The sequence below is a fragment of the Ipomoea nil genome, unplaced genomic scaffold, assembly GCF_001879475.1.
Source record: "Ipomoea nil cultivar Tokyo-kokei standard unplaced genomic scaffold, Asagao_1.1 scaffold0875, whole genome shotgun sequence".
NCBI lineage: Eukaryota > Viridiplantae > Streptophyta > Magnoliopsida > Solanales > Convolvulaceae > Ipomoea > Ipomoea nil.
In genome coordinates this window covers 707501-767355 of record NW_017617303.1, presented here as the reverse complement: position 1 = coordinate 767355, position 59855 = coordinate 707501, and the positions used below count along the sequence as shown (strand labels likewise).

Sequence of the window (59855 nt, the reverse complement as noted above, 5' to 3'; positions counted from 1 at the left end):
TTATGTACATAAGTCCATGGCACAAAACGGCAATAGTTATGCTGTAGAAACGTGTTTACCATGCGCATGGCGAACACAGGGGTAGATTCATAATTTTTATATTGTAGAATCATTTTTTTTTTTTTGAAAACGTAGATTCATAATTTTGTTTTTCATTTATTGTTAACGGGATAAATCCATAATTTCTAAGCTGTAGATTTATAATTTCTATATTGTAGATTCATAACATCTATATTGTAGATTCATAATTTTTGTACTGTAGATTTATAATTTCTATACTGTAGATTTATAATTTCTATACTGTAGAATCATAATTTCTGTACTGTAGATTCATAATATCTGTAACAACAAATGAAAAACAAAATTATGAATCTACGTTTTCAAAAAAAAATAAAATTATGAATCTACAGTATAGAAATTATGGATCTACCTCTATGTTCACCATGCGCATGATGAACACGTTTCCACAACATAATTTGCGACAAAACGGTGTTTTTAATTTTTTTTTTAATTAAAAGAAACGACACTCGTTTTGTCTAATTACTTCTGTTTGTATGGCGTATTCAGTTTCATTTCAACGCAATTAAAATATCATTTCAATTCAACTACAATTTTATTTAAAATATACCTTCAATATGTGAGACATGTTATTCTGTTTCATTTTATACATACTATAGTTTCATTTTAGCACAACTAAAGTGTCATTTAATTTCAACTACAGTTTAATTTTGATAATATATACGAGTACTTAATATGTGAGACATATTATCCAGTTTCATTTTAGATACATTGTTGTTTTATTTTATTTTGAGCACATCATAACTACGAGATTTTTGTTAAATATAACGATTGTCGTTTCTTTACTTAAAGAAATGGCGCCGTTTTTTGAGATCATGGTCCACTCAACTATGTGGACCATGGTCCACGGTATAACAATTGTATAACAGTAGAGCTATGCTCAGGGTGCATGAGATATCAATAATTATATGGTGGATCGGGGTGCATTTAGCAACATGCACCCAAATACATCTATATTTTTTTATACATTTTTTAATTTTAATTTATTTTTAGAAAAAAAGTGTTAATAGACTCATAAATTTTATACAAAAATTTAATTAGGTCATTAAACTTTTAAAAGTTACAATTAAACTCATTAACATGTTACTTTCATGCATTGAAACCTAAACGTGTTACAAACCTATCATAGCAGATTACTTTTACCATTTTTTTTTTAATCTATCTAAAGACTAAAAGTATAATTAGCCCTATTATTTGTTATAATTTATAATTGAGCTAGGATATTACAGAGCGTTTGGTAGTGTCAAGAAAGTTTAAACATTCTTAATAATTTAAAAGGTGGGGTAATTATTGTTGGTACCGTTGGTAGAAAATACAAATAATAATCAAAAATAAGATTATTATTTTCTGGAAAGAAGGGAAGAAAAGATGAAGAAATTTGGCTAGTGTTTGGTGTTGGGTTTTTGCAAGAGTCAAGTAAGCACTCTTTCCTTAAAACCTTGTTTGTCACCTCCCAAAGATGCTAGGAGCGTTGTGGCCTAGGCTTCCCAGGATAAAACTTGCTAGTGATTCAATGTTTGAGCACTCAAATAAGGAATCCGGCGAGCAAGACACGGTTATGAACACAGTATGGCTAAGAAGAGGAGTAGAAGCAGAATTTTGAGGTTGGAAAACAAAAGTTTCGTGCAGTGTTCTTGCTGTTCTCACTGTGTGTAAAACTCTACTGCCTCTACCCTCTCTTATATAGGGTTGAAGGAGCCAATAGCCTTTATTATGGCAATTAAAAATGACATTAAAGCTGCCTTCCAACAGCTATAACAGCAGGCTACTACCTAGGAATTGAATTCAGAATTCAAAAATTGGAATTAATAGACAATTAATTCCGTAACAGATGAATTCAATCCCCTGAACAGTCAGAACTTTCGGGTTCCAGACCGTTAGCGTACAGGGTTCGGTCTCAACTTTCGACCTCATCCAGTTTCGGCCCTTGCACCTTTCGTGGACTCTGTTGCACGAGAGTTGTGCTCTCGGTGCACCACAACCTCTCGTGCTCTCTTGTAGCACGAGAGCCAGTTAGAAAATCTGGTTGCTTATTCTAGAATCTTTTTCTTTTTCCATTCCACCTATTTCTCTCGATCTAAATAATAAAATTGGTTTACCCTTGGAGAGGTCTTTTTCTATAAACGGAAGATTTTGGTTTGTTGTTCTTGTTTCTTTTGAAACTTTTTAAAATAATTTTATTATTATTATTTTTTTAAAACGCTTTCAGCTGTAACCTTTTCATATTTTCCAATTTTTTTTTTCGAGTTCCTTTAAAATGGGCTCAAAAAAGGAAGGTGTTTTTCGGGGAGAACCAAAAGGCAGTTCTGTTTCCCTTCCAAAAATTGTTAAAAAACAAACGTCATCACGAGAAGTTAGCGGTTTAGATGTGTGCCAAGGTTTCAGATGGAAAGGATATACAATCTTGATCTGAATACCTTGTGTCAACCAATTTTTCGGAAATTCTGTTTCGGATAACGGATTACCAGTATAAGTGCACTTAATATGCTTTTCTCTATTCCATTCCTCGAAATCTTCAGACCATTCAGGAATTTGCAATAATAGCATACGTCCAAGATTTTTACCGATTATCAATGAAGGTAAGAGCCAGTTAGAAAATGATACCGAAGTTTGGCATAACTTAGCCCGCAAGGCCAGCCAATTTCCGGACGACATTCGTGCCCCCAGGTGCCGGCGCACACGAGCTCGGGCTTGAATCAAGCCTTTTCTCTGCTAGTTGGAATTTGATTTGCACCCCCCCCCCCCCCCCCCGCCCGCGCGAGAGAGCCTCTATGCTATACAATTCTACAAGCTTCAAAAGAGCTCTTGTATATAAGGGGGGAAAATCTTCATTCCAAAGCAATGTGGGACAAAAGCTCACTTTTCCCTTCATTTTCCAACTCAAATGAGTCTACTTTGAGAATCAATATCTCATTCACCCATTATCCGTTTTGAGCGTACAATATATCGATCTCTTCGTCTCACTACGAAGAATCCGAATCCACTTTGACCCGACCCAAATCGGAAGTGGACCCCACTGATAATTGTACTACAAAATAGCCACGTAACATGCCATTTTATGCCATTTTAAGCTATTTTTTCCAACAATCCCCCACATGAGTGAAAAATTGATTTTCAGGGTATTTTGAAATCGGAAACAACTGTGTTCAAATGGTCGATCCCTGCATAGGATAGGTAGGGAGTCACTATACCCTTTGAACCTTCCCTCGTGAAGACATGTTTACTCTACTGGCTGTACGGTAGAACACGATGTCTTTGAACCGACTGCCGTTTGTGTAGACGATGACATATCTCACACAGAAATCTCCCAACCATGCTCTTGCTCTCACGAGTGTGCCCGTTTTGGTCGTGGGTTACCGTTCCTGGTTCTGCGAGAGTTTCTAAAGAATTGTGCCCAACAATTCTCCTTTGAAGCGACCCTCACTTCTCTCTAACATAGGTGATTCTTTCTCGAGTATCCCACATACTCAAGAATCATTAAAGCATTAACATGCTAGCCTCTTGCGGGAGTCACTGTTTTAACGAGGAGTGGTCGGGAGTCCGAGACCCCCACAGTGACGCGCTCCGTTCCATAATTTAGTTGTCCCATTGAACCTAGGTGCCAGCTAGGTTGGGTATCCACTATAGAACTTTTTAGTCCAAGGGTAGTAGACCCATTCCTCGTGTCAACTTCTCCACAACTTCTCTTCCTAACCCTTTGGTCAGCGGATCCGCTATATTGTCTTTTGACTTTACGTAGTCAATCGAGACAACACCAGTTGTGAGTAGTTGTCTAATGGTATTATGTCTACGACGCACGTGTCTAGACTTACCATTATACATATGACTCTGTACTCTCCCAATTGTGGCTTGACTATCGCAATGCACACATATTGGAGGTACCGGTCTTTCCCAATTAGGAATATCCTCTATAAAATGGCGTAGCCATTCAGCCTCTTCACAACCTTTGTACAAGGCTATCAGCTCAGATTCCATCGTGGATCTAGCTATCACTGTTTGCTTAGAGGATTTCCATGCAACGGCTGCACCGGCTAGTGTAAACAGGTAGCCACTCGTGGACTTAGAGTCTTTAATATCAGATATCCAATTCGCGTCGCTATACCCTTCAAGTACAGCAAGATATCTCCTGTAGTGCAGTCCAAGATCACGAATATACCTCAAGTATCTCATAACCTTTACTATTGCCTTCCAGTGCATAGCACCGGGGTTACTCGTATATCTACTGAGTTTACTAACCGCATAGGCAATATCCGGCCTAGTACAGCTCATAAGATACATCAAACTACCAATGACCCGAGCATATTCCACTTGAGAAATACCTTCTCCGTGGTTCTTGGTTAGATGAATATTTGTATCAAATGGTGTCCTAGCCACTTGACTATCATCCTTGTTAAATTTCTCAAGGATTTTGTCAATATAATGTGATTGGCTCAACACGAGACCATCAGGTCTTCTAATGATTTTAATCCCGAGGATTAAATTAGCCAAACCCATATCCTTCATGTCAAATCTCGCATTTAACATGTTTTTAGTAGACTTGATCATCCGATCATTACTACCAACGATGAGAATATCATCGACATATAAACAAAGGATGACATAGCCGTCTATCGTTTCCTTAACGTAGACACATTTGCCACTTTCGTTTATTTTAAACCCGTTAGTTAACATCGCATGGTCAAACTTCTCGTGCCACTGCTTAGGCGCTTGTATTAAACCATAGAGCGATTTAACCAACTTACACACTTTCCTCTCTTGGCCCGGAACCACGAACCCTTCGGGTTGTTCCATATAGATTTCCTCATCTAATTCGCCGTTTAGGAAAGCGGTTTTCACATCCATTTGATGAACTTCCAAGTTCCGCAACGCGGCTATGGCAAATATCATCCTAATGGAGTTTATTCTCGTCACGGGAGAATACGTGTCGAAGTAATCGAGGCCCTCGTGTTGCCTGTAACCCTTGATTACAAGCCTAGCCTTATACTTCTCGATGGAACTGTCCGGTTTCATCTTCCTTTTAAAGACCCACTTGGATCCTAAGGGTTTACTACCCGGAGGAAGATCAACGAGTTCCCAAGTGTGATTCTGTAGGATAGAATCCACTTCACTTTTTATAGCCTCTTTCTACATTGGTCCTTCCGTAGAAATCACAGCTTCTACATACGTTCGAGGCTCGTTCTCTATCAAACAAGATAGAAAATCGGGTTCATTTTCTAATAAACAAGTTAGAGTACCCGAATCGTACTCTAACAAGTAAGTTAGAAAATCAGGACCTAATGATTTTCCAACTCTCACCCGCTTACTGCGTCTCGGCTCGAGCTCGGGTTCTCTCTCGGATTCCCCACTATCATTATCCATAGTTTCGTCAAACGTTCGTTTTGACGTACTTAGTCCCTTGTTGGACCTACAAGGAAATATATTTTCAAAGAAATATGCATTCCTTGATTCTATTATCGTGTTCTCGTGTACATCCGGATTATGGGACTCGTGTACTAAGAAACGATAAGCACTACTATTATGTGCATAGCCAATAAAGATACAGTCCACCGTCTTAGGACCTATCTTTACTTTCTTAGGTGTTGGCACCAAAACTTTGGCAAGACACCCCCACACTTTCAGGTAGTGGTAGGAAGGTTTCCTACCGTTCCACAGCTCATAAGGAGTCTTATCGAGCTTCTTTCGGGTTACCTTATTCAAAAGGTAATTACTTGTCAAAATAGCCTCACCCCATGCATCTTGAGGTAGGCCCGAACTTATAAGCATCGCATTCATCATATCTTTCAATGTACGATTCTTTCGTTCGGCAACACCGTTCGATTGAGGTGAGTAAGGTGCAGTACGCTCGTGTATTATACCTACACTCGCACAGAAGTCACCAATAGGTGCTTCGTACTCACCACCTCGATCGCTTCTAACCTTCTTAATCCTCCGATTAAGTTGGTTTTCTACTTCATTCTTATAAAGAACGAATTTATCAACGGCTTCATCTTTGCTCTTAAGAAAATACACATAGCAATATCGTGTGCTATCGTCGATAAATGTGATAAAATACTTATTACCACCTCTCGTTTGTATCGATCTAAAATCGCACAAATCACTATGGATTAATTCTAGTGGTTCAGTTTCCCTTTCAACCGATTTGAAAGGTACTTTCGTTAGTTTTGCCTCAACACAAATTTCACACTTGTTATTTGTGTCAATTTTAAAGTTAGGAATATGGTCCATGCTAATTAATCTACGCATAGAATTAAAATTAACATGACCTAGTCTACCATGCCACAAACTGGAAGTCTCAAGCAAGTAAACATAATTAACTTTGCTTTTATTGATAACAGGAATTACATTGAGCTTAAAGAGCCCATCAGTTACATATCCTTTACCAACAAACATCCCTAACTTGGATAAAACTACTTTGTCGGACTCGAACACCATGCGAAAGCTATGCTTGTTCAATAGAGAGCCAGACACAAGATTCTTCCTCAGCTCAGGAACATACAGCACGTTGTTCAACATTAGTTCCTTCCCGGAAGTCATCTTCAGAACCACCTTGTCCATGCCTTCCACAGCAGACTGAGCAGAGTTTCCCATCCACACCTTTTCACCATCAACGGTCTCAAAGGTGTTGAACATTTCTCGGTTGCAACACAAGTGCCTGGTTACACCGGTATCAATGAACCACTCACGAGGGTTTGAGCCCACGAGGTTCACCTCGGTCACCATAGCCGAAAGGCTAATCTCGACCTCCTTCTGACTGCTATCTCCAACAACATTGGCTTCAGAACTCTTGTTCTTCTTCCTTGGAGCCTTGCATTTAGATGCTCTGTGGCCATGCTTGCCACAATTGTAGCATTCACCAGGAAACTTGTTCTTGGTAACGCCACCTTATGGACATAGCTTTCGCTTGTCCTTCTTGTTCCTCTTGGAGCTCTTACCGTGCTCCACAACGTTGGCCTTAACGCCAACAACGATAGGAACTTTCCTATCATTCGTCCTGTTCCCTTCCTCAATCCCGAGTCGCTGGATCAGGTCCTCCAGATTCATCTCCTTTCGCTTATGCTTAAGGTAGTTCTTGAAGTCCTTCCAACCTGGAGGCAACAAATGGATCACGGATCCCACTTGAAAGGCTTCACTTAGCACCATGCCCTCGTCACGGATCTCATCAAAGATTAATTGCAAATCTTCTACCTGACTTAGCACGGTTTTTGAATCAACCATTTTGAAGTCGAGGAATCGCCCAACTACAAATTTCTTTGAGCCGGCATCCTCACTTCGGTATTTATGATCCAAAGCTTCCCACAACGCTTTTGATGTGCTTATCTTTTGATATACATCATATAGCGTGTCACACAATCCATTCAGGATGTAGTTTCGGCAAAAGAAGTCCGAATCCTTCTAATAGCCAACTGCCATTACGGATTGTGCATCTTGTTCCTTCAACTCGGGAACACTCTCGGACAAGAACCTTGCCAGGCCGAGAGTTGCTAGGTAGAACAACATTTTCTGTTGCAACCTCTTGAAGTTCGAACCAACACCGGTGAACTTCTCCGGCTTTTAAGCCGAACCACTCGTTACCGAAGGTACCCGAGACATGGGAATATATCCCTCAGTACTCCCACCATCTTGTGAACCAACGTTCACTGGTGTAGCTTAGGAATTAGCAACATTGTTGCCATTCCCTCCACTGTTATCCGCAACCACATTATTGTTGCCGTTTCTTCCATTGTTGTCCGCAACAACATTATCCTCCCCATCGATTGGCAGTACGGGATGCTCCATTTTCTTCAAGGAAATTTGGAGAAAACAACCAACGGGAAAACGAAGAATAAGGTTTTAAGACTGTTGGTACCGTTGGTAGAAAACACAAATAATAATAAAAAATAAGATTATTATTTTCTGGAAAGAAGGGAAGAAAAGATGAAGAACTTTGGCTAGTATTTGGTGTTGGGTTTTTGCAAGAGTCAAGTGAGCACTCTTTCCTTAAAACCTTATTTGCCACCTCCCAAAGATGCTAGGAGCGTTGTGGCCTAGGCTTCCCAGGATAAAACTTGCTAGTGATTTAATGTTTGAGCACTCAAATAAGGAATCCGGCGAGCAAGACACGGTTATGAACACAGTATGGCTAAGAAGAGGAGTAGAAGCAGAATTTTGAGGTTGGAAAACAAAAGTTTCGTGCAGTGTTCTTGCTGTTCTCACTGTGTGTAAAACTCTACTGCCTCTACCCTCTCTTATATAGGGTTGAAGGAGCCAATAGCCTTTATTATGGCAATTAAAAATGACATTAAAGCTGCCTTCCAACAGCTATAATAGCAGGCCACTACCTGGGAATTGAATTCAGAATTCAAAAATTGGAATTAATAGACAATTAATTCTGTAACAGATGAATTCAATCCCCTCAACAGTCAGAACTTTCGGGTTCCAGACCGTTAGCTTACAGGGTTCGGTCTCAACTTTCGACCTCATCCAGTTTCGGTCTCAACTTTCGACCTCATCCAATTTCGGCCCTTGCACCTTTCATGGACTCTGTTGCACGAGAGTTGTGCTCTCGGTGCACCACAACCTCTCGAGCTCTCTTGTAGCACGAGAGTAGGTCGGTTCGGTTCTGGCCGAACCAAGTGCCGGCACACACGAGCTCGGGCTTGAATCAAGCCTTTTTCAATCTCTGCTAGTTGGAATTTGAATTGCACCCCCCCCCCCCCCCCCCGCGCGAGAGAGCCTCTATGCTATACAATTCTACAAGCTTCAAAAGAGCTCTTGTATATAAGGGGGGAAAATCTTCATTCCAAAGCAATGTGGGACAAAAGCTCACTTTTTCCCTTCATTTTCCAACTCAAATGGGTCTACTTTGAGAATCAATATCTCATTCACCCATTATCCGTTTTGAGCGTACAATATATCGATCTCTTCGTCTCACTACGAAGAATCCGAATCCACTTTGACCCGACCCAAATCAGAAGTGGACCCCACTGATAATTGTACCACAAAATAGCCACTTAACATGCCATTTTAAGCTATTTTTTCCAACAATTATTTCATCGTTTTGTTAATTCTTAATTAGATTACTTAAAATCAATGAAAATATGTCTGGACTATAAGAGATTTTTTTTTTTTTTGAGTACTATGTACCCTGTTACATGTAGTATCTGTTTTTTTTTTTTTTTTTTTTTTTTTCTTTTGTTTTGTTTTGTTTTGTTTTTGTTTTTGTTTTTTTTTTTTCCTGAGGAGGAAGATATCCAACAGTTCCTATAGGAGACTACTGTGTTAGTTATTCCTATAGGACTCTACTGTTTGTAACTGACTGTTTCAATCTATCGATTCTGAACCTGTTACTCTCATCACTCTCATAGCATTCGTATGGCCAAGTAAGCCAAGCCCATCTTCCCGTAGGGTTCTTTGAATTTCTCTCGGAGGGCTCTCAAACCATCTGATGGTGTTGTCCGGATCATAGGCTCGTCTACTCAGAATGTCAACTACTCTATTTTGCTCCCGTGGAACATGTTTTAGATGGATTTCCCACTGACGATTTCTTATTTCCCTGCATTAGGATACTAGGTTGCTTGCAGGGCCCTTGTATTCTTCAGTGCTGTTGATCAGGGAAACTGCTCTGATCTCGTGCAATCTGACTCAACGATCACCTTCCGGTACCCTAGCTCCCATGCCTTATTTACGCCAATGTATATCCCCCATAGTTCAGCTTCCATCGCCCCACAGGTTCCTACATTCTTGGAGAAGGCACCTACGAAATCAGCTTCTGCATTTCTTAGAAGACCGCTGCACACATCATCATTATTTCTTCCGGTTCCTCCATCCGTGTTTAAGTTTATCCACCCCGGTTCAGGAGGTTTCCATGGCTGACAACGAAGACTCTCACCACCCTGCCTTCTTCTCGGTTCTGAGCTCTTGTCCATTGTTGTTTCTATATCCTCGAATTGCCTGTGGATCCACTCCATCTTCTCGCTAATGGTTTGCTCCTCTCCATTGAATATGCGATTGTTTTTCCACCTCCAAATCCATCAGGAGATAATGAGCGCTCTTCTTCTTTTCTTTTTTGGCCTCCATTCGTACTTGCCAGATTATGCATTAGCCACGAATTAAAATCCATAGAGAAAAACATACCTGGGTTTTCCATTAATTTGTTGTGGCTCCAAATTTCCTTAGATGTCGGGCAGCTCCTCATTACGTGCTCCACGTCCTCTTTATCTGCTCCACATAAGTCGCACCGTTCATCTGCAGTGAAACCTCTTTTGTATGGTCTGCTTCTTGTGTTATCTGGGCTCTTCCTCTGTTTCTTTCTCACTTTCGTCCCGCTTAGATATCTATTCATGTTTTTTTTTTTTTTTTTTTTTTTTTTTTTTTTTTTTTTTTTTGTGTTCGAGGTGGATGGTTCGGAGCCATCACCTTTCCTCCAGACATTTTTTGGTGGATTGCGTTGCGGCTGTTGCTGCTGTCTGGATCGTTTGACAAATTGTCGGAAGTAACCTCTCTGGATAAGTTCCTCAATTTTCCTCTTCAACACGTTACATTCATCTGTATCGTGGTCGACTTGCCTGTGAAACATGCAGTACTTTGTTTGGTCTGCATTTGAGGAGACCTTCATGCACTCCGGCGGGAATTCTATTATTCCCATCTCCTTGGCTTGCTTTAAAATGACACTAACAGGATGGGTAAGCGGCTTCAAATGGCGCGGCGGGACCTGGCGAGGTCGTTTGTGGTCCTTACCTTTTTTTTTGCAAATGGCTGGTTTGGGCGCGATGCCTAGTTGGGCTGACCAACTTTTTCAGGATTTCCACCCTTTCTACCTTCTTCCTCATCCTTCTTTCTCCTATCAACCTCCTCTGCTTCTGCATAATGGTTGGCCGTCCTCACAGATCTTCGTAAAAGCGAATGTGATTGGTGTTTAATTGCCTGTGAAAATCTCCTGATCTTAGCGCATGGATAAATATCGGGATTTCCACCTTGGAGTCAAAGTCGTAGACATTGTTGACCTCATTCTTCCACTTATTCAGGAAATCTCTCAGGCTCTCACCTCTGTCCTGCTTTATTACGCAGAGGTGAGAGAAGGGTTTCTTACGTTGTATGCTGCCAGAGAAGTATGTTAGGAAACTCTTGGATAATTCTTCAAAGTTTTGGATCGAACCATCAGTGATGGTATTGAACCAGTCTTGGGCCGCCCTATCCAAAGTGGACAAGAATGCCATGCACATGACAGCATCCTCCGTCCCGATCATTACCATAACAGCCTTATATCTTGTCATGTAGACACGCGGGTCGGAGGTCCCGGTGTATGCTCTGATGGCGGGTAACCTGAAGTCCTTTGGTAAAGGCGCGTCCATTATACTTGGGGAAAATGGAGCCGCCATCCTCACCTTGGGTTCCAGCGATTGATCTCTCGCTTCTACTTTCCTTTCTAACTCTTCAATCTTCCTTTGCAATTTTTCAACTACCCCATCCTCTGGGGTCCTCTTCGTAGTGGTCCGGCGCGGGGCCGACTCATCAAACTGTTAGCGCGGGGTCGACTCATCAAACCGTTGGCGCGGGGCAGGCTCATCAGATTCGTCCACCCTCTCTTTTGGTGATCTCTCCTTTGCTCTACTATCATTTCGGCGAGGGCCTCTGGTGGAGGACCCCTCGGCCCGTGATCGCAATCTTTGCCGCACGGTTGTCCTCGCCCCCAACCGTTCCAAGATAGACTTGGAGGCGGCTGGTTGCCTGGCTGGTCCACTTCTTTGAGCATCCTCCTCTGGACCCCTTATCCTGGTGTGATGTCTTGGGTCCCTGGTTACACGGGTTGTATCCCGCTGCTGTGTTTTCTCTCTCCATGGGGACTCCACTTCTACTTCCTAGGGTTGTGGCGGGGTGGCCCTGCAACCCCACCACTGCATGAGCTAGCGCCGTCGCTGCCTGCTGCATAGCCTGGGCAGTCGCCTGGAGGTCCATAATCTGGGCGGACGATGCCCCTGGTCCTCCATTGTTGAGCTGTTCTCAAAGGTATCCACGGTTGTTATTGAGTTCGTCTCAAAGCTAGATCACCAGAGGTGTTGCCATTGCCGTTCAAGTTGCAGGGAACCGTGGGCTCCGTGGGAGCTGGTGGATCCTGAACGAGCCATCTTTTCCAAAAGCGCAACGTTTTTGCTTGAGATTTGATCTCGTCTCTCAATGAAAACACCAATAAAGGTAAATATGTTAATGGATAATATTATTGTATAAGTGAGTAAAGGTAAATTGTGTTGCTATAGTTTCAGTACAGAAATCAGAGTATGTCCCTGCTCAGCTATGAACCTTCTACTTATACTAAGTCCCCCAACAGTAAGTAACATCTACAGTGTAATGAGGAACCGAGCAATTCAATTATTTCTTTGTATTGAATGAGTGTAGTAAATAATCCGTAGTAATCATTTTGTCCGTTGGACTTCTTCCCGTTGAACTCTTGAATGTTACCGGGTCAGGTGTTTATTGGTGGTCTAGGTCAGATGCTTGACCCATTACTCTGTCATGCTCAAAAACTTGGAACTCCTTAAACTCACACACACTACGCAAAAGAATGTGTTCTTCTAATTGCAGTACGTGTGTGTATACGAGTTTATTTTTTCATTATTTGTGTTAATGGTTTGATCAGTTAGTATTTCATTTTTATATGTGGTATACCCCTAAAGAATTGTTTAAATAAATCAAATAATGTTTGAAATAATTTTCATATGGTAATTTAATTGTTATAATTTCAGGTAACACAAAAAATGTTATTTCTAATAAATATATTCGTTGCAATTATTTAAAAAAAAAAACAAAAAAAAAAAAAAAACAACAAACCACCCCTTAGATAATTATTATTTACTAAAAAATAAAATTAAAAAATAGAAGTCTTCTGTTCAAAACCATGCTTCTAGTTGCCCAAGACCAACATTATTTTCCCTTATTACTTTCTTAAGCCTTTGGAAGATAAATAACATTAATTGGATCAGCGAACACAATTATTGTCAAATTTAAAAAAAAAAAAAAAGTTGACAATAAATCAAATGCTTTTGAGTTTTGATGCAGAAAGTGCTAACTAAAACAATATTGTTTTCTTTGTTTTTCTCGGACATTTCTATTCTTTCTGCTAACGATAACAAGGGAAAACGTAACCGTGAAGCTTCAAATCGGAAACCTCAAGGGCCACCGGATTGTAGCGACTGGAACTAGGGCTTAGAGTACGTAGAATATCATATTGATTCTAAATTTGCCTAGAATCCCCCGTCGTAGTCTGAGCAGAGATATATGCCACCATTGGTCTTCGTCAACTCTTGTGCCATCGAGAAATTCGCCACCCCATCGCTCATCGTTGTATTCATTGCCGCCGCATGCCCTCGCTCTATCATCAGCACCATCGCCGAGCTGCAAAACTGCGATATATAATAACCTTTTGAAAGTGCTAATTACATTTTTGTTTTTCAAACTTATTATAAATTTGACTATTTGAGTATTTAATATTTTTTTTTTTGAAATTTAGATATTTCAATTCATTGTATGTATAATTCTTTATAGTTAAATAAATTTACTCTTTTTCATGTATCTAAAATCTAAAAGCATTATTATATGTATATAACTATATATAAGTGTTGTACAATTCATTTTCATTTGATAAAATTATCATCACTTTCATTTTTGTTAAACAAAATTTTCATTACACCATTGAAACTCCATTAGACTTTTAACATTAATCACTCCATCACGGTTAACATACACTTACATTTACCATATATTTTCACATTCTTAATTTAATTATCATTTTATTAAAATCTTAATATAACAATTATTTTAATTATATATTATATATTTTAATTAAATATCTATAAATATTAAATCATAAATACACATATTAATATGTGTGGTATGGGGTGGGGGTGGGGGTGGGGGGGTTACCTTAGTATTACAAAAATTATTTTATTTTAACTTTTTTTTTTGTAAGTATACATTTTATAAAAATTGTTTATAGTATTATTAAACAAAGTATAAATTTTCTCTATATTTTTTAAATATAATAATAAAAATTTATCAAGGAATTGCGAAATATATATAGTTTGAACTATAATTTTTAAAATTATTTTATTTATCAATATTTTAATATTAACCATGTATACAACATGCTAGTAATATTTTATATTTATGAATGGCTCAACCTCTAGTGAGCTGAGTGAACATTTTAAAATCACTCATCCATTTCAATTCCCGGGTGTGGGTGGCTACCATGAATACTCACTAATTTGTATAATATTAAATAAATTTTAAAATTAATAAAATATATAACCTAAAACTCAAAGTCCATAATGAAACTTAATAATACAAATATCTGAACATAATAAGTAATTTGCTCAATTTTTGTAAAAGCGAATAAATATCCATTATGTTTCAAATAAATTTACCCATTCAAAATTATAGGGGAAAATAAAAAGAGAATATGTAATCACAGAGTTGGGTTGGGTTGGGTTTTGAGTGGTATATAAAGACTTGTACCCGATTTGAATAGAGTAGTTATGTGCATGGTGCATACGGATGCAAAAACGACGTCGTTTTATTAAAAATGCGCGTCTCCCCTTAAAAAAAATCCAGGTTCGATTCCCAGCAGCAGCATTATGTTCATTCATTCTGGAATTTTAGTTCATAGATTATAGAATTTTAGTTCATTGATTCTGGAATTATAGTTTATTGATTCTGGAATTGTAGTTCATCGATTCTGAAATTTTAGTTCATAGATTCTGGAATTTTAGTTCATCCATTCTGGAATTTTTAGTTCATAGATTAGATTATGGAATTATAGTTCATCGATTATGGAATTATAGTTCATCGATTCTGGAATTTTAGTTCATATGTTGTTGCTGGGAATCAAACCTGATTTTTTTTTTTTAAGGGGAGACGCGCGTTTTTAATAAAACGACGTTGTTTTTGCATCCGTATGCACCATGCATGGTGCATACGGATGCACAGCATAATTTGCCATTTGAATAGGTTGTACGAAAGTCTGAATGGTTAAACCCGACATTCTATCATTAAATTAAAAAATTGTGATGGATTTTAAATTAAAAAATTAAAAAAGATGTGTGGGCTTTGTGCTTAAGGTGCGTAGGTTGTGTATTTATAGTGAGTATTTGGTGAAACTTCATGTGCTTGGATTTTCATTCTTAAGCTGTGTGTTTTTTGTGCTTAAGGTGCATAGAGTTTGTGCTTAAGGTGCGTGTTTTTTGTGCTTAAGATGCATAGAGTTTGTGCTTAAGGTGCGTGTTTTTTGTGTTTGATGTGAGTAGTTGTTAAAACTTAAGATGCGTAATTTTCCTTCTTACGGTGAGTTGTTTTCCTTCTTAAGGTGCGTGATTTGTATGTTTAAAGTGCGTCAGTTGTGTGAAACTTATGGTGAGTCATTTTAAAACTTTAGGTTCTAGGTGCCCCCGATCAATGAATGCTGACACGTGGTGTACAGTGATTAGTTCGCATTTCTCTCCTGGGCACCTATTCGCACCTGAACGCGACCCTATATATATATATATATATATATATATATATATATATATATATATATATATATATATATATATATATATATATATATATATATTTTTTTTTTTTTTTTTTTTTTTTTTTTTTTTTTTTTTTTTTTTTTTTTTGAATCCGGTGCACCCCCTTAGTTAGCCGAGTCCGTGAGCACCCTCCCTGATCGTTGATTTGGATTTATTAACGATTCAGATGTTGTGTTAAGTAAATGCATGTGTGCGTGTTTTATAAGTAGATATGGGTGATTTTGTCCTTTTATCTCTGTTTTTAATATGACAGCTCTTAATTGTAGCCGGTTATTATGCGTGTGTATAGAGATATTATAGGGATTTCTTTTTGTTTCTCTCCCCTTGATCTCGTTTCATAATCCATCTGTGAAGCCTCCTTGGTTCTCCTGCTTGCTCTCCTCCAGTTCGTCTCCCCCCTCCGGTATACAGGTTTTTCGAGCATTCTTCATGGTTGGTTCCAGTAGGAGGCAGTCTAAGCGGTTTAAGGGCATCTCCTCCGCTTCCAGCTCAGGTAATATTTTTCACCGTTTCTTTCTTCTTTTTTTTTTTTTTTTTTTTTTTTTTTTTTTCCGGGGCTCTATTTTTTCTGAGGGGTTGTGGGTTTGCTAGTGTTCAGTGGGTGTTTGGGTGGGTATTTATGATTTTGTATTTTTCACACGATGTATTTTGTATATTGGGTTTCCTGATTTGAGGGGTTTTCTACTAATTCGAAGGTGTTGGTTTTTCATCGAATTACTTATATTTTTCCAGGCGCGAAGTTTGTGCATGTGTGTTTGTTTGGGATATTTTTCACTGTTGGGGGGTCTGGCTATGGATGGGTTTGGTCGATGTTATTTTCGGGGGCGGGGCGATGGTTGTGGCGGCGATGGGCTGTATGGTAGATGGATTGTTCATTGATTTTTATATTTTTTTTTATTTTTATTTTTTTTTGCATTTTTCTGGGCGACTGAGTATGTGCATGTGTGTTTTTTTTTTGGTTTTTTTTTCTTCGTTTGTTGGGTTTTGGCAATGTGTTTGTGTGGCTGGTGTTTTCTGGGGGTAGGGAGCGGTGGTCGTGCCGGTGATGGGCGGTATGGTAGCTTGATTAGGATTCATTTAGCCTTTTTTTGTTACTTACAGTGAGTATGATGCTTGCACAATGTTCTCTATTTATTTGCATTTTTAATTATGTTGTGTTTGTGCTGTTTTTTTTTATCTGTTATTTTTTGGCTACCCATTTTGGTGTCATTTCTTGTATGTGCATAGAGGAATGTTAGCTTGTGCGTAATTCTATATGTGGTGGTATGCATGTTATGGTGTGTGGATAGAGGATCAGAAGTTTATGCGTAGTAATGCTCTTGTGTGTGTTTAGCGTGAGATTAGTTCGTGCATATTGCTGTATTTGATGCATTATAGTGTAAACCAGGCTATTTCTCATTCAGGTTTTTTTTTTTTTTTTTTTTTTTTGGCTACCCATTTTGATTTCATTTCTGTGTGGGGATTTGGAAGGTGGTTTAGTCATGTGCGTGTGGCACCGTGAGCTGGTTTTCTGTCTTCCTTTTTTTTTTTTTTTTCTTTTTCCAACCCAGAATGGGGTCTGGGTTTTGGATTTTTTGGTGGGGTAAATGCATATGGGTCCAATAGTTTTGTGTGACAGTGTCTGGAGTTGTAATCTGCATTATGGTTTTGTGTTTCCATTTTTTTCGTGATGGGGTGGTGGGTTACTGGTTTTGGGTGGGGTGGTTGTTGCATTGTAGTTGTTACTCTGTGCATGTTAGGGGTATGGTGTGGTCAGGTTTGTTACTGTTGGTTTTATTTCGGTTTGTGCGTAGCAGTATGTTCCTTTGTGCATGTTAGAGTGTAATGTACAAGCTAATTGGCAATAGTTTTTTTAACGAGGGGTTTTCATTTTGGTTGGTGCGCGTTTGGTATTCGGTCATTGCATGCTTTTTAATTTATTTATTATTTCTTAGGGGTTCGGGGTGGTTCGCGGCTATTGGTGGTGGTTTGTGCGTTGTGTCTGTGACCGTGTGCAAGTTAGATTTAAAGTGTGGTTGGGGAATTGCTACTGCTTGTTTGGTTGTTTTTTTTTTCTTTTTTTTTTCTTTTTTTTTCTTTTTTAGGCGGGTACACCACTATTTTTGGGTTGGTGCGTGTTTTTTGTTTATTGGTCGGGGTTTTTGGGGTTTGCCTTGTTAGTTGTCGTGGTTTGTGCGTAGCAGTGTCTTACCGTTTGCAAGATAGGGTGTGGTTTAGTTGCTAATTGGCACTATTATTTATATTTTCTTGTCTTTTTTCATTTAGGTTGGTGCGTTTATGTTGTTGAGTCGGTACGCCTTCATTTACTTATTTTTTGCTGAGCCGGTAGGTGCTGCCAATGTGGTTGATCCTTTGCCTCAGACTGAGGTTGCTGCTGTTTTTGATGAACCCGCACAACCAGCCCCGGATTTGGATGTTGTGCCGGATGAGGTTGATGAAGTTTTATTTCCCCCTCTCAAGTGCCGGATGAGATTGATGAAGTTATGACATATCAGCATCATGATAGTTTCCCCCCATCCATATTGTAAAACACATTATTTCTTTATGGCCTCACTGTGAGTCATGACTTGTTGTACGCCTTCTATAAATTGCTTGGGTGTCAATTTCATTTTTACTTTTTAAAAAACCCAGTCCGTGTTACGTGTATGGTGTAAAAATGCATGTTACGAATGCTAATCACTACGCACATGCTGTATAAGCTTTCACGCATGGATGGGTCGCATGACGGTAAGCCTATATTAGTAACGGTCCTATTGGTAATATGCACATACCAATACACAGAAAACGCACCGTCAAGTGCATACTCAGCCATAATGAACGGACTTTTGTTACTCCACGCACCCGGCCCCTAAGCTCCCCCTATACATACACGCCCTAATAAACCCGACAGGGTTGCACAAGCTTATATGCAATCACGCTACCGCATAAACGAAAAACTAAACAACGGAAATGTTGGTATTACGCACATGCGAACACACGACTATGCACTGACATAGTGTCTAATCATCTATAATGCACTGACTATTGTTACTACACGCACCCGGCACCTAAGCTCCCATTATATATACACGACGTAATATAGCCGGAAGGGTTGCAGAAGCTGGCCAAGTGGTGATACATCCATTGCACAGTATATCCCGTCATCATCTTCCTCTATTCTTGGTGCACCTTCAATATAACAAAAATTTCATCACATTTACATTTGATCACAAAATACAGGCAGTTGACCAATACGAGTGGTAATATCCATTCATTTAATAATTAAAAATCAAACATTCACAACCAACTATACTGGGAACCAATGTCGAACCAGGGAACCAGTGATACACTACCACATACCAGTTGTTGGCTACTAACCATCCTCCTCAACTAACGCCCTCACATGGGGTGTTTTAAATCGACGCGTGTCACCCCCATAAACTAGCAGAACCAAAAAATAAACACAACCACTATCCTACTGCATAACATCAGTATAATGCACAGATGATTACTACTACACGCACCCGGCCCCATAAGCTCCCATCATATATACATGATGTCATAAACCCGGACGGGTTGCATATGCTTATATGCATCCACGCTACCACATACCAGCTGTTTCCCTAGGTTCACAGATAGCCCTAATTGATAGTCCGCTCTTCCCATCAACTAACAAATTAGTAACGGTCCTATTGGTAATATGCACATACCAATACACGACTACGCACCCTCAAGTGCATACTCAGCCATAATGAACGGACTTTTGTTACTCCACGCACCCAGCCCCTAAGCTCCCCCTATACATACACGCCCTAATAAACCCGGCAGGGTTGCACAAGCTTATATGCAATCACGCTATCGCATAAATGAAAAAATAAGCAACGAAAATGTTGGTATGACGCACATGCGAACACACGACTATGCACCGACATAGTGCCTAATCATCTATAATGCACTGACTATTGTTACTACATGCACCCGGTTGTTCGTCACGTCAACAAAAACAGTAAAAAACGCAAATACAGGTATTACGCACACGCCAATATGAAGTAATGCACCTACCTGTGCTTGGTCCAGCCATTACTGAAGTGCGTTTCTTGGTTCCCTGAAGATTTAACAATTTATCTCCTCAATTACCATAAATTATATCCCTAATTTAATGCTTAAGATTCCATTACTATTAATGCCATAAATAGTTTAATAACTACAATTACAGTTTAATCCTTTTGGTTAATATATATCCTTTCTTCTATTAATAAACTCTAATTATCTGAACCATTGATGAAAAATTAATCAATGGATAGCATGAGGTCTCATGACCTCATTTATCAAAGGGGGTGCACCGGATTCGAAGCCTATATATATGAGACCGATTAGGTGAGGATCACATGCGTAGGAGAGAATTGAGAACCAATCGCAGCCGTCCACATGTCCAGATCTAACGGATCAAAAACACTGTTTATTTTTTAAAAACGTGATGGTATTTTCGTAAAAAAATAAACTTTAAAGTGCAAGTAAATTGTGTTAAAAGTGCAAGTAAATTGTAACAACAAAGAATGTACGCTGAGCATCGATATTAAATACACCTAACATTATCATTAGTTACACCAACCGTTATCATTAAGTGCACCAATGTGAAAGACATTATCATTAGATATATCAATGTTAAAAAGGTAAATTACTTACAGTATTAAGTAAAAACAATTACACTTTTAAGTAATTTTACTTGCACTTTTAACAAGTCATGTAAGAGTCATGCAGCACGTAAAACTTATGTTGTCAATCTAAAACCGTTAATTGAATGTGATGGATGTGTGTGAATTATTATCATTTTTCAACTAATTTTACCATATAGAGATACTATACCATATTACAAATTTAAATTGAACATTAAAGATTTTAAATGAATAGTCACAATTTGTGTGAGACCATCTCATGGATCGTTGTCCGTGAAATAAATCGAGTGAAGATTAAAATGTATACATATATTAAAAAATGTAATATTAATTAGGAATAGATATTTGTTACTTATGTGAGAAAGTGTAATACATTTATGGCCTGTTTGGCTCACGGAATAGGCCGGGAATGGCATAACATTCCCAGTAATAGGTCTATTCCTCTGTTTGGTAACCATTTCTATTACCTCAAATGAGGTAATAGCTATTACTAGGGCCCCCCTGGTATTAGCCTATTACTGAACACTTAAGAATAGATTTTAGAATTTATTTTCTTTTTTACACCTTTCTTTAACTTAATTTTTTTTATCCTATATTTAAATTTATCATATTTCACCACCGTCGTCGCCACCACCATCACCGCCGCCGCCACCACCACCACCACCACCACCACCACCATCGCTGCCGCCGCCACCACCACCACCATCGCCACAACCGCCGCCGCCCCCACCACTGCCACCACCACCATCTCCGCCACTGCCGCCACCACCGCCACCAGAACCACCACCTAGCAGCACCACCGCCACCACCACCGCCACAACCGTTGCGGCCCCTACCACCACTGCCACAACCGTCACCGTCACCACCACCACTGTCACCCCCACCACTGCCACCGCCACCGCCACCACCACCATCACCACCATCGCCACCACCATCGCCACCACCACCACCGCCGCCGCCACCACCGCCACCACCATCGCCACCATCACATATTTTTATAAGGGTATTTATGTCTTTTAAAACATATTTCATTTCTATTCCTTAAATCAATCAAACACTGTAATATAATTCCTAAAGTCTATTCTTTCCGCGAACCAAACAATAGAATACAATTCATATTCTATTCCTTACCTATTCTATTCCTTATGGAATAGCATTCCTATTACCTCAAAATCCATTCCGTGAACCAAACGTGCTGTTAAAGAAAAAATGTAATACGTTTAAAAGTATTACATTTCTTCAACAAATACTTTATTCCCGATTTCTTAATTAGTACTCCGTATTATATTTTTCAATATTAATATTACATTTCCATATTAACCTAATCCGCCGCAGCCGCAGCCGCATGAATAAGAATCAGTGAGATGTGTATAAATTCAATCATTTAAAAAAAAAAAAAAAAAAAAAAAAAAAAAAAAAAAAAAAAAAAAAAAAAAACTTGATCAAATTCAAACAAATTTGAAGATAAACGAATGAATATTAATATGAATCCCACTATCCCAGATGGGCAGATGGAAAGCCTATGATCGAAGATAAACATATATTTGACGTTGCAATAGACTGAGTATCCGACGTAATCACTGAATATCACTATGAAATTATATTATTATTTTATTCTATTTATTTATTTGCCTCGACTCCATTTCCCGCTAAACGGAAACATGTTGGGTGCAAACCTATGATCGGGCATTTCAAATCTTCATCAGATTAGGCGGAATTATTTTGTGTATTCATCATGCGTAAGGCCGTGAGTTGTTCTTCCTCGTCTCCTTGCCCTCACGTTTTACCATCCTCTCTAAATTTAAGGATTCTTCATTAATTTTGATATTTGTGCTTGTGTTTTCGAGTATTGAAATGCAGAAAATGGATATGAATATATGAGCCTTGTACAGTTGCACAGCTGCACTGGCAGGCAGGGGTAGAGAGAAATCAGAGAATTAAATATACAACTTTTCTTCAAGTATGATATAGCTTATGGCTTTTGTGGTGATTTGATTGGGCCCTAATTCACCTCATCTTAGTTTGAAACTTTGTTATAAAAAATTTCAAAAACAGAGTACACTATTATATATTTATATGCCACACATTTTGACAATTTATATATTACCAATTCTGTACATTCAATTGGGGGAATGTGCTAAGTTGTCCAATACAAATAATATCAACCATTTCCTGGCCGATTTATGTGCATACAAAATGACTACTGATAAGGGGTAACCCCAACCAAGTTGGGTAAGGATATAAACTTGTAATAATAAGGTCACGAGTTTGAACTCCAACTTTCTTGGTTTGAGCCGGTCAACTATGGGCACCCTGCCAATGGCCTTGTGGTCTAGTGGCACAAAGTGGCTCCCAAATGGAAGGTCATGGGTTCAATTCCCTCGGAGCAGTATTGACTGTTTGTGCTTGTTGAGAATGTTGTTATGAACAAATAAAAAACTATGGGCAACCTAAATAAAATTATGCAGTTTTAAACTTTTAGGGTGTATTTGGTTGACGGGTTTTGCTCACGGGAATGGATATGAAAGTGATTGTTATTGTTTGGTTGATAGGTTTTTACAACACTACTATGGGTTTCAAATACCCCATTCATTAAAAAACCCATACCCAAATAAAATAAGGGTTTCATTCCCATATTCCTTCTCAAGCACTACTATTAGTAACCATTCTCATTCCACCCTACTACCAAACATGTTAAATACTTTCACCAAAATCCATTACTATTACCAAGTATTTTATACCCATTCCGATTCCGATGTGCGAACCAAACACACCCTTAGTTGTGGCAATAAAACATCTTTCAATTTGATATTATATCCAATAAAAGCCTATGTCTATTATGAAGCAAGCAACACCTTTAGCAAAGGATTCGATTTAATTATTTTTGGAATAGTGGTTTATCCACATTGAAATTTTACTTGCATTATAGCTATGTCACATGATTTCTCAAGTCCTCTTGGATATTGTAAGATGTTTATTAATGCTCAATTGTTTGCTATACATATAGTACTAACCCTGCATGGTATATAAACTCAAGGTTGGAAAAGAAAATGTCTTTCAAGAGCAAGAATTCCTCGTGGTGAGACCTATTAGCGGCTACATTAACGGTACAAACTACATAGTTCATGCAGAAATTTGAGCTAGAGAATATGTGCATATACAACCTTGAGTTAACCTATATATGTATCCTAAATTTTAATATCAGAAGATGATACAAAAATTCCAAAGATGGAAGCTATTTGCAAAAAATGCTGGAAAATGCTTGTGAAGGAGGATTATGCGGTGATGAAGAGGGTTAACTGCAAATGCAGGTTTAACCTCATCCATAATACATGTGAAGCTGCTTGGTCTGCAGAAAATCGAGGCATCTGCCCTCTATGTAAGCAAATGGCACACAAAGTATCGGTGACTTTGTCTCCCGTTCGAGCTTCTGTGAAAATCAAGAAAAGGTTTTCATGCCTTGGATTTTAAAGGTAAGCAGTTATCATTTCCTGTTTTCTACAGTAGTTCTTATTAAGAATCTGCAATTTTCTGTTTATGCAGATGAGAGCCAAAAAGAGCATTTGTTGCTGTCTGCTGTGGCTCTTTTTATACAGTTGTTGAGTTTATAAGGTTATTTACATGTGTTTCGACTGTCGATGTACTCTGCGTATGTGTACTTCCCTGTGCTTTATGGAATGAATAATAAAAGTCATCTTCTTCAACAGGGGTTAAGGATGGCAAGCAAATGAATAACTCCAAGTTATGCTATAAACTCTGATCTATGTTGTTAAAATCCAAGTTATTGTATAAACTCTATGTTGTTAGTTGTGTTTACATGTTCTATCTGCACGCATACTATGTGTTATTTATGTATATTTATATGTATTATTTACACATGCATGCTACAGACTTGAGACTTCAATCTAGATTTATTACCTCATACATTGTGGCCAATAATTTCTTAAAATCTCTGAGATTTCATTTCGACCATGTGTTTTATGACTTTGGCCATGTTTGGTTATTGGTAAATCCGTCATTTTTGACAATGTCAAACAGCAAAAAAAAAAACCATTTGGTTAGCAGACGTTTGCAGTTGGCGTTTTGAAAGTTTCCCCAAAACACATATATATATATATATATACTCGCCTCCACTGAGGCTTGAACTTACAACCTTTCAAATGGAAGTCCAACCCAAGTACCATTAGACCACATAATCCTAGTATTGACAAATCATTATAGTGTGTTTTTGGGATAATCTGATCTTGACTAGAGAAACTTTTCTGGTGTTATTTCCAAATACATGGTGATTCTATACCTCTAGTGAGTAATCTTGCACTGGCGGCGGGATACGATCAAAGGCGCTTCTCCTCAGACTGGACTCCGCCTCAAATCCTTCCACAGAACCCAACCGGGTCTGCGAGGTTAGGGAGAAGTCTCATGATGACCTAGAGGCGCTTGGCGCTCTAGCTGTGCGTGACGGAGCTCGGGTTCCCTTCTCCCGAGCCCATCCGTAGGCACCGCCTCCGGTGCGGTTGAAGCTGTCATGTACATTGATTGTGGATACATGGCCGACATAGGCAGATAAGCTGGAGTGTAAAATCGTGGCAAATTTTGCCACCACTGGAATGTTGGGTCTAGTAACCCAATAAGACTCATGGGAAACTAATAAGGCATGTGATCGGGGGCGGCAGCCGGCAGGGAATGTCGGCCCTTGATTGATCATATGAACTGCTTCCCCCAGAGCTGTCCCCCCTCCCCCCTGAAGGAGTCTGATTGAGGTCCATTCGAACATTCAGATGTGACCGTAAATCTGAGCTACAATCCTCGGCTTCAGGTTCATTGAAGAAGTTCAAATATGGATACATGATTGAATGTTGGTATGAGCCCTCAAGGACAACGCCAAATTGATAGTGTAATAAATACCTTGTGATGTCCCAAATACCTACGAACTAAAGGAATGGGTCGTATTCGGGCCCTGCGACAGTCCACTTGTTGGTTTAAGTCTTGAGCTCGGTAAATGATGTGAGGTTAAAGAGTTCTGAGCTAAGATGTGGTAGATGAAGATGCCAACCCCCCCCCCCCCCTCCCCTTTAGCCTTAAATGCGGTATTTATAGCGGAGGAAGGGAGACACATGTCAGGCTCTCAACATAACTAACACGTGTTGTACATGCAGCTGGTGGGCTCGGGAACAACGCCACGATAGCCACATGTGCCTAGATTCCTGATCGCCCATGGGGATGGGGTTGGGTTAAGGCCAAGAATCTAGGTTCAAATCCTCAAGTAGCCCTGCTCGGGATGATCGTCCCGACGTAAACAAGTCGGGGTCAATCCCTAAGCTGTGAAGCGCTACTGCAATCTTTATTCAGCTCGGTTATTGCATTTATGTCAAGAATATCAAACTAAATGGTCGGTTAAGGTCGGGACTGATTTTTCTCAGCGACCTGACCGGATACCGAGCAGGTATACAGTACGTAGAGGGATATATATTCCAGGAATATTCCTTATCAACATTGTTGTGCCAAGATGACTTCAAAACACATTCAATTGAGCTCCAATTTACATGATGTTAGAATCAATGCCTCCAAATCCCTTAAAACGACACAAATAAATCAAATAAGCTTATACTTAGAACATGAAATCATATAAGTTTGATGTCAATTGTGCACATACAAGTACTAAGAATTAGCGCTTATCAAATGCCCCATTCGCCTTTTGCTTAACTGCGGCCAATATTCATTTACATCCCATACCATACGCTTCTCACCAATTGGTAATGATAATAGGACTCCGGAGTTGTTGTCCACCAATCAATGGCCTCTAATGTTTCATAAACTAAAGTTGGAAGCTTAATTTTATCAAAGCCACAAATGTAAGACATTTCTGTCATAGGTTTGAGGAGATGTAACTATGAAGATGGTGCAGAGTGCACGGTCCAATAGCGCTCTTTTTTTTTTTTTTTTTTTTTTTTTTTTTTTTGAGCAATAGCCAAATCTAAATCAAGATTACACTCTGTTACTTTCTCGATACTGCCTCATCTTGCACTCTTTCAGGATCAATTGGGCTCGGGAAGTCTCTTAATTCTGATGACTCAATTTAGGCAGCAAGGTGATGAGGTATTTTAATTTTCTCTTTGTGTTTAACATTTATTATTATTTCATCAGGAAGATAGATGGAGATGTTTGGGATAGACGTACTATAGAATGTGGGCTAGCTTCAAGAGATAATAAAGCTAGTGAATTTGATTATTCTTGTGGGTTCATTTGTGATCAGCATTAGAAAGGAATCAGTTTATGTAGGGGTGTTAGTCAACAGAGCTTTCGTTAATCTACTCGTGTTCTGTTTGATAAGCGTTAGTTTATGTTCGTTTTTTAAGGTAAACGAACATTAACAAACAAAATTTAGAGCTCGGTTTATAAAAAAGTCTGAACAGTTGTAAGCTCGTTTGCTGTGTTCGTTTAATATTTGTTTGTATTATCTTTGTAGTTGTGTTACTTGTTTGGTTATTTTTCGTGAACATATATTATTATTATTATTATTTTGTTCATTCACGAACAATTTGTGATCATTAACATTTTTATATGTTTGGTTATTAAGCATTCACGAACGTATTTATATATGAACATGAACGAACATATTCATGAACGTGTTCGTTAATGTTAACGAACACATTAGTGAACGTGTTCGCGAACGTTAACAAACACTAATGAACGCTTAACAAACGAATACGAACATGATTTTCAAAAACCTTAACAAACGAACACGAACACTCCAAAAACCTTAACAAACGAACACGAACAACCTCCGTTTGTTTATGTTCGATTCGTTAACAACCATAAGTTTAGGTAGATTGGAGGGAGAATAGTATGGTGAACTTGACTCAATAAGATCTCACTAGGTGCAGGCCAGTTTTTGCATTCAGGGGCATCATTTTGTTGAGGTGTGTCAACACATGAACTTTGTGTTGGGGATAACGAACCAAAATCGATTTAATATTCCTAAAATAATATTTATATATACACACGAAATATATATAAAATATTATTGGATATATATCCGAAATATATATATACACACAAATATATATAAAAACGGATCCAAAGGTTATATATATGTATCTACGAAAAAGATATACCAATATATATCAACTAAGAAATTGGAACTTATAATCCACATATTATAATTCCAATCCAACAAGAAGGAAGAAAGGATTTTCGCTTAGAGCATAATCCAAAACAAGAAAGAATGAGAAGGAAGAAAGAAGAAAGTACGAGTTAGGAACGTTGTGGCCTAGGTTTCTCAGGATAAAACGTACAACGATTCGACGTTTGAGCACCCAAACGAACGAACCCGGCGAACAAGAGCACGGGCAGAACACAGCTTCAAGAAAGGAGTAGTAGCAGAGATTTTGGAGCTGGGAAAACAAAATTTCTATGTTGTGTGTGTTGTTCTCAATCTGTGTAGAAACACTGCTACTACACTCCTTTTTATAAAGGAGGTGAAGAATCAATAGCATTCAATTTTGACATTCATTTTATTTGAGTTTTAATTCAAAATGCAAGAAGATCGGGCTAAAATCTAGTCTTTTCAATTTCGTTTCTAGTTGGAATTTGATTTGCACCCCTTCCCCCACACGAGAGAGCCTCTATGCTATACAATTCTACAAGCTCTAAAAGAGCTGTTGTATAAAAGGGGGGGCAAATCCTCTTTCCAAACCAATGTGGGACAAAAGTTCACTTTTTCCCTTCATTTTTCGAACTCAATGGGTCTATTTTGAGAATCAATATCTCATTCACCCATTATCCGTTTTGAGCGTACAATATATCAATATCTTCGTCTCACTACGAAGAATCCGAATCCAATTTGACCCGACCCAAATTGAAAGTGGACCCCACTAATAATTGTACCACAAAATAGTCACTTAACATGCCATTTTAATGTTATTTTTCCAACACTTTGTTGAGCAGTACCATGGAATTTGAGATATGAACTAATAACTGTGTGAGTAGAATTGAAAAATTTTGCATTATTATTAATTTTAAAGATACGATCGAATATTTGTTTTACATTGGTTTTGAACCATATATGGCATACAAATGTGTTAGTTCGCATTTAAATTTTTCTTTCAATGAATCTTGTTGTTAACATAGGTTCAAATCCGCAATAGATATATAGGTACTAAAAGGCAGAAAGAAGTTGAAGTTTCAAACTCAACACCTCAAGTATTCGATCAACAAATAGCATTTACCTGAATTGCAATTCAAACATTTAAGTGCAAAAGGCCAAAATTCTATATCAATATAAACATTGAACTTCAAGTATATATATATCACATGACCTTATGAATGAAATACAAACAAACGTTTTTAAAAGCAAAAAAGCACAACAAATTAAAGGACGGTCTGACTCGCTTTAAAGCACAAATAGTTAAAATGATGCAACAACGCTTTCTTACTCAGAGCTACACAATACAATTTTACAAGGTTCACAGTGATTGATAGATATATATGCATACCGATTTTTGCCTAGTCTTCTTTTCTCTACTCTTCTGGCAAAACTCGATTTCGTCAAACTACGCTTCATCATCAGACTCGAGCTCAGAATCCTGTCATGAATCGTTGAAACTAAATTAGGATAATGATGAAACTGAGTGGAGTTTAGAGAGAAAGTAATTAAGAAAGATAAAAGAGAGAGAGACCGGAGAGTAGCAACGTTGCTCCGCCACAACCACATTCACAATATTATTCAAATAATCAAGTTGTTCTTCCTTGATTCCCTCGGCTGAAGCAACCACAGAAGAACGACAACCCGCTAATTGGATTGATTTCAATCTCGAAATTTCTGCAAACCCGCTAGGGATCTCTTTCAATTTCCTGCATGAAAAAAGGCAAAGGTGCTCAAGTTTTGGGAAATGATCACCAGTGGCTTTCCAATCCTTGAGATTAGTTGCAACAATTTCCAAAACAATTAACTGGCAGAATTTGTCATCCTCTGGTAGCTCCCACAGTTCGCCTACACAGGCACCAATTAACTTGAGCACCTCCAACCTAGGCAACTTGCAAAGAACATTAATTCCATTCCACTCAAACCAATTACTTCGAAACTTTAACCTCTTAAGGCTTTTCAAGAGAACAATATGGCTGTTAATCTGGACCATGTTTGGACTCGTATAATCCCTTCTATTAGCATTAATATACAGTCTCTCCAGCTGCTGTAAATTGACAAGATTCTCGATGCAATCATTGCACTCTCTTATTGCACCGGCAATCTGTATCTTCTTTACATTTGGAACATGTGTAAAGAATTCTTCTGTGCAGTGATTAGGGCTCAACCAAGAAAGACTCTGCAAGTTTTGATGAACAAATTTGGGAGGATGTCCCGTAATAAATACACAACGAAAATATTGCAATTGTGGGAACTCTAAATAGTTCCTATTATCTGAACAAATATATAGTGTTTGAAGATTCCAAGCCTTGAACAGTTCCATAATCATACGATTATCAAGCGCTGGAGGTAAATATCTCAAATGGACGAGATCCACAATGTTTTTGTACATCCGATAGCTAATAAAGAAGAACACCCTCAATAGCTTGAACTGCTTCAAATTTAAGCTTATACACTCTGAAAAACAGAAGATGGACCGACAACTTCTTGATGAATAACATAGTGTAGACACATCAAAATTTGATGATTGTATGCTTACCCAACGGAAGCATCTTTGAGGAAAATCTGAACCATTTTCTCGAACAACATGCAAAAGGTTTTCCTCTTGAGCTTCTTTCACACAAAAGGCATGCATTAAATCATGCACCCCAAACACTTTAATTCTTCTTCCACAACAACTCCACTTGCTCACAAGAATTAGGTTTCGATCCATAAGTTCTTGTATGTACCTTTCAGCCACTGTATCAAAGTTTTCATTCTCGGATGCTTTTACAAGTCCTTCCGCTGACCATAATCTTGAAAGCTCATTAGCATTGATCTCATTATCTTCTGGAAAAACCCCTAAATATAAAAAGCATGCCTTTAAATGGTGAGGCAAATGATTGTAGCTCAGTGAGAGTATTTTTAAACATGTTGCCGCAATAGTTGTTGTTGTAGAAGAGTCTAGAGCTTTTGCAATATTCTCCCACTCATTTAGTGTATTGAGTTTGGAGAATAGTCCGGCAACCACAACTATTGCTAGAGGCAATCCTTTGCACTTTTCAACAATTGGCTTCCCGATTATCTCAAATTCAGCACCTCGAGATTTACCTGTCTTTTCACAAAATAAATTCCAACTATCAGTTTGATCCAATAATTGCATATGATGAAAAAAGTCATTGTCGGAGCTAGTATAATTTGCCACCTCTGCGAGGCGAGTAGTTAACAACACTCGACTCCCATTACCATCATCAGGAAAGCAATTGCTAACATCATCCCATGCCTCACCACTCCACACATCATCAACCACGACCATGTACCTTTGACGCTTTAAACATTGATAGAGTTTTAAAGCAAGATCCTCATCAGTGGAGCTTTCTGGGTTGCCTTGTTCGGAAATTGAATTAAGAAGACCAACAAGCATTTGCCTCTTATTGTGAAGCTGTGATGCGACAACCCAAGCTCGCACGTCAAAGTGGATAGAAACTAACGGATCTTCATAAACTTTCCTGGTCAAAGTTGTCTTACCGATTCCTCCCATACCTATAACAGATACAACTTTTTTTTCCTTACATCCAAGTTCAGTTAGCAGCTTCTTGATTATCTCAAACTCGTCTATTTTCCCGACCATTTCTTCCTTGGAGTGTGAATCATGCTGGAAGGAAAGAACTTCAGACCTTTGTAGAACATCATGGGCTGTCTTTCTTCCTTCTGCCTCGTCCATATTCTTGATTTTCACCAACTCTTCCTCGATGGCTTCAATTTCTTCCATTGCACTTTGAAAAACTTGATGAAGTTTCACACAATAAGGCTGAGTAGTCTTCTCCCCTTCTGTGTCCTTCTGTGGGTTTTCCTCTTTCAAAACGAGATCTGCTATTTTGACTTCATCTTCATCTTCATCATAAAGGTCTGCTACTAGGATTTCAATTTCATCTTCCACTCTGAAAGCTAAATCCCGGAGCTTGGTTTCCAAGCGTTTAACTGCTTCAACGCCATCGATTCTTTCCTCATCGAGCTGAGTTATGAGAAACCCAAGCTTTTGGTGGAAAGATTGGATCAAGTCTTTGTTGAAAGAGATGAGATGATTGTGCAGTACAAGTGGACGAGGCTGATATTGCAAGAACTCAAGCTCTATTGTTCTCACAAGAGAAGCTACTGCTACACAAGCCATCCTTCCTTCTGTTTGTGTGTGATGCAACTGCAATTTCTTCTTTTTTTTTTTTAGTTACTTTGAATTTGTGTAAGTTTTCACAGAAGAAGCAACTGGGGAATTCGATAATGGCAAGACACCCTCTATAATGCAATGCTATTTTTTTAAGTTAAATATTTTGGTGGCTTTCTGCAACTTGTAGCATTAATAAATAGTTTAATTCAAAGATAACATCATAGCTTGTTGTTACAAAGATAAAAAATGGTGTAGTTGTTGGGGAATCATTCATTGAATGACCCCCAAAAAAAAATTTTAAAAATTGGTAGCTCAGGATTCAGTATGGTGACAAATCCAATAACTAGTAAAGTAGTCATTTAATGAGCTGTAATGTCTAATTTTAATATAACAACCAAAATTGCAAAATACGTTAGGCGCCTATTTTTTATTTATTTTTTATTTTTAAATAAAAAAATAATTAAAAATTGTGAAATTCACTAATAAAACATAAGGTTGCCCTGGTTTTTTCTTACAAATTATTTACATAAGTGGTTGTAAAATCGTTTTGAATATTGTTGAAACCATCTAAATACATAAAAAATTAAAATTAAGAGCAAAAAAAAAGCATTTTTTTAGAGAAATTAGAGGGTCAAACCACCTTTGGCTATTTGTGGTGTATAGATCCCGAAAAAATACGCGATTTGAAAAAAAAATTGTCCAAAACGGATAACCGAGTCAAAAGTTATGCCTTCCCGAACTTTTAACACTTTAAAACGAAAAAATAAATAAATAATTAAACGGCCGAACCGGCCTGCCGCGGAGGAGGCTGATTCCGGCCTTCCTCGCGGCCGCCTAGCGCCTAGGCGCGATTTTTGCAACCATGATAACAACTATGATTAACGTTCAACATTTAATTATTATTTATTCTGTCCAATTTTATGTGTCTTGTTCAGTTAACCATGTTTGACTGAAGTTATTTTTAATTAATTTTTTTTATAATATTAAAAAAAGGTTTAGTATTTGTATATAAAGTTTATATATTTTAGAAGTATTATTAAATACAAAAAAATAAATTTAAAATTAATTTAAAATAAGTAAAGAAAGAAGGAATTGATTTAACTAATAAATAGTAATTATGATAGGTAAATTGTAACAAAGAATATTAAAAAAGGGGTAATATTTAATAAACAAATTTTAATTAGTTGAAAGATGGGTGGTTGAGTTATCTAGGAATATTTTACATATAGCACCATGCCTATTATTAATTTCATTGGAAAAAGTGTCAAATTGGTCCTCTAAGTCGAGTGGATAGTGCAATTAGGTCCCATAAATGAAAAAAGTTCCATTCAGGCCCCCTAAACCTGTAAAATTGTTCAATTAAGTCCAACTTGACTTGTTTATCAGGTTAAATGCATACGGTGTTAACACGTGTCTTTTTTTTTTATTAAAAATATTATTTATTATAAATTAATAATAATAATATTATTATTATTATTATTAAAAAAAAAAAAAAAAAAAAAAAAAAAACACCAGCCAAACAGCCGGTGATTGTCTTCCTTCTTCAAGAACAGTCGTGGCCAGACGTTCCAGTCCCCTCTGTCTGGAATGAGGGCGGCGGCGAAGGTCGTAGCCCTCGTCCAGATCTAGAAGACGGCCATGGCCGGACGGCCACGGTTGTTTTTTTTTTTAATTATTATTATTATAATTAATTTATAATTTATAATAAATAATATTTTTATAAAAAAATAAAATAAGGACATATATCAACACCATATGCATTTAACCTGATAAACAAGTCAACTTGGACTTAATTGAACAATTTTACAGGTTTAGGGGACCTGAATGGAGCTTTTTCACTTAGGGGACTCAATTGCACTATCCACTCGACTTAGGGGGCCAATTTGACACTTTTTCCAATTTCATTTTGTACTCTAATTGGAAAACCAAAAACCTTATAAAAATGAGATTTGAAGGACTCGGTGCAAATAAACAAATAATTAAAGAGAAAATTTCAATTTTGGTCACACGACTATAGAGGCATTGTTAATTTCAGCACCTAACTTTTAAAATTATCAATTTAGTACCTTGAGTATGTAATTTTTGTCAATTTTGGTCACTCGGCCAAATTGCCTACCAAATTTGGCCGGAAAAATTTAATTCAACATTTATCTAAAATTTTAGGGACAAAATGGTCTTTTCTCTCCTTTCTCCTAATTCCCTCCTGCTGCAATCCAGCTTCTCGATCCTCAGCCCAGAGTCCCCTCCAGCCTTTTCAGAATCGCCGGCCCTCCGGGATGGACCGCCCAAAACAACTCATTATAACTCAAATTATTATTATTATTGGCTTTGCCCATCAGTTTCTTGCAGAAGTCCTCGATGTTGTGTTCAGTCTTCTCCGGCAAATCCCTGCCCAGCTTGAAGTTTATCCCCTCCTCGGAGATCTGGCCGTCGATCATGCTTTGGGTCCCCGGGAGGAACTGCTGGGCGGCAAAACTGAGTTCCATGAATGGGTTTTCCACGTTTTCCCTGGAGTCGGCGCCGACGATCACTGTCGCCGCGCCGTCGCCGAAGAGCGCCGCGCCGACGAGGTCGTGATAGCGGAAGCCGAGGATGGTGGTTTCCGACGTGGTTAACAGGACGCGGCTCCCTGGGTTGTTCTCCGCTATGTCTTTGGCGACCGGGAGGCCGGTGACGCCGCCGTAGCAGCCGAGAAAGTAGAGCACTATGCGATTGACGTCACTTTTCAGGCCGAGTTCGGCGGCCAAGTAGAGATCGCCGCCGGACAACCAGATTTCGCTCGTGGAAATGTAGACGACGTGGGTGATTTCCTCAACCGGCCGCCCCCAGTCGTTTATGCAAGCCAGGCTTGCTTCTTTCGCCATCGCAATCAGGGTTGGGTTTGCCACCTCTAGGCGCTGCGTGATGGTTGGAGAGGCTTCCGTGGCTAGTTCTGGGTATCTTTCCAACACATCATTGCACATAACTTAATTAGGAGAAATGATTGAAAAGACCATTTTGCCCCTAAAATTTTAGATTTAATGTTGGGTTAAATTTTTCCGGTCAAATTTGGCCGAAAAATTGGCCGAAGTGACTAAAATTGACAAAAATTACATACTCAAGGTACTAAATTGACAATTTTAAAAGTTAGGTGCTGAAATTAACAAAGCCCCAATAATCGTGTGACCAAAATTGAAATTTTCTCATAATTAAATAAGAAGTTGAGCTGCCAAGCACCTTGTGCTCAGATGGCATGTAGTGACCTCTCCCATGTGGGAAGTCATGAGATCGAGCCTCAGTGGAGGCGTTGTTGACTCTTTGTGCTTCATTAGGTTGAGAAAGTATATTTGAACAGATACTACAATGTAATAGAGTCAGTAGCATTCAAAAAAAAAATAAGAAGTTGAGCTATCAAGGAATATTATATTTTTAGAGAAATGGGCAGTGTACAGGATTATTATTATTTTTTATTTTTAAAGTAAGGATTTTATTTTATTTTTGTATTTAAGTTTGAAAAAGTGTACTGTGCAAGTGTGCAGGATTTCAATTACTGTAATTAATTTCTCCTCTATCTCCTATTTGTTTTTTGTTTTTGTTTTTGTTTTTTTTTTTCTTTTTCCAGTTTGGTTCCTTATCTATGGGCTCTTGTTTGTAGTTCTATTTTCTTAAATTAATCCTTCAATTCTAAGGATTACAAGGAGCACAATCTTGGAATTTTTCTCAAACAATCTGTATATAAACCTAGGTCAAGGAAAAAATGTTATTGATTTTGTTAGTAATAAAGTATAATTAGATTTTGGTGATGCAAACGATAAAATATTAAGAATTTAAAATTTCAACTTTAAAATTGTCTTGAATTAGATTTACGAGCTTTTAACCTGGCAATGTTGAGTAAGCAGGCATGACGAATGCTTACCAATTCTGGCTCGTTAGTGTTCCGTGTGTATCAGCCTATCAGGCAAGGTATTATCCTAAACATACCTAGTTTGTGGTGGGGTGAGACGACGTATTGGGACTGGGACTAACACTTTAATCTGGGAACAACCGTGGCTGCAGGACGATTTAGATCCTATGATCCATACGGAAATGCCACCGCAGATGGCAGGAGCTAAAGTGGTTGGACTAATAGACCCAGGGAACTATCATATATTGTCAGATATTTTCCAACCAAATGATGTACCAAGAATTCTGAGGATACCCGTCTCCCCATACTATAATGATATGTGGTATTGGTATGGGGATGCAAAGGATTGTTATTCTGTCAAGGATGGCTACAGAAGCATTGTTGGGAATTACACAATTACTAATAATGGAGTTTTTGATAAATGGCCCACCCTATGGAAGCTAAAAATCCCCCCAAAATGGAAGACATTTTTGTGGGGAGCTTTTAAGTAATATTCTTCTCACTACCAACAATTTGCTTATAAAGGCTTATAAAGAGGGTAGATGTAGATCCAATTTGTGTCATGTGTGTGGAGTCATGCAAGAGGACACTATGCACTCATTAGTATTGTGTGGTTATGCTAGTTCCGTATGGGCACAATCCAACCTTCTACTTCCCAATATTGTGACGAATATTTTCCATGAGTGATTTAGTGCAATCTTGAATGTTCTAGACACTAATGGAGTCGTGTATGCAGATGCGATTCTATATCATATCTGGAGGGCACGGAATGGAACAGTATGGGATGCCTGCCTACTATTAACCAGGAAGCTGATTACCGTGGCAACGTGTGCACGGCACGATGGCCGACCAGGTTACTACCGGCAACACCACTGTTGCTGCCACGGCCGGACCGCTCCTTCATCCGCTGTCGGGTCCTACTGCTACGGCCAGTATGGCCACTGCCGGTATTCACCCACGAAGATGCTTTGTCGATGCCAGGTACTATCACGACGGGAACTCTGTCGCGGTAGGTGTTGTATTGCTAGATGCCGATGGATGATATGTTGCGGCATACAGTGCCCCGTTACCAAATTGTTTCTCCCAACTCATGGCCGAGGCGTTTGCGTGCAAAGAAGCTTTATCGTGGCTCCGAGAGCGCGGTGAACAGGATATCCAAATTTACACAGATTGTCAGACACTACAGGGTTATCTATCATCATCACCGGGGTCACCACCCAGATCAAATGTTGGCTATGCTATTGATGCCTGCACAGCTTGCATGTCTACCTTTAATTTCTGCTCCAGGGTTATCAAGGCGTCGCCTAGCAATCGTTATGCCTTGGTCTTTTTTTTTTTTTTTTTTTTAATTTCAGATCACTTTGTTATAGAAGTATATGTTCATAATTTTATTACTATATGTTAATAACTATACATTCATAACTCCATAACTGTACGTTCATAACTCTATAACTGTACATTCATAACTCTATAACTGTACATTCATAACATCATAACTGTACATTCATAACTCCATAATTGTACATTCATAATTTTCGAAGCTCTATGTTCACAATTTTAGAGCTCTATGTTCATAATTTTATCACTATATGTTCATAATTGTAAGTTCATAATGTTAGAGCTCTTTGTTCATAATTCGATCAATAACTGTACATTCATAATTCCATAACTGTAGATTCATAATCTCATAACTGTAGATTCATAACTCCATAACTGTAAATTCATAACTCTATAACTGTACATTCATAATCTTCGAAACTCTATATTCACAATTTTAAAGCTCCATGGTTATAATTTTATCACTATATATGTTCATAATTGTAAGTTCATAATGTTAGAGCTCTGTGTTCATAATTTCATAATTGCATAACTGTACATTCATAACGGCATAACTGTACATTCATAACGGCATAACTGTACATTCATAATCAAAAAAAAAAAAAATAACGCCGTTAACGGCAAAACACGCGCGAAATTTTTTTTTTTTAACTAAATGACGCGTTTTTTTTTTAAAACGACGTCGTTTTGGGCCCGTGTCCACAATTCAATGTGGGCACGGGTCCAGAGCATAATTTGCCGTCGCCTAGCGTCTGGGCGATCACAGCCTTGCGCCTAGTCTGCTCGCCTCGCCTAAGTGCAAAATACAACCCAAAACCCCACAAAACATACATGGGCAGAACCTACACACTAAGGCGAGTTGACCGGTGTAATTTTTAGCCGGAGAAGACGCCGGAATCTGCCTCACTCGCCGGCGCGTGGCGTCGAAGCAGTGGCACGGCGGCGGCGCGGTTTGAGCTCCGACGTCGTCCTCCTGTTCCGAGCAAAGCCCACTACCTCACCCTGACATTTTATCAATAAATACTAGACTTCTCACTACTCTAGGAAAAACTATTCATCTTCTCAAAGATGACTTGAAGTAAATAGGGTTCAAAAAGGCTTCCCAAGACAAGATATTTCCAATATATACAATAAATACTAAACTTCTCATTATTCTAGGAAAAACTATTCATCTAGGCAACTTGAAGTAAATAGGCTGTCCCAGACAAGATATTATCAATATATATGTATATATTTTATATATTTTATTTATTTAATACTCATCGCCTAGTCATCGCCTAGTCGACTAGTCGACTAGGCAGTTGGTGGCATCTCGCCTAGAAAGTCCACCTTGATAACTTTGTTCTGCTCTGTTTATTTTATTCCTAGATCACAAAATTTATTAGCTCATATTTTAGCTTCTCCGATTTCGGTTTACTTCTAAATATAACCACATTGATTGCTTTCAAAAAAGATTAGGAATTTTTTAGAGCATTTCAAGACTATCAGCACTACAAAATCTTTTTTTTTTTAATAATAAAATTCTTTGCAATAAAGATACATCACTAATAAAATGATCAACAATAATTACAACGTAACAATATTTTAACACTTATCACAAGTGGATTGATCTATTTTCCATTCCTTCTTTCCATAAATATCTTCAGCAGTATATTGCAACCTGTTAATATATAATCATTAATTTGCCTTTTTCTCCTATCAATTAGTTCAAGTAGGGAAGAAAAGTACCAAATTTCTCTCTACATGTCAAGAGCTTCATATGCGTACCTATAATGCAACTGAGATTCTTGTCCTTGCAAGAATTCAAACATGTCCGGTTTAAGCCTGTATCCTCCCGCGTTTTTCGGTTTGGGAATCACACTTCTGCATGCACGTACCACAAGATGTTAACGACAGATACATAATATATTATTAACATATTATGCTTGCAGTTAACATATTTTGTACCTACAGTTGAACAGTTTATGTGTCTATAGTTACCATTATATTTTATGTATCTGTAGTTAATATGAACAAAATATGTCAATTGTAAACACATAATTTGAAAGTTATTTTGAACTAAGGTCCATAATGCAAGATTGCGGGCCAATGAGTCTAATCTTAATACTTTTCTCGTCTCAACAAAAATGTCTAAATTAATAGTTGAACTGCACATTTATGTTTTATACCATACAAAAAATTGTACTGACCCATCATAGTACTTGGTCTCCAAATCTTTGTATTCGTCGTGGAGAGTCTGACGATTAGGAATTACAGTACTCTGGAAATGTAGTTATACAAAGAGATAAGAAAATAAAATAAATGGAAACATATTTATGTGTGTATGTATAAAAATGAATAAGTGATATCAAACCTGCTTGCTAACTAAAGCTGCAATTTGGCTTTCTATTGGACGACTGTAGAAGTAGTGCTCAGATTCTTGTTCAGAAATTTTCTGCACTGTTCCCTCTACTCTTACCTCTCTGTTTAAACCACTCCAGTAGAAAAGGAGTGCCACATGGGGGTTTTCTGATATATCCTCACCCTTTCTGCTTTCATAATTGGAGTTCCTGCATAGAAACTTAACTAACTGCAGTTTACAGAACCAAAAAACTGTGCATTAATGTCAAATCTCGTTTGTGTTTACTTCAATTCTCTGGTGGTTTTCGGTTCTTCAGTTTTCGAGTTGGGGAAATATATAAATAAATGCATTTTCTGTTTTTCGTTTCTCTAGAAAAATGTAAATTTTCTCTGGGTTTTGGTGTAGCTAGAAAAAGCAGGAAGTGAGTAATTACCAGACAAAGCCATCTCTGTCTACTGATCTCAGCAGCACCATTCTTGATGACCTTCAGTTAACAATGTGTGGTTTTTATAAAACCAATTCAAACATTAGTGAATGTCATTCAGTATATATATATAATATATAAACATAAATGTACATTCCAACTATCAGCTTAGACTTTTAGTTGAAATGGAATACATGATTCAATTTTTTGTATCAGAGCGAACTCATGCGTCACTCGGTAAAAACTAAAAAGAGACTATGGTACACGTATTACTTGAAGCCCGTCAAAAATAACTGACTGACACCACATGAGGAGGCGTGTTAGGCATATATAATATATAAACATGAATATATAATGCAACTATCTGTTTAGACTTTTAGTTGAGATGAAACGCAAGAAAAATATGGTGATCGAGAGGGAATGAAGAAGAGCTTATTTGGGAATGGCAAATTGGCATATATACATATAATCTTACGTCTTTCCATCTTTTGTCGCGGTTGACACAGCAACAGCAGTGGCTCTCTTCAAGCCTGCACTCATTGCATCTTCTAACCACTTTTGGAACTGCCAGGAATCGAAAAGAAGATCGAAACAATTCAACATGGGAACGAACTCTAGAATGAAAAAGACCAAATAATTTTACCTGATCAAAGGGATCAGCCTCAACATGCTGTTCAAAATACTCGTCTTTCAAGGATGATATGCCCATCAAAGCCTTTCCAATTCGAACACACGGTGAAGTGCCTGGAAAATCCGGTAACTGCAACTGAAATTTTTCCACAATGGCTGCTGGAATAAACCTGCCACCCAGAAAATGGTGTGGACCATGAAAGGTTTTGGCAGAGTTTCGGTGCAAACAAGGATACCTACATTATATTCAGAAGCTTAGAATGTAACATTCATTGAATTCATGAAATCTAAACGTAATAACGAGAGTTTGATGGCATCTCTGGTGCTTTCAATTCCATAACATAATTCGTTAAACAGATACTATGAATATGTTAGAATGTACTAAAACAACGGTAATAATGAGAGTAATGAAGCACCAGCATGTGAGGTTTAAGGCCTTTGCCAACCAGATCCCCTTCTTCAATGTGCCATCCAGACGGAATATCCACAGACACAATTACCGCCTTTTGATTACTACTTTGTAATGCCACCAACCTCTGTACCAGATCATCTAAAGGCAGGTTTGGGGCGCCTGGATGCATATTAACATTTCAAAATCTAGCAATTCAATTTGCGTTTCGAAGAATAAAACCAAAATAAGGGCGATACCGAGGAAAGAAAAGCCAAAGGTAGCATCAACCAGAATGTCATAACTCTCTAATATGTCCAAAGTTAGATCTTCCACGGATAGGAAAGGAACTGAGAGTGATTCAAGCTACAAAATGCATTGATGTGATGCATTAGAGATAGTGATATATTAAGCATTATGATATATGCTTGAGTTTAGTCCCACCCTTACCTGGGTGACCAGACTGTTGTAAAGAGGCTTTGGGTAAGAAATGGATATGTTGTAGCCAAAGTTATGTAAATGGCGAGCAGACACGAGACCCCCACGGCCATTGTTCCCCGAACCACAAATCACAAGGACACGATTGTGTTCACTTGATCGATAAGTCTGTAAAAAGTTACAAGCCGATGTCACTAGACTACAAAATGAAGTAAGCATCTTGCAATTAATATATAATGGCCCTGTTTGGTAAAATAGTTAGTCTATCAGCTAATTTTGGTTTATTTGACCACTATTAGCTCCAAAATGCTAAAATTCAAAAAGCTGTTCAAAGTAGCTTTTTCGATCAGCTTTTTAGAAAGTCATTTGGTATGTAATCAGCTAATAGCTAATTTACCAAAGACTTCTCTACAATCAACTAATGCTATCAACTAGTCAAACCCACTAACCCTTAGCTAACAGCCATTTACCAAACACTCCCAATATGTTGGCCATAAGTCGTTGAAGGGCCAAGTCCAGCACCAAATGACTAGAAGTAGAAGATTGTAAGGCGAAGGCTGAAAGGTCAAGTCCAAGACCCTGTCTCCTCTCAAAAACGTTGTAACCGTATAAGAAAATAAAGTTACACATTTGCTACAAGCTATAACCTTTGGTATACTAACAAGTGATATCAGAGTCTGGTCATGAGTTCAAGTAAGACTAGCAACTGCTTTTGGCATACAACATAGTGGTAAATGATTTATCCTAAACTAATATAATTCTGCTAAAGCACCAGATATGAAGATTAATCTATAATTAACTCATAAATAGTAGTTTAATTTCATGAACAAATTAAACAGGATTGTGTGAACACTACTACCTCTGCAATAGCAGTTGCAACACTTAGACCAGCCAATTCCTTCAAGAGAAATCCCAGAAAGCAATTAATAAGCATATATATCAGGCATCATATCAGACATACTTCAATGATATCAAAAGAGAGAAAAATATTACAAATATAATAATGAAAACACTAACCATGAGCTGATCAACACTAAACCCAAGAGGACCTCTAAGCAGCTCATCCAGTTCCGCAGCTTGTACCTGCGTTAGATAAGACATAATATCCCCACCATTCTGCTCAATAATGCTATCTACTTTACTCTCCATAACTCTCACTTCTCCACAAGATTTCCAATTCTTTCCCCAAACTAACAATTCAAGTCTAATTTGAATGTCCACCACCTACCCCACCAGAGACAGAAAATTATAAATATAATAATAAGTTGTAATTAGTTTTCTTAGGGGAAAAGATTTCATCTGAAGTTCATGTTCCAATGGGCCCTTATATGCTATACTATAGAATGCTAAAACTTGTAACTTCAGTTTTTTCACAATCATTATTGTATTGTGTGGACCATATTTTATATACGGTAAAATAATATATATTTAGTACAAAAATAATGTATTTTTAATATATTAAAAATGTACATTGTATTCAGGGAATATACATTATTTATGTACTGAGTGTACATTATATTGTATAATGTACATTCAATACAAAAATAATGCACATTTAGTATATTAAAAATATATTTTTTATTATGGTCCACATAACAATGTGTGGACCATGGTCCATACAATAATTTGCCATTTTTTCACACTTGGGCCTCCCCAACCTTTCATCCATCGCACAACCTTTGGCATCCCTAGTGGACTAGTGGTTGTTGGAGGGCAAATTATGTTGTGGACCCAGGTCTAAAACGACGTCGTTTTGTTTCCAAACGATGCCGTTTGAATTTAAAAAAAAAAAATTGCTTCCTTCTTTGTTGTTAACTTGTCGTTTGTCTTCAAAATTCGTTAATCTCTATTCACAATTTTTAAATTCTATATTCACAATTTTAGAACTGAAAATTCACAATATTAAATCTTAATATAACAACATTACAGAACTCTATATTCATAAAAAAGACAAAAAATAAAAAACATTAACTAAGAAAACGATAACACTTATTTCAGACGCGCATTTTGGACCTAGGTCCACCTTGTAAGGTGGACCCCTCTCCATGACATAACAATTGTTCTTGGAGTGGGACTATACCTTTTAATCAAGACAACTTCAAGCCCATTTCGACCTTTTTATCAAGACCTCTAGCCCATTAGGGATGTTAAAAGTTATAAGTAGATGTCACATGATTTATATTTTAATCACGTGGCTATAACGACCTTACAAGGCAATGGAGCAAATATGGAAAGTGGGAGGATAGGGTGGAAGACAACAGATGAAGTGGAGGGATGATATTTGAAAGCTGAAAGTCGAGGACCTCAACGACGTTGTTAGAAGAAGAACCGTTGAAGAGTCGTTATGACTTAAGGGAACGACGTCGTTTGGAAGGAGTCGTTGGAGACCGTTGAGCTAACCTTCAGACGACACCGTTTCGTCCTTCTTTCCCCAACTGCCTGGGCTGCGATCCCGGAACGGAAGGGGACTGTTATCCCTTTTTATTTTAATGGAATAAGGGTCAAATAGGCCATCGGACTGCACATGATAATACAATTAGGCCACTGAACTCAAAAAACCAACAATTGAGTCCCTAAACTAACAAATTCCTAACAATTCATCTAACTTGAAGGTTTCTAACAGGTCAACAACCAAATTAATTATTTTTTAAAAAATAAAATTTTAAAATTAATTATTAAAATTAAAATAATAATTAAAAAAATAAAAAAAACAGAAACGGCCGGAGACGAAGAAACTTCTTCGTCTCCGGCCAGTTTCTTCGTCTCCCCGGCCGGAGACGAAGAGTTTCTTCGTCTCCGGCCGTGGAGACGAAGAGTTTCTTTGTCTCCATGGCTGGAGACAAAGAAACTCTTCGTCTCCACGGCCGGAGACGAAGAAACTCTTCGTCTCCGGCCGGGGAGACGAAGAAACTGGCCGGAGACGAAGAAGTTTCTTCGTCTCCGGCGGTTTCTGTTTTTTTTTTTTTTAATTAATTAAATAATAAATTTTTAAATTTTATTTTTTAAAAAATAATTAAGTTGGGAGGATGACCTGTTAATCTGTTGGAAACTTACAAATTGAAAGATTTGTTTGAAATTGGTTAGTTTAGGGACTCGATTGTTGATTTTTTAGGTTCAGTGGCCTAATTACATTATCTTGTGCAGTTCGATGGCCTATTTGACCCTTATTCCTATTTTAATTAAACTTTAGATTTAATTTCCTTTTTTCAGCTTTAAATTCCCTGTAAACGGTTGAGGATGATTATGCAAAGTATTGGCACTTTTCCTTCTTCTTTCATCTTCCTTATCTCTCTCTACCCTAATTCTAACTCCCGAACCCCATTTTTCTACCTTCCAAACCCTAAGGGGTCGTTTGGTTCACGGAATGTCAGATTACCTTAGGGAATGTTAGATTGCTGGGAATGTTAGATTACTGGGAATGTTAGATTCCTGTGTTTGGTTAAAATTGGGGTATGTAATATAATCATGTTTGGTTTAGGGTTATCTTTTATACACACTATAATATCCTTAACATATTTTCATATATTTTAATAAATTTAAAAATTAAAATAAATAAATAAGATAACGGTATCATATATAATTACATGATTTTAAAATATTAACTAAAATCTTGAACTTGAGAAACAAAATTATTTTATATGCTAACATAATATAATAAAAATAAAATATATATATAATTACAAATATATATATATATATATATATATATATATATATATATATATATATATATATATATATACATACATATAAACTAACATAACCAAGGTTATCTTACATTACCTAAGATTTAATTTTGAAGGGAATCACATTCCCTTCAAAATCCTATGTGGAGGGAATGTGACATTCCTGGGGAATGTTAGATTCCCTAAGATAATATAAACCAAACACTGGAATGTGAGCTTTGGAATATCACATTCCCTTGGTTATGTTATATAACCTGAACCAAACGCCCCCTAAGAGCGTTGCAGTGGCTTTATTAATAATTTTCCTTTACGTTGTGTAACTGAGAATTCTACTGGTTGATAACACAAGCTAAGAATATGTGATACTAATAAAATTATATGAACAAATACTACAATGTAATACCAAATTGAAGCATGTGCTCCATCTCAACTAAAAGCCTAAGCTGATGGTTGGATATATATATATATATGCTCACATAGAGCTAGTAGCATTAAAAAAAAAAAAAAAAAAAAAACCTTTCATCTCAAGCTTCTGTCTCAGACTTTGTTTAGTGTCAGACCCTGTCTCAAACTTTTCTCAAATTACTTGTCTGACTCTTGTCACTTACGTGAAAAATTACGTCTACGGGATTAAAAGTTAAAACCAGACAAAGACAATGGTTTGCTTTAAAAAATCATATTAAATATCGCACAAATTACTATTAAAAACCGGATGGGATAAACAAAAACAACTATTAGGATGTATATACAAGTATACACTTGCACAATAACAATATTGGATGTTGATCACTTAACTTGGGTCATAAGACAAGTGGCCTTGCAAGTTACAACTAGCTAGATACGTGGCTTTTATTCTGACCAGTTAGTATAAAGTACACATTAGGGTCCGTTTGGAAAGCAGGAAAATGACTTCTGAAAAATATTTTTCTGAAAAATGAGTTATTTTCCAAAAAATATTTTCATTTCTCGTGTTTGGCTACAAAGCGGAAAACTGTTTTTTTTGTGTGTTTGGTTCATTTTATGGAAAATGGGATAGAATTATATAATTAAACAGTTTATATAATTAATTATTTTGTTTAAAATATAAAAATATTTATGTTTTTGAAATCAAATAATATTATTATCTATTAAAAAGTTATAAAATAAATTTTAAAAAAAATAAAAAGAAGAAGAAAGAGACGGCGGAAACCAGAGAGTAAGTAATGGTTTGCGACCGTGTTCTCTGGTTTCGGCCGAAATCAGATTTTAATATATTTATTGCTAACCAGCTTGAGGTGGGCTAGGGTCACATGAATTCTAGCATGCTGACCTTGCATGCCAACCCGCAAGAAATTAGGCACGTGGTGAGGCAGACCAGCTTGCTTTGACGGTACTAAGCAAAAAGGACCAGAGAACAAGGTCCCGACAAGGTGCAGACCCTAGAGGTCCGTTTCCTAAGTCTATCTACAGGACCAGGTGGGGTTGTTGAGCCTTGACCTAGTCTTAAGGGGTGTCTCGTTTTTTGAAAAGTTTGTTAGGGGCATTGACTTATATAATTTGTCTTGTCTTGTTTAGGACAATCATGTTCAATCATTACGCAATTTGTAATACTCAAAACGTTAATCTAAGAAATATCTCAAATCGATATTCTTGTCTTATTTTTCATTGTCTTTATTAACTTGTACCCCACCAACGGAATTCAACCTTGTAATCATCCATTTGGAAAGCTAACAAATGTGTCATCTCATTATGTATTAAAACCAATTTTTTTTTTGTAAAAGGTAAATGAACTGAGAATTTAAAAGGATAATGAAAGATGTAATTATGTAAACTCAAAATGAGGTGAACCTGTTTCCCCAAAAAAGAAAAAAAAAATGAGGTGAACCTTGAGAGTTGACACCTTGTGGTGAGGTGAACCTGTTTCCCCAAAAAAGAAAAAAAAAATGAGGTGAACCTTGAGAGTTGACACCTTCTGGTAGTATATATTGACACTATTTAATTATCTACTAAAGGACCGGACCCACTGGCACAGGACTATATTGCCACATGGACTAGCGTATTAATTAATTACTCCGTAATATTTCGCTGAGATCCACCCAGACAACTTGAAGCCACGTGCTGCATATTTGTCCACAAAAAATATAAAACGGAAAACTAATGAAAAATCCTGGGCCACTAAGGATGTGTTTGGTTGGATGAAAATCAAATTCCATGGAAAAGATTTTTCATGAAAGGTAGGAAAATGTTGTTTTATCTTGTTTGGTTGGATGGAAAATCTTTTCAATAAGAATTTGACTTCCTAAGGGGGAAAGAAAAGAAAATCTGATCTAAATATTGGTATTTTGTTTTTTGGCTGAATGGGGAAGAAAGTATATTAATATTGGACTATTTTACCCTCATCTAAATTTGTTAATTACACATGTATATATAGCTAAACCCTAGTATTCATTCTGGATTCTTCTCTCTTTTTCCCCTCCAGCCACATTTCACCGGTTTCTTCTTCAATCTTCCTCTTTCACAATTTTGAGATTGATTGCTCGTGGAGTTGGTCGTTCCAAACTAACTTTCATCTGTTAACCGCTCGCCATTTTCTTTCTCCTTTCTTCTTATTTTTTGTCGCTACTTTTCTTTCTTCTTTCTTTCTTACCTCTGCGCGTCAGTCTCCTCTATCAATAGCACAACTCAAGCACGGCAACACCTTCATTTGCATTGCAGGTAAGCTTATTTTACTAGCATCTTAATACTATACTTTGTTGTGTTGTATTTAAATTTTTTTTTTTTCAATTTGTGATTAGTATCTGCAAATGTTGGTGGTTTAGCACAGTTTTGTTTTCCTTTTTTGAATTTTTGCATTGCAATTTTCCTGTCAATTTTTTTTTTAGGTTATTGTATTTTTTTTTAATAATTTATGGTTTATTTTTTGGAATCCTAATGGGAGTGAATTTCTTTGGTCAGTAATCTCTGGACTCCGGTTTCTTTTCGCGGCCAGTAAAGAGTTTGGAGTGAATAATTTCACTGCCTGTTTTCTTCTTTTCTTTTTTTTTTTTTGGATAATTTTATTTTTTTTAAAAAAATAATTTATGCTTTATTTCTTGGAATTTATTTGCACTGCAATCCTAGTGAGAGTGAATTTCTTTGGTCTCTTTTGCTGATATGGTCCAGTGATAGTCTGAAAAACAAAAAAGCCACTCCATATAAGCTGAATGTTATCCCCTTGTTTGTTCTGTTATTTCATACTTGAATTCCATGCTACTGCTACATGTACATCTTTTGTTCCTAATATATGTCCATTACTGCCAGTACCTATTGAGTTTGTAGGAGTAAATCCAACTGTTGAGAGTGACTCGATAAATACAGTTGATCCATATTGGCGCATGGAATTAGCAAACCAAATGTTCAACGAATGTCAAGCTTCTAGATAATCTTAGGGTTGTAAATTATTTGATTTTCTTTTGGTATGTTGTTATTTTATGAGTCTGTTTTCCAATTTTATTTTATGTAAAACACAGGAAATAGAGAGGACGAAATGAGAGAAGTATGGCACGAAAAAAGCATACAAGTCATTTTCTTTGCCCCATATTATGAGTCCAGGTAATATAATAGTTGATGAAATATATCATTCTGAATCATTCCTATATGATTTTATATTTTTTTCCTGAATAAAAACCATGACAGATATTCAAGAACTCGACTATTTAATTCTTAATTTGAATTATCTTAATATTGAGTGAACCCGATTGACATATCAGCCATCTGATATTCATTGTTGGATTAGAATACTCTTATTTGTTCTGTGTAACCTTCCCAAGAAATAGGGGTACACAACCTTCCCAAGAAATAGGGGTACACAGTAGAAATGTTTAATAAATGGAAAATGATCAATTAGCACCTTAACCTTTTAAACGTGTAATTACATTCATCAATAATTCATTTTGATGGAATGTAATTTAAAAACTGATTAATGGCCTGCTATTGATTATTAGGGATCCGTCCACCCTCCGATAAAGTTTTAAGTAAAAAAGTGACCGGCAACCGACAAATGGTCTCCGATCACAAAGAAGAAGGTGACACGCCTTCTCAATCGCCTTTTTCGTGTTCGTCGATCTCCAGGCACTTTTTTATTTAACCCTTGACATGTGATAGCAATTAACTGATTTTTGGATTAGTTGCATCAAAATGAATTGTTGAAGTGTAATTGCACCTTTAAAAAATTAAAAGGACTAATTTTGACTTTTCAATAAAAATTCAAAATCTAGTTGACCCTTTTCCCTGATCATTTAAGAATCCATCCCCTTCGACGAAGGGCCTGAGAAATTTGTATTGCAACCTGAAAAAGTTTGTTATATAGTGGGGATCGGCGGAATAGGGACAAACTCCTAGATACAACTAAGATAAAAATCTAGAAAGAAAACACTCTTTATAAAAAAATCTATTTACAATTCAAATCCCAATTCCAAATTATGGTAATATGAATATTACAAATCTACAACCTCTATAACTATACAATGATGTACGTCATGGTATCACAATCTAAACACGAAAAAGAGGTTGATGGGATTTGCAAAAATGAAATAAGTGAGCAGGTTTTTTTTTTTTTTTTGTTTTTTTGTTTTGTGTTTTTTAGTGAGCCGGTTTTTCGTTTTTATCAAGATATTCTAAGACCTTAACTGATGCAAGCACAGCCGTCCATTGTATTTCTTCACCTACCCGCCTCTGCAGTCTGCATTATAACAGTACAAAAACTAAAGAAAAGATGAGATTCTTTCATCCAGCAAGTGTTAACACATATCCGGGAGAGGAATAATGATGTATCAGAGACAAGCACAACTATTTTGTGCATCTTTGTTCAAAATCTGGATACAAACCCATTATCTATGTCTAACTAAAAACTCCAAAATTACAATTGCTAACAGAGACACATCTGGCTATGGCAGATGTTTTAACATCTAAATAGAAAACAATAATAATTTGAAAATCTTTTTTATTTACTTAGAAACAAGTAGATTTGATCAAGCCAATGATCTTGTGGTCTAGTGGCATGAAGGGGAAAGTGGCTTTCCCATATGAGAGGTCATAGGTTCGTCCCTCAATAGGGCAATATTGACTCTTTGTGCTTCAGTAGTACATATGAAAAAAATACTGCATTGTAACAAAGTTAGTAGTACTAAAAAAAAAACATAGATTTGAGCAGAGTTAACATATCCCCTGCAGTGTACCATTATTTTGGGTTCTTATTAGGCCAACTTAAATGTGGCATAATTAGCCATTTGATATCATTCTTAGTTTAATGTACTCAGAAACCATCACACTTAACTAGTCAACTATTGTACCTCCACATCTCCTGATAAAAATATTAATGGGGATGGGGAAGGAATCAAAGCAGGAAGCTCTTTTCACTAGAAAATATTAAACTAGCTTTTGAACTCAGCTACTCCATCAAATTCTTCAAACACTGAATAAGCTGCATTAAGCTAAAATTTCTATTGAACTATTAACTATACATTTTAAAAATAAAAACTAAACATGAACCAAAAATAATTAATAAGACGATCTGTCACCTCAAATGACATGCCATTCTTCAGAACCATTAGCATTTCTCTCAAACTTAATTTGACAAACAAAAGGGTTGAAAAAAATTTAGAAAAATAGACAGTTCGGTGCACAAGTGATCAAGAATCATTGAAAACTCAAAACCCACCTCTAGTAAAGTGTGTGTATTGAAATATTTTGTGTTATTGGTTACAAGCCCTTAAAGCATACAGTCTCACAACATTGTCCTTTTAAAAATTGCCACATCACAAGTAAACCCAGTATGTTCTATCAGCCACAAATTGAACTAAATAAAAACTCCGAAAAAAATTAAGCCTTAATAAAAAATAAAAATAAATAAATAAGCATTTTAGAGAATAAGCAAAAGGATTATTACTTTTGAGAAATTTCCTCCATTTGCTCTGTTTCTTTTCTGTAGGCATTTGCACAGGAAATACTTTCACAGAAACAAAATGAGCTGGATTCCCACACGGGACATTTGTTGCCATTACCACATTCATAAGGGAATGACTTGCAACTAGCCATCTTTGCATTGGTCTGTGATATGAAAAAGAAAAAAAAAATCAATAATGGCACTCAACGACGGCGGTGGGAGAAGAAAGAAGCACCGATGACGACTCGCGGTGGCTGTGGGTCAGCTTTCTTCAAGTGAAACTGCAATTGAAATGAAATGAAATTATACTTGTGTTGAAATAAAACTGCAGTGCTTACAAAATAAAACTGAATAACAATTTTACATATTTGAGTGTATATTACCTAGCGAAATTGTAGTTATATCAAAATGATATTGTAGTTATGTTGAAATGAAACTGCAGTGTATACAAAATGAAACTGAATAACAATTTCACATATTTGAATGTGTATTGTGCCGTAAAGCTGTAGTTATATCGAAATGATCATGTAGTTGTGTTTTAATGAAATTATAATGTATATAAAATTAAATTAAATAACATTTTCACATATGTGAGTGTATAAATATCGAATGAAACTGTAGTTGTGTTGAACTGACACTGCAACGTATACAAAATGAAACTAAATAACAGAGTTATATTTTACGAAACAACACAAAAATGATACCATTTCTTTTATTAAACAAAAATAATTGATTATGCACCGCGGTGCACCATATAATTTGCCGCATAACTATTCGTAGATCTGCAGTTGTTATATTATAGACCGCGGTGCATAATCGATTATGCACCGCGGCCCATATACGGCGCCGTTTCTTTAAGTAAAGAAACGGCCCGCCGTTAGAGTTAACGGAGTCCGTTTGTTTGATGTATTAAACACCAACTGACACTACAGTATATCCAAACCGACACTGATACTGTAGTTATAGTGAAATGAAACTGCAGTGTATATAAACTGAAACTGAATAACATTTCACATATTTGAGTGTATATTGTACAATGAAACTGTAATTATATCAAAATGATCATGTAGTTGTGTTTTAATAAAACTATAGTGTATATAAAATAAAATTAAATAACATTTTCACATATTTGAGTCTATAAATATCGAATGAAACTATAGTTATATCGAAATGAAACTGTAGTTGTGTTCAACTGAAACTGCAGTGTATACAAAATGACACTGAATAACAGAGTTACTTTTTGCAAAAGGGTGCGAAACGGCGGAAATAAACACTGTTAATTTTCATTTAAAAAAAAAGACGCGCGGTGCATAATCAATTATGCACCGCGGTGCATAATATAATTTGCCGTAGATCTGGGTCACAGAATAATTTGTCCGTTACAAGCTAAGGCGTGAATTTGACTTTTAGCGTGGCCCAATGGTTGGTGATAGAAATGGTACATTTAAAAGAATAGTACTCCGTAATAATTCGGTTGTGTTTAAAATAATGGAATACAATATTAGAACAATTTTAAATACCGAATAAACAATAAATGCTGTCCGGCCTAATCTTAAGTTTTTTTAACTGGAGTTGTTCATCTGATTTGCTCCGTTGAAAATTTTGTTGAATTGAAGTTGTTCATCTGATCTGCTCCGTTGACTTTCGTCCTTTCCTCTGTTGGTGTAAACAAGTTTGTTCGATCTGCCTGAAAATTCATAGACTTCTTCGCCTAAGGTGGTTTGGCTTCAATTCACACAATCGCTCACGCTGCACCATTCTGGTATCACAGGTACGTAATCTTTAGCACAAGGTAGTCATGTCTTTGAAAACCGGCCGAACCATAATACTGATATTAATCCTTAATCGGGAAAATATGATAAGTCATGTACTCAGGAGGCCGGAGAGGATTCCCAGAAACAACAGTCCATCTAGAGGCCAAAGTATGAGTCGCCAAGTTTAAAGAGGGGTTGATCTGATATGAGTCAACCCAGCCTTTATATTTCATTTCGCCTGAATAGCTTCTTTTTTTTTTTTTTTTTTTTTTTGTATTTGTAGCTAGAGATTTTCTTAATTATATATCTATATAATTGTATTGCTTATGATGTGTTAATTATGTTTAAAGTAGATCAGATCAGATCAGATGAGAGGCAAGGAGATTGGCACACAAGCAACTACTACTGCCAGTTACGAAAAAAATGATGAGAGAATCCTTGATGGGGTTGACAAGTACGGGGCTAGATCACAATCAGAAACTTGTATGTGTAGAGTTCATGAACAATTACGTAAAGTAAACAAGAAAGCCTATTTACCAGAGGTTGCGGCAATCGGTCCTTATCATTCTCGTAATAAGGGTAGCTTGAAATGGATGGAGAAACAAAAGTTTCGCTACCTGTATTTGCTTCTTCAAAGCTCTCCAATTACATTAAATGAATATGTAGCAGCCATATCCGATCGAATTCCAATGCTGTTTGAATCCTATGATGACCCAGCAATGGACAAAGGACGCCTTGTGGAGATGGTTGTTCTAGACGGGTGCTTTATAGTACAACTAGTCCGCAAATTCAGTATGCCTGAATTGAGAGAGGAGAATGATCCCATCTTCAAGATGTACTGGGTATTGAGTAGTTTGCAGCGTGATCTGATGTTGTTTGAGAATCAAATCCCATTCCAAGTTCTGTGCGAGCTGTTTGACTTGATCGAGATCCCAAACCAGTATGACATGCTTATCTATCTGGTGTTCAAATTTTTCAGTAATTTATTCCCGGGGCAAGTGTACGGACAGAGGATTAACGAAATCTCATCATCAGCTCCAAGGATAAATCATCTCCTGGAATTGGTACACCAGATGTGGTTGACACCCGTAGGAACGTTACCATCACAATCACCATCACCACCTCCACCTCCACGCCCTATTCGGCGGCGCAGATTATTTTATTCTGCCACAGATCTCCAGGAGAACGGAGTAAGGTTCAGAAGAATGGAGAAAGCCGGCAGTCAACTCAACATAAAATTCAAAAACGGAGTGCTGTGGATCCCGCCGCTAACCGTGGAGGAGCGAACGGAGTCGTTCCTGAGGAACCTGATGGCGTTCGAGCAATACTACCCTACAAACCACAACTTAGTTACGGCCTACGTTAAGTTCCTAGATTTCCTCATCGACTCTCCCGGAGACGTGGAAGTGCTTACCAAGTACGGGGTTATCGATAACTGGTTGGGCGACAGCCGACAGGTGCACCGCATGTTTAAGAAGATCAACAGTTTCATTACCATCCACAGCACGGCTTACCACCCCTTTGCCCACCTCTACGACCAACTCAATGACCACTGTAGCAGAAGTGTGGGCGGCAAGATCGCCAGAATGAGACGAAGCCTTTTCCGCGGTTCGCTAGCGCTCGTCTGCCTCACCGCACTGTTAACGTTACTTCTCTCTGTCCTTGTTGTTACCACCACGCAAACTGTATACACTGCCCGCAAATGAGAACACCAGGCTTGCTGGCGGGTGAGATTGTCTTTTCTCATAAATTTCATGATGCACTGCTAAAATAAGAACACCAAGAACACCAACAGGCAGGCCTAGTGAGACAAGCTTTGGTCTTTTGTCACAAATTTCATTTCTCTCACCACTTCATCCAACTACTCATGCTCACAGGATAATTAAGTCTTCCTGCCTACTAACCCTTTGAGTCACAGTGATTTATATCCTCCCACATGCTCTGTCAGGTCGGAATGTGGGAGGCCCTTAGAGTTGGGGATTCAGCCTTTTGGGTAAGGGTAATTAAGTCTTTACGTTCATCTCATCCACTAAATTAGCATCTGTATGATATGTAATAAAGTCTAGTTTCTATGTTATTTTGTTTTTTATTACACAATGTAATATAATCACAATGAATATAATTAATGTGTATCAATTCATCATTTACAATTACAATCTTTTACATGCATGTCAATTTATAATAATAATAATAATAATAATAATAATAATAATAACTAAGAGACTTTTTTTTTTTTTTTTTGGTTTTATTTTGCTAGTAATCACATGGTGCAATACTTAAATTCTAACAATGACCAAAAAAGTTAGGTATGAATATGAGTTTATTGTGACTTGTGACTATTAATTTACAAGTATTTGAGGGTTTCTAGGCCTAATTGAGACATGTCCCATATAATGTAGTATTTGTTCATATCTACATTCTCAACCTATTGAAACATAAAGAGTCAATAGCATCCTAGTACGTATGAAGCATAAAGAGTCAATAACGCCTCACTAGGACGCAATTACATGACTTTTCATTTAAGATAGTCCGTTCGTGCTACTAGACCACAAAATCATTTGAAAGACATCTCATATATAATTTACCTCATCATTAACCACTTTTTAAGTCAAAAATAGTAAATTAAATATTTTCAAATTTAGGGTTGAAACTTTGAAATCATTACCAGAGATATAAGATAGTGGACGGTAGCTTTTTTTTTTTTTGAACAAATATCTTCATTAATTCAAATCATCATTTAATACATCACAAAAAAAAAGGAGGATTCAGCCTCCATTCCCTATGTTCAGTCGAGAATACAGTTTTCCTAGCAAGTCTATGGGCTGCGCTACTCTATTCACAAAATGTTTCATAAAAGCAAAGTTAATATTAAAAAAATTCTTAGTTGGTTGCCTAATATCCTCAAGGATAAGGTCAAAGGAGGTCCAATGCGGGCGGTAGCTTTTTTTTTTTTTTTTTTTTTTTTTTAAGCCGGCGGTAGCTTTTAAAAATGTAAAACACTAAACATGAAGTAAATATATGCAAATATAAAAAATCAATTAGACGCCATGAAATGGTATTTCGTAGGAAACACATATCGAAACATCTTCAGTTATAAAATGATAAATTCTAGTTTTAGCCATGGGCTATTATGGTATTGTGCCATTTACTGTTATTTTAAAAGTTTGTTATATTAAATCATCAATTTTTATTCGTCTTTATGAGGTTAGATGACCAAACATAACCCTTAATGAGTTTTAACCAAGGTCTTGGATGCATGTGCCAAAATTCCTTGGTGCAGGTATTCGTCCAATTCTTATGACCCACATAGGCCTTGCACCGAACCTCCTACAACTTAACACCTCCAAATCCCCCAAAACAAACACCGCCGCTGCTAACTTTTAAGTCTCGAGTAGTGTAGTCCCATTCGTAGTTCTTGAGTTGGCTTGACACATAGGCGATCACTCTACCATTTTTCCTTTTACCACTCAACCCAAACCTTCTTTTGAAGAACCCAATGAAGGCGCCAAATCTTTCGGTTCAGGATGATATGATCAAAACGGTGACGATAGCAAGAGGGGAAGATGTTTAAGGGAAGTATATGCTCGGTTGAAAGGGCTTGGTTCAATAGGTAAAGATTAGAAGGAAGGGTTTAGGTTTCAAATATGAGGATAACGCTAATTAGGGATGGGAGCAACGTTATCAAAGTTGCAACTTAGGGAATAATGTTGCCACCTTGTCTGGAATCATTTGCAATGAGGAATCAGGAATGAGGTTTTTCAAAACCATTTCTCTTATTATGCACCTTGTAACCATAATCTATATTTCTCTTATTAATTGTGTTGGCTATTGCTTTCAAAAAAAAAAAAATTGTGTTGGCTATTCATATTTTGCAGTGTTAAATGTTGAAAAAAAATCTATAGTATATGGTTTTAAGTTTCTGTCATTTTGTATCTATTTTTTTTCAATACCTAGTAGCTTATAGTTTAAATTCCAACATATTATTTTATGATTATAATTGTTTTGCATATTCATATTTAATTGTGTTGCATATTCATATTTTGCAGTGTTATTTCTCAAAAAATTAAGAGTTAATCAACGATTTGGTCCCTCAATTATTAGCGAACTATCGATGTAATCCCTCAATCGCTTATTCATCGACTTGGTCCCCGAAAATAATTATTTTTAATCGATTTAGTCCCTCCAGCCGTCTTCCGTCAACAATTCGGAGGGACTATATAGTTTAAGTTTCTGTCATTTTGTATCAATTTTTTGAAACCTGGAATCTTATACTTTAAGATCTCACACACACACACACACACACACACACACACACACATATATATATATATATATATATATATATATATATATACATGTGTATATATATATATACATGTGTGTATATATATATATATATATATATATATATATATATATATATATATATATATATATATAGTGAAAGGTTCCCGTGCGGTTGAATTCTTCCCGTGCGGTCGGTTGATTAATGTGCGTGATATTTGTACTCAATGTGCGTGAGTGTTGTGCCTAATGTGCCTGAGATTTGTACTTAATGTGCGTAAATGTGTAAAATGCAGCAAAAAATATGGATATCAGCTTCTTCCCCATCCCCAGTAGCCATTGCCCCTCCCTGATGATGATGATGCAGAGGCAAGCTATGGTGATTAAGAATTATGAGAATAATACAACAGAAATCCACACTTAGCTAGTGTGCAAATTTTACTGTGCGTGCGTCATATATATAAACATTCAACTGTACTGAAGGTAGCTGATAATCCAGAATCCATGGACAAATTGAAGGAAGAAGTAACAAGAAGCTTGGGCGTTAATGTGCGTGAGTTTTCTGTTCTGCTTCTTTCTGAGCTCGTAATTCTGAACTACTCACGCACATTAAGCACAAATCTCACGCATATTAAGCACAATACTCAGGCACATTAAGTACAAAACTCACGCATATTAACATCACGCACATTAAATACAAATCTCAGGCACATTAAGCACAACACTCACGCACATTAAGTATAAACCTCACGCACATTATTCCACCGCACAACCGCACGGGAAGCAACAAATGCACCTGATCCCTTCCATATATATATATATATATATATATATATAAACAAACGAGCAGGAACAACCTTCATTCGTTCATGTTCAATTCGTTAACAACCCTACTTGTGAGTATTAATTTACCAGTATTTGAGGGTTTCATGAGTACTAATTTACAAGTATTTGATAGTTTCTAGGCTAATAATTGAGACATATCCCATAATGTAGTATTTGTTCATATCTACTATCTCAACTTATTGAAGCACAAAGAGTCAATACCATCCCCACTAGGACACGAACCCATGACCTCCAATTTGAAAGTTGAGTAACTTCATGCCCCTACACAATAAGATCATTTGAGAGACATATCCCATATATAATTTACCTTATGAACCACTTTTTAAGCCAGAAATAGTAAATTAAATGCTAATTTCAAATTTAGGTTTCAAACTTAAAAATGATCACCGAGATATAATATAGCTGGCGGTAGCAGTTAAAAATGTAAAACACTAAACATGAAGTAAATATATGCAAATATAAAAAATCAATTATAATTTTGAAATACGCCACGAAATGGTTTTTCTTGTATGAAACACATCTCAAAATATTTTCAGTTATAGAATCATAAATTCTAGTTTTAGTCATGGGCTGTTATGGTATTGTGCCATTTACTCTTATTTTTAAACTTTTGTCATATTAAATTAAATCATTAATTTTTATTCATTTGCGATAATTAATTATCTATTTAATTTTTTTTCATTCAACATTTGATAAAAATGGCTAACATGTAATTTAATCATTCAAGTTACTTACCTGAACATGTAATTTTTCTCCCTTCTAATAATCTTTTTTTAATTGAATAATTAAATTAAAATGTAAAATTATTTTATTTTTATTCAAAAGTAATATATATTTTCCCATATAAGTACGTAATTAACATTTTATTATTTATTAGCATTACATTTTTTCAGTATAAATATCACCTTAGATATTAACTCGACCCGTCTCACGAACAAAAATCCAAAAGGCGTTTCACACAGGTTTTTGCCTAAAATAAATTATTAAAGAAAAACAAACCATGAAATCTTGTCGTAAAGAACAAATAGAGCGAAGTATCGTGGAAATTTATGACGATGATCCTATATAAGAACGTAGTCCTTAATTTCTACGAAATTAAAAACAAAGCCTGGTTGGTGTGACAGATGAGAGATATATGTATATATAGCAGATTAGCAACGTATGAATTTCATATTCATTAAACCATTTAAATTAATTGCTCTACCGTCACGGATTAGGCAAGATTACGAAAGCCTGGAATCACGCATGTCTATTGACGCCCTTGCCCACAAAGCATGTTCTTTGATCCTTCTCTAATTCAATATGAACTTGTATGCAGGGCCGGTTTTTTAATTTTGATGGCCCCGTTCTTGTAAATAAATGAGGCCCTAAGTGCAATCTTTAAAACCACCATAAAATATATAAATTTTTTATTTATATATTATTTTTCAATATAAAGAATAAAAATTCAAACAATTTTATTTATTATAAATAAAATTCAAACATAATACAAACTTCGTTGTAACTTTTCAAAATTTTTTTTTTTTCTTTTTTGTTTCTTACGTTTTTCACATCCGAATTCATATTTTCTAATACCGGGAGCCATAATAATGAATTAATGATAATATGCAAATATGTAATTGAAACTAAAATTACCAAACAACAATACACAACAGTGCATCACACAGGTATAGTACTGACTACAGAGCAAACACATTACAACGGTAAAATTAAAGATTTAAAGTAAAAAGGATTGAAACAACCTGGTTGGAAAGCCCTTAATCCTTGAATCTTTGTTGATTTCATAATTTGCTTGGTCTCATAGTTTGCTAGAGTGCTACAGTGGTACGGAATTGGACTGTTTGGACAAAAGTGGGATACTGCGGAATTGCCGAAATGAAAAATCCGAAAGGTGGAAACTGTCCTTACCGTCGTCTCAGACTGCAAAATCATCCATCCCAGACTGCAAAACCGTCCGTCCGGCTGCCCAAAGGGCCAAACGCGCTCGGCGCTCCAAAGGGAAAAAGCTTTAGAGGCTCTAAATTCTAAAATTCAAAATATTTTATTCAATGATTCCTATCATCCTATGTCTATAGTCTACTGATTTTAGTGTAAGTGTTTTACACTTCTACTCAGGTCGAAGAAATTCAAGAAAAATTAAAACTTTTTTTTGTTTATTATATTTCGTCTGATCTTCACAGCAGTCAACAATTATAGATATAAGATATTGTATATTTTGTATAATAGTGAATGACGGTGGTGAATGATACGTTGCGGAAGCAGAAGAGTTTTGCATGCGTAATTAATGAATTAATTACGTTTAGACTTTAGAGAACTGTGCGTTAGTTTTAGATATTTAGCCGGTTAGAATTAATTGTAATTTTTTTTTTAAATTT

General features: G+C 36.9%; 2 protein-coding genes, 3 long non-coding RNA genes and 2 pseudogenes across 5 annotated transcripts; 3 read left to right on the top strand and 4 right to left on the bottom strand.

Annotated features, from left to right (window-relative positions):
• The first annotated feature begins 2104 nt into the window (after positions 1-2104).
• Positions 2105-22556, top strand: LOC109178988. The gene is made up of 3 exons (XR_002053803.1): positions 2105-2381; positions 7273-7276; positions 22546-22556. It is a non-coding gene; the product is annotated as an uncharacterized LOC109178988 (long non-coding RNA).
• Positions 22557-28830: 6274 nt separating this feature from the next.
• LOC109178939 (putative late blight resistance protein homolog R1A-10) lies at positions 28831-31572 on the bottom strand. The gene is made up of 3 exons (XM_019328488.1): positions 29962-31572; positions 28957-29853; positions 28831-28863 (listed from the first exon to the last, which is right to left on the bottom strand). The coding sequence occupies exons 1-3, from the start codon at positions 31570-31572 to the stop codon at positions 28831-28833; spliced, it is 2541 nt and encodes an 846-aa protein (XP_019184033.1).
• Positions 31573-33717: 2145 nt separating this feature from the next.
• Positions 33718-34529, bottom strand: LOC109178938 (annotated as a pseudogene).
• Positions 34530-38273: 3744 nt separating this feature from the next.
• Positions 38274-42229, bottom strand: LOC109178984 (annotated as a pseudogene).
• Positions 42230-42968: 739 nt separating this feature from the next.
• LOC109178987 lies at positions 42969-50593 on the bottom strand. Its single transcript, XR_002053802.1, has 3 exons — positions 50473-50593; positions 49591-49598; positions 42969-42979 (listed from the first exon to the last, which is right to left on the bottom strand). It is a non-coding gene; the product is annotated as an uncharacterized LOC109178987 (long non-coding RNA).
• LOC109178986 lies at positions 47169-50938 on the top strand. The gene is made up of 3 exons (XR_002053801.1): positions 47169-47388; positions 48183-48264; positions 50642-50938. It is a non-coding gene; the product is annotated as an uncharacterized LOC109178986 (long non-coding RNA).
• Positions 50939-52196: 1258 nt separating this feature from the next.
• LOC109178985 (UPF0481 protein At3g47200-like) lies at positions 52197-54486 on the top strand. Its single transcript, XM_019328538.1, has 2 exons — positions 52197-52367; positions 52704-54486. Exon 2 carries the CDS (start codon positions 52719-52721, stop codon positions 54054-54056), a length of 1338 nt encoding a protein of 445 aa, XP_019184083.1. The 5' UTR covers positions 52197-52367; positions 52704-52718; the 3' UTR covers positions 54057-54486.
• Positions 54487-59855: the final 5369 nt, after the last annotated feature.

Bases quoted from the DNA above. Each gene is read 5' to 3' on its own strand.
- LOC109178939 (XM_019328488.1), bottom strand. From the start codon at position 31,572: ATGGCTTGTGTAGCAGTAGCTTCTCTTGTGAGAACAATAGAGCTTGAG. The intron at 29,854-29,961 runs GTAAGCATACAA...AATTTGAAGCAG, and splicing joins CTCAAAGATGCTTCCGTTGG to TTCAAGCTATTGAGGGTGTT. The intron at 28,864-28,956 runs GTCTCTCTCTCT...GATTCATGACAG, and splicing joins AGCAACGTTGCTACTCTCCG to GATTCTGAGCTCGAGTCTGA.
- LOC109178985 (XM_019328538.1), top strand. From the start codon at position 52,719: ATGAGAGGCAAGGAGATTGGCACACAAGCAACTACTACTGCCAGTTAC.